The following is a 72,089-nucleotide window of genomic DNA, read 5'->3' as shown; positions in this document are numbered from 1 at the left end:
ACCAGTCTAATATATACATATATATATATTTTTTAATTTCTTTTTACCCCCTTTTTTCTCCCCCCATTTTAGGGTCTCTTCCGATTTAGTTAGAGTACATTTTTCTGGGGTTTTTGCCACCCCTTTAGAATTTTATTCTCTCATTCATATATTTTTATCTGGATAAAATGACAAAGTGGAAAAACTCACCACAAAAAAAAAAAAAAAAAGAACAAGAGGCAGTGCTGAAGGCTAGGAACCTAATCAATATGGACATTCATAATATGTCAGATCTAGAGTTCAGAATGATGATTCTCAAGGTGCTAGCTAGGTTCAAAAAAGGCATGGAAGATATTAGAGAAACCTTGTCTGGAGAAATAAAAGCCCTTTCTGGAGAAATAAAAGGACTAAAATCTAACCAAGCTGAAATCAAAAAAGCTATTAATTAGGTGCAATAAAAAATGGAGGCTCTTACTGCTAGGATAAATGAGGCAGAAGAGAGAATTAGTGATATAGAAGACCAAATGATGGAATAAAGAAGCTGAGCAAAAGAGAGACATACAACTACAGGACCATGAGGGGAGAATTCAAGAATAAATGACACCATAAAATGAAACAATATTAGAATAATTGGGATTCCAGAAGAAGAAGAAAGAGAGAGGTGGGCAGAAGGTACATAGGAGTGAATTATTGTAGAGAATTTCCCTAATATGGCAAAGGGAACAAGCATCAAAATCCAGGAGGCACAGAGAACTGCCCTCAAAATCAATTAAAATAGGTCCACACCCCATCATCTAATAGTAAAATTTGCAAGTCTTAGTGAAAGAGAAAATCCTGAAAGCAGCTCAGGACAAAAAGTCTGTAACATACAACGGTAAAAATATTAGATTGGCAGCAGACTTGTCCACAGAAACCTGGCAGGCCAGAAAAAACTGGCATGATATAGTCAGAGCACTAAATGAGAAAAACATGCAGCCAAGAATACTATATCCAGCTAGGCTGTCATTGAAAATAGAAGGAGAGACAAAATCTTCCAGGATAAACAAAAACTAAAAGAATTTGCAAACACCAAACCAGCCCTACAGGAAATATTGAAAGGTGTCCTCTAAGCAAACAGAGAGCCTAAAAGTAACAGTCCAGAAAGGAACAGAGACAATATACAGTAACAGCCACCTTACAGGCAATACAATGGCACTAAATTCATATCTCTCAATAGTTACCCTGAATGTAAATGGGCTAAATGCCCCAGTCAAAAAACACAGGGTATCAGAATGGATACAAAAACAAAACCCATCAATATGCTATCTACAAGAAACTCATTTTAGACCCAAAGAACCTCCAGATTTAAAGTGACAGGGTGGAGGGAGTGCCTGAGTGGCTCAGTGGGTTAAAGCCTCTGCCTTTGGCTCAGGTCATGATCCCAGGGTCCTGGGATCAAGCCCTGCATCAGGCTCTCTGCTTGGCAGGGAGCCTGCTTCCCCCTCTCTCTCTGCCTGCCTCTTTGCCTACTTGTGATCTCTGTCTGTCAAATAAATAAATTAAATCTTAAAAAAAATAAAGTGAGGGGATGGAAAACAATTTACCATGCTAATGGACATCAAAAGCTGGGGTGGCAATCCTTATGTCAGATCAATTAGATTTTAAGACAAAGATTATAATAAGAGATGAGGACAGACACTATATCATACTCAAAGGGTCTGTCCAACAAGAAGATATAAAAATTTTAAATATCTATGCCCCTAAGATGGGAACAGCCGACTATATAAACCAATTAATAATAATATCAAAGAAACACATTGACAATAATACAATAATAGTAGGGGACTTCAACACCCCCCTCACTGAAATGGACAGATCATCTAAACAAAAGATCAACAAGGAAATAAAGGCTCTAAATGACACACTGGACCAGATGGACATCATAGATATATTCAGAACATTCCATCCCAAAGCAACAGAATACACCTTCTTCTCTAGTGCACATGGAACATTCTCCAGAATAGATCACATCCTGGGTCACAAATCGGGTCTCAGCTGGTACCAAAAGATTGGGATCATTCCCTGCATATTTTCAGACCACAATGCTTGAAACCAGAACTCAATCACAAGAGGAAAGTTGGAAAGAACTCAAATACATGGAGGCTAAAGAGCATCCTACTAAAGAACAAATGGGTCAACCAGGAAATTAAAGAACTAAAAAGATTCATGGAAACAAATGAAAGTGAAAACACAACTGTTCAAAATCTGTGGGACACAACAAAGGCAGTCCTGAGAGGAAAGTATATAGTGATACAAGCCTTTCTCAAGAAACAAGAAAGGTCTCAAATACACAACCTAACCCTGCACCTAAAGGAGCTGGAGAAAGAACAACAAAGAAAGCCTAAACCCAGCAGAAGAAGAGAAATAACAAAGATCAGAGCAGAAATCAATGAAATAGAAACCAAAAAAAAAACAAAAAACAAAAAACCAGTAGAACAAATCAATGAAACTAGAAGCTGGTTCTTTGGAAGAATTAATAAGATTGATAAACCCCTGGCCAGACTTAACAAAAAGAGAAAGGACTCAAATAAATAAAATCACGAATGAAAGAGGAGAGATCACAACCAACACCAAAGAAATACAAACAATTTTAAGAACATATTATGAGCAACTATACTACACCAGCAAATTTGACAATCTGGAAGAAATGGATGCATTCCTAGAGATGTATAAACTACCAAAACTGTACCAGGAAGAAATAGAAAACCTAAACAGACCCATAACCAGTAAGGAGATTGAAGCAGTCATCAAAATCTCCCAAAAACAAGAGCTCAGGGCCAGACAGCTTCCCAGGGGAATTCTACCAAACATTTAAAGAAGAATTAATAGGTATTAATTTAATTAGTTTAATTCTGAAACTCTTCTGAAAAAATAGATATGGAAGGAAAACTTCCAAACTCACTTCATGAGGCCAGCGTTACCTTGGTCCCAAAACCAAAGACCCCATCAAAAAAGAGAATTACAGACCAATATCCTTGATGAACATGGATGCAAAAATTCTCACCAAAATACTAGCCAATAGGATCCAACAGTACATTAAAAGGATTATTCACCATGACCAAGTGGGATTTATTCCAGGGCTGCAAGTTTGGTTCAACATCTGCAAATCAATCAGTGTGATACAATACATTAATAAAAGAAAGAACAAGAACCATATGATACTCTCAATAGATGCTGAAAAAACATTTGACAAAGTATAGCATCCTTTCCTGATCAAAACTGTTCAAAGTATAGGGATAGAGAGCACATACCTCAATATCATCAAAGCCATTTATGAAAAACCCACAGCGAATATCATTCTCAATGGAAAAAAATTGAGAGCTTTTCCACTAAGGTCAGGAACACGGCAGGGATGTCCATTATCACCACTGCTATTCAACATAGTACTAGAGGTCCTAGCCTCAGCAATCAGACAACAAAAAGAAACTAAAGGCATCCAATCGGCAAAGAAGAAGCCAAACTATCACTCTTTGCAGATGATATGATGCTTTATGTGGAAAACCGAAAAGACTCCACTCCAAATCTGCTAGAACTTGTACTGGAATTCAGTAAAGTGTCAGGACATAAAATCAATGCACAGAAATCAGTTGCATTTCAATACATCAACAACAAGACAGAAGAAAGAGAAATTAAGGAGTTGATCCCATTTACAATTGCACCCAAAACCATAAGATACCTAGGAATAAACCTAATGAAAGAGACAAAGAATCTGTACTCAGAAAACTATAAAGTATTCATGAAAGAAATTGAGGGAGACACAAAGAAATGGAAAAATGTTCCATGCTCATGGATTGGAAGAGCAAATATTATGAAAGTGTCTAGACTACCTAAAGCAGTCTACATGTTTAATGCAATCCTTATCAAAATACCATCCATTTTTTTCAAAGAAATGGGACAATTAATCCTAAAATCTATATGGAACCAGAAAAGATCCCAAATATCCAGCGTTGAAAAAGAAAGCCAAATGTTGAAAAAGAAAGCCAAAGTTGGTGGCATCACAATTCCAGATTTCAAGCTCTATTACAAGTTGCCATCCTCACGATAGTATGGTACTGGCACAAAAAGAGACACATAGATCAATGGAACAGAATAGAGAGCCTAGAAACAGACTCTCAACTCTATGGTCAACTAATCTTTGACAAAGCAGGAGAGAATGTCCAATGGAAAAAAGACAGTCTCTTCAACAAATGTTGCTGGGAAAATTGGACAGCCACGTGAAGAAAAATGGAACTGGACCATTTCCTTACACCACACACAAAAACAGACTCCTAATGGATGAAAGACCTCAATGTGAGACAGGAATCCAACAAAATCCTTGAGGAGAAGACAGCTTCAACCTCAGCTGCAGCAACTTCTTGCTGGAAACATCTCCAAAGGCAAGGGAAGCAAGGGTAAAAATGAACTATTGGGACTTCATCAAGATCAAAAGCTTTTGCACAGCAAAGGAAACAGTCAACAAAACCAAAAGACAACTGACAGAATGGGAGAAGATATTTGCAAATGACATATCAGATAAAGGGCTAGTATCCAAAAATCTATAAAGAACTTATCAAACTCAATACCCAAAGAACAAATAATCCAATCAAGAATGGGCAGAGGACATGAACAGACATTTCTGCAAAGAAGACATCCAGATGGCCAACAGACACATGAAAAAATGCTCCACGTCACTCAGCATCAGGAAAATACAAATCAAAAAAACCACAATGAGATACCACTTCACGCCAGTCAGAATGGCTAAAATTAACAAGTCAGGAAATGACAGATGCTGGTGAGGATGTGGAAAAAGGGAACCCTCTTACACCATTGGTGGGAATGCAAGCTGGTGCAACCATTCTGGAAAACAGTATGGAGTTTTCTCAAAAAGTTGAAAATAGAGCAGCCCTATGATCCAGCAATCACAGTACTGGGTACTTACCCTAAAGATACAAATGTAGTGATCCGAAGGGGTACATGCACCCAAATGTTTATAGCAATAATGTCCACCTTAGCCAAACTATAGAAAGAACCTAGATGTCCATCAATAGATGAATGGATAAAGATGTGGCATATATATATATATATATATATATATATATATATATATATATATATATGATGGAATACTATGCAGCCATCAAAAGAAATGAAATCTTGCCATTTGCAATGACGTGGATAGAACTAGCAAAATAAGTCAATCAGAGAAAGACAATTATCATATGATCTCCTTGATAAGAGGAATTTGAGAGGTAAATTGGGGTTTTGCGGGGTAGGGAAGGAAAAATGAAACAAGATGGACCGGGGAGGGAGACAAACCATAAGAGAATCTTAATTTCACAAAACAAACTGAGGGCTGCCGGGAGGAGGGCGGTACGTAGAGGGTGGTTGGGTTACGGACATTGGGGAGGGTACGTACTATGGTAAGTACTGTGAAGTGTGTAAGCCTGATGATTCACAAACCTGTACCCCTGGGGCTAAAAATACATTATATGTTAATTTTAAAAATTAAAAATTAAAAAAAAAATTTTTTTAAAGCCATGGACAAACACAATAAGGGGGCAGGAGATCAGGATGATAGTTGAGGGGGTGCTTCAGAGGGATGTGCTACTCAATTTAGACTCATTCCAGACCCTACTATTGGCTACACTTGAGCCCAGTGATATACTGTTGCCTTGGACAGGATGCATTCAGAGACTGTGAGGGAGACAAGCCTGCTACAGAAAAGGTCCTCTGTGCCTGCAGCTGAATGGGGCTGGGATAGTTGGAAATGGACCAAGACATTAAATTCATTAATGGACTAGTGTTGTCTCCCTACTATCACACTCATACCCACTGACCATCTCAGAATAATTACATGTTGTGTAAACACAATTCTAATAAGTTGTTTTAAAAATACTTATTTTGAATAATGATAATCATCATTATCAACATCATCTTTTGAAGATGGTAGGAGTTGATAAGGAAAAACATGGAGAATATGTAGAAGTAGAAAAATGTTTAAAAACACTTATAAAACTGATTTTTATTGTTTTTAATGTTTATCAAATTTATTAAGCAAGTATATGGAGTGGATATCAATATAACACTGCCCTTGGGGCCTATTTTATGAAATAACTTTTCTGTGAGCTACTTTATTGGAACACATATACACCACTTTTTATACTTCATTCAAGAAATTATCTGAGGTAGGACAGAGAGGATTCCATTTACACCAAATTTCTCTCCATCAGGTGTCATAACTGAGCACCACAAACTAGGATTTGGAACAAAAACCTTGGAATTGGGAATCAAAAATTAATATCATGGTAAAATTTCCTAAGTCAAGGCCAGAAACCTGAATCAGGATGTCCAGCAGAATGAAGAGTGTAAATAGAGAGGAAAATAGTCAGGAAAGGCAACAGTAGATTCAGAGCCTAAAGTAGAGTAAAAGTCCAAGCAAGCATTCATAATCACATGACTTCTAGATCAGAATACCAGAACAACATGTAAATGCCAGTGTTTTATTAAGAAGGTCTTTGGACTCTCATTTGTTACAGAGGATTCTAAGACTAAGGATTCTAGGTGAGAGATGGTTGTGAGGCAGGTCTAGGACAACAGACTACCATCCCCTTTTCAGACACAGGCTAGCTAGTCAGCTCTGAAATAGTCTAGTTAATGAAATCAAAATTAAAAAAAAAAAACTTCTAAGCATTTTATGAAAGCATACTTAAAAAGTATTTAGTAAAATCTTATTTCTGCTTGATCCAATCCTATCTGCTACCACTCTGCAACATGAGTCCACTACACTTACATTGCCCAAACATGCCTTGTACCCCTCCTACCTGTATCATTTTTGCTAGCTCTTCCCACAATCTAATAATGTCTTTTACCATACCCTCATTTACACAAGCATTCCCCATCCAATTAGACCAACTCAAATCCCACATCTCTCAGGTCTTTTTTATTCACCCCACTTAAAATGATTTTTCATGCCTCTGAACTCTCATATCAGTTGTTGGATGCTTCACATAGATTGTCTTGCAATATTAATTTTATTTTCCTGTTCCTATGTAGCTCTTTGAGGAGGCAGTGACTATATCTTATCACCTCTGGATCCCTATTGTATATTAAAGTACTAAATTAATATTTACTGAATGGAACTTGAAGACAGAGGCCTTGCTTTAGAATATGTATCTCTGTATTTCTCCAGTCCCAGCACATGGCTTGTTATAAAGCCAAAGAATTCAAAATGGTATTGAGTACTGGCTCTGATTGCTTAAAACACAAAACACATATTTAATTTTCTTTCTTTTTCCTTTTTCATTTCTCTTTTTTCTTCCTTTCTTTTTTTTTCTTTTCTTTTTTTTTTTTTTTTTTTTTTTGCGAGACATTTCATCTTTTCCAAAACAACATTTTATTGCTAGAATCTGGAGATTCTCTAACAAATGGAATTAGACCAAAACTACAGTACTACAGAGGAAAAAGTCCAAATCACATTCTAGTGATATTATTTCTTTATCTTCTAAGTCAGACATAATCATTATTTAAAAATTAGAAACTGGAGAAATACAAAGAGAAAAATACATATACATATATACATATATTTCAAATCATTTATAATCCTACTAGACAGAGATAGCCACTATTAATTTTTTGATGCCTAATCCCTCCTCACTAGAATTACTTTATACTACTTATATCCCTACGTCATTCTGAATAAAATTACCCTACCTACACCCTTCTACTATATGAAACTTAAAACCCCAGGCCATCACCCCAGCAGTAGATAGATGTCTCTCTAATGGAAATAATCAACAGTTTATCCAGAAACAAATCTAGTCCAATTAGCCAAGAAATAGGCTCTATGCTGAGAATTTAAACTAAAAACAGTTAACAATAGGGTCTGAAACCAAAAGGTTGTGAATTAAAGACACCATACTGTACCATGGGCAAATTAAATTTACAAGGAGCAGATTTAATGAATATACCAGTTAAAGTGGAACAGAAAGAAGCTGGGAGGCACAGTGTGGCTGAGTCATGGTCAAGGGGAATTGGAAGGAAGGCTCTGAACTCTGATCACCTAGAGCCTTCTTAAACTGAGAACTACCTCTAGACTCCATCATGACATCAGCTATGTAAGAAGGCCTTGGACTCCTGGATACCCAGTAGATTTCCTTTAAAATTTCTTATGTAGCCCATCAGTGAGATCTCTTTTCTTAAGCTAGCTTGAATTTTTTAAGAACCAAATGAAGGGCTTTCCTGGATTTTTTCATTAATATGTATATTTTTTTCAAAACAGTATATATGCTGCTTAAAGCTAGTTCTTGACACAGTGATATGCTATATTGATGTACATATTCATTACAAATGGCTTCATGACATTTTGTTGTCTCATAATCCATTTAACCTATACTCTATCATTGGATATTGGATACTGTTTCCCATTTTGCCCTGCTATAAATTATCCCTCAGTCGGTACTCTTGGTATAAATTGTGTTTCCAGTTACAATAATATGCTATTCATGTGATGTAACTTACAAACAGGGTCATTAAAAATCTAGTCTTGAAGTTCTATGCTGTCAAATACACATAAAAATAAGCAAGTTACATTTGGAAACAGTATTATTGCTATTGAATTCTCTAAGTAGTATTCTAAAACAGGAATTCTTAAGGTGAGAATTCAGGAATAGGCTTCAGGGGATTTATGATCCCTAAAATTACATGCAAACATTTGTGTTCATGTATATATTTGCATCTTACCTTAAGCCAGTCCATAGCTTTAACAAATTATCAATATATGTATACAGTGAACAATGATTATATAAAACCAAATTAAATATATCTAATATACTCAACACTACACCTAACACATATTAACCTTGAAGTCAATATTAATTAGTATAATTAATAAGTTGTGCACACCAGATATTCAGTTACCTTCTATTGTTTTCTAAATGCTATCCCCAGATGACAATCATCAACTATATATCCACTAAAATGGTGGATATGAAATGGACATGAAATAAGTCCACTGAAATGGTGATTTTTATATACCCACAAATTAAGCAAAACTTGCTGATCTATGCCTAGACTCATATTATGCAACTGTTAACATTCTTATTACTTGTGAAAAGAAAGCAATTTATTTTCTGCTTGATAAGGTAGGTGATAGGACAGCAAACCAAATGATGTGAACAGCATTGATTTTCCCATCTATTTGAGGTTTATCAAATAACGCTGTCAGTGTATTATTTTCTTTAGAACTCACTGCAGCTCTACTTAACCTAAAGTCTTTATTAGTTTGCTTATGGTCTTTCCTTTCTCTTAAAAGAGAATATATGTCACCAAGATAAAATAATAATCTGTAAAAATTTTTATTTTTTTAATACAGTATGAGCTTAAATCACCTGAATAAATTCACCTGTTTATGTATATAGCTTCACATGACATTTTTAATGATGATATTGATAATGACTTTTCCCAAAGCTGAGTTACAGTTTCTGTTTGATGAACATAATATTTGATCACTTCATTTTTAAATGTTCTTATATATATTATAGTGTATGGCCTACAATTTCATTCTGGATTACTGTTACAACCAAAACTGTACAACCAATTCACAGAGAGTGAAATTTCCCCCTGTGAGCTCCAAGGGACAGTCTTATTTACCTATCAAGTTTCCCTACTAAGAAATGCTATGGAAATGTTTACTTAATGACTATATACTGATCATGATGAGGGCAGAGGCACATAATTACATTTCCTTTTCAAAACATGAACAAAGAACTCAAAACTAATCTCAGTTCCCCATCCATAAAATGATATGAATACCTACTTCACAGATATGTTTAATTATTAAAAGAAAGAGAATGACAGAGAACTATTAAAACAGGGGGAAAATAATGGCTTAGAAGGAAAGAGCAATGTCTTTCTTTTTCAACAGTGAAAATTAAGTTTAAGATGCCAGTGAAAATGGCATCTTAAAATTAAAAATCCAATGACTGTTAGAAAAATAAGGGAATTATTTTTAAAACCTGTTTTACAGAAAAGCAGCTGATAATAGAATAATAAATAAAGTCACTTAGGGAAATTAGTGCCTGATGATTCTAAGAAAGTCTCACTAGAATACATTAATTACTGTTGTTGTTGTTGTTATTATTATTATTATTGTTATCTTGATATGATACTATACCCATTTTAGAAATATCCATATTTTTTTAAAGATTTTACTTATTTACTTGACAGACAGAGATCACAAGTAGGCAGAGAGGCAGACAGAGAGAGAGGGGAGGAAGCAGGCTCCCCACTGAGCAGAGAGCCCAATGCGGGGCTCGATCCCAGGATCCTGGGATCACGACCTGAGCCGAAGGCAGAGGCTTTAACCCACTGAGCCACCCAGGCGCCCCAGAAATATCCATATTTTTAAACAACACAAAATCTTGTTTTGTAGAGAATCATGATAATTTGGAAGGAGTGCCCTCTTAGTCAAACTGAGGATGTATGAAGTCATCTTCCTCTTTATTTAACTCTGACAGGCTCTGGGCACTAGAGGCCACTGTGAAAGTCACCAGAATGAAGATTTGTGAAAGTCAGCCACTGTATCACCAAAGCAATGCCTGATCCAGGTGGTGCATGCTTGGAGCATTGCCAGCACTGTTTATAACAAATTGTACCTATTCATAAAGAAATGGATTTACAGGCTATCACCCCAATAGTATATTCTAATATAAAATCCCTTTTAGTTTATCATTTTTGAGTGAGTGGCCATGTCTTATTTCTCAAAAACAAATGACAAATTCATACCAATAGAAACATAATCCATTATACTCCAACATAAACATAAAATAGACATGATTTTTCTAAATCACACCTTTTGCACTTTTTACCATTACCCAATCTGTGAACTTTAGAATTAATTAGCACTTAGAAATCACAGCAAATTTTTCTTCATCTAAAAATAGTCAAGACTAGCAGGAAAAAAATTGTTGTGTCAAACAAGAGGACTTTTTTAAAAATAAAGATATGTTGATTGGTAGTTGATTTTATCATTTTTTTCTTTCTTATGTCTCATTAAATTGGACTCAAAGTACAGTATTTCAAATTAACCTAGCCAGAATGGGTTGCCCATATTTCACCATATAACATCCACCTATAGGATAAAATTAAGGCACATTAATAGTAACAACCTATATTTCTACTGACTGTCCCCCAAGCCACAACTTTGGGACCCCCAGATTCTCTCAAAATCCCTCCAGTTTTACCTGGGAGTCTCCAGGAGCAAATCTATTGTCTCCACTATCTGCAAAGGAGAAGCCACAGACACTACTCTATCTGTAGGATCCAGTCTCAGTGATGCTAAATGTGTAGAGCTTTCTGGAAACTTCTAAGTGCCAAAGCCATGCTGTGTTCCCTCCAGAAAAGGGAGAATGCATCTCTTCCTTTTTGACTTTGTGCCCAGAGACCAAAGTAAAGTTGCTTGGTGTCCTTGTGTCACAGAGACTGTGGACACTACAATTCTCAACTCCTATTTCTGCAAGACTTATGTGACCCTGGGCCAGAGCTGAGAGGCTGACAAGGTGAGACCCATAAAATTGGGTCCCTTTTGATCCCTGAGGTTAGGCCAAATCTTCCCTTCTTGACCTTTCCTTCTTAGGCATGAATTCTTTCCCAGGAGGCTTCATTTAGTCATATAAATAGATGACTGGAGAGCCCACTCCACCCACTGCACACCCCAACCCAGCAAGCCACACATGTTTGAATCCTAGAAGAAAATACAGCTTAGACTATAACGAGGTTCCCCCAGTATTCTCAAAAAAAAAAAAAAAAAAAAAAAAAACAACTAATGTAAATTTGGCAGCCATCCTTATTGTTATATACCTTGTGTAAGATAAAAGACTAAAAATGGTCTCACAAATTGAGATCACAGAAGACAAAATGAGCTTTTCACAATGATTTGGAGAAATTCCTTTGCTTATATTATTTAGTGCATCAGGGCAAGGTATATTTACCTATTTATAGATGTTCTCTTAAAAGATGGACCTCAAGAAAGGGAGGATTGCTACATATAATGCAAAAATCCAAGTCACCTAAGTTAGTATTAGAGGACAAAATAACACATAATGGCCCAGTATTCAAACAGAAATAGAGTGAACTGCTTTGAATGGCACAAATATTTACTGTTCCTTTTCCCTCTTTCTTTGTAACACCAAAAATCAAAAGTTGTCTTTTCTCTAAAACTGGATGGCTTTATACTGACATTATCTTTTTTTTCTATAGTATACTCTATATGTCTCTTTATTTGCAGAAATTTATTATTTTTCTGCTAGAAAAATTCATACTGAAATCTGTGTAATTTAGGATTTTTGACACATGCTTTGCCCCACTGACATTGGGAAAACCTACAAAGATTATACTCTACATTAACAAACTAAAAAAAAATTATAATCTTATAAATAGATGCATGTGAGAAAATCCGTTCTTGATACAAGTTTCAGCAACATAAGAAGAGAACTTTCTCAAACTGCTAAGAAACATCTATGAGAAACCTACTGCTAATATCATACCTAATGAAAGAATACTTTCTCCTTAAGGTCATGACCAAGGGAAGGGTACCCATTTTCAGCTCTTCAATCCAACATTATATTGAGGATACCAACCCATGAAAAGGGCAAGAAAAAGATATTTTAAATCCTCTATACTGGAAAAAAAAAAAACTATCTTTATTCAGAGATGTCAATCATTTATGTAGAAAATCCTATGGAATAAAAAAAAGGCTATTAAAACTAATAAGTAAGTTTGGCAAGGTTGCGGATATAAGATTGACATAGAAAAAAATCACTTTTGGGGCACCTGGGTGGCACAGTCCATTAAATGTTTGCCTTTGGCTCAGGTGATGATCCTGGGATCCTGGGATCAAGCCCCTGCATGAGTCTCCCTTCTCAGTGGGGAGTCTGCTTCTCCCTCTCCCTCTGTGTGTGCACACACTCTTTCTCTCTCAAATAAACAAAATATTTTTAAACATCACTTTTATTTCTATATTCCAGCAACAATCGGAAATTAAAATTGAAAAAGCAATACCATTTATAATAACATAAACATAAAAAATATTTTGGAGATAAATCTGGCAAAAGATGTGCAAGACTTGGACATTGAAAACTAGAGAACACAGTTAGAGAAATTAAGAAAGACCTAAATAAATTGAGAAATATACGTGTTCATAGGTTGAAAAACTCAGTATTGTTAAAATTTGTTTTCCCCCAGATTGATCTATAGACTCAACACAATTCCAGTCAAAAAAAGGAGATTTTGTGTAGAAATTAACGAGGTTCTAAAACTCATATGGAAAAGCCAAAATACCTAGAATAGCTAAAATAACTTTGAAAAAGTTGGAAAACTAGTGTTATATTTTAATATTTATGATAAAGCTACAGATATCAAGACAGTGATACTGATGTGAAGATACAAATAGATCAATAGTACAGAATAGGGATTCCAAAAGTAGACCTAGACATATAGGGACAAGTGACTTTTTAAAAAAATATTTTACTTATTTATTTGAGAGAAAGAGAAAGCGAGAGACAGAGCAAAGCAGAGGGGGAGGGGCAGAGGGAGAAGGTGACGCATACTCCCCACTAGGCAGCAAGCCTGATGAGGGGCTCAGTCTCCTAGGATCCCCCTGGGATCATGACCTGAGCTGAAAGCAGATGCTTAACTGACTGAGCCACCCAGGCACACTGACATGTGACTTTTTTAACAGATGTGCTCAGGCAATCCAATAAGAAAGGACAGTCATTTCAATAAATGGTGCTAGAATAATTGGGTCAATACATTAACAAATTAAACTTCGATCCATATCCCATACCATATATACAAATTACTTAACATTTTTTTTTAAATTCTGGCTTAGTGTACAAACAGTGTTATGTTAGTTTCAGGTGTACAATACAGTGATTCAACAGTTCCTTATATTTACTCAGTGTGAATCAGGATAAGTATACTCTTAATCCCCTTCAGTTCTTTTCACCCATCTCCCCATCCATCTCCCCTCTGCTAACCATCTGTTCTCTATAATTAAGAATCTGTTTTTTGAATGAACTATTGGGACTTCATCAAGGTCAGAAGCTTTTGTACAGCAAAGGAAACGGTTAACAAAACCTAAAGACAACTGACAGAATGGGAGAAGATATTTGCAAACAACATATCAGATAAAGAGCTAGTATCCAAAATCTATAAAGAACTTATCAAACTCAACACCCAAAGAACAAATAATCCAATCAAGAATGGGCAGAGGACATGAACAGACATTTCTGCAAAGAAGACATCCAGATGGCCAACAGACACATGAAAAAGTGCTCCACATCACTCGGCATCAGGGAAATACAAATCAAAACCACAATGAGATACCACTTCACGCCAGTCAGAATGGCTAAAATTAACAAGTCAGAAAATAACAGATGCTAGTGAGGATGCGGAGAAAGGGGAACCCTCCTACACCGTTGGTGGGAATGCAAGCTGGTGCAGTCACTCTGGAAAACGGCATGGAGGTTCCTCAAAAAGTTGAAAATAGAGCTATCCTACGACCCAGCAATCACACTACTGGGTATTTACCCTAAAGATACAAATGTAGTGATCCGAAGGGGCACGTGCACCTGAATGTTTATGGCAGCAATGTCCACAATAGCCAAACTATGGAAAGAACCTAGATGTCCATCAACAGATGAATAGGTAAAGAAGAGGTGGTATATCTATACAATGGAATACTGTGCAGCCATCAAAAGAAATTAAATCTTGCCATTTGTGACGACATGGATGGAACTAGAGGGTATTATGCTGAGCGAAATAAGTCAATCAGAGAAAAACAATTAATTTATGATCTCCCTGATATGAGGAAGTGGAGATGCAACGTGGGGGGGTTGGGGGTTAGGAAAAGAATAAATGAAACAAGATGGGATCAGGAGGGAGACAAACCATAAGAGACTCTTAATGTCACAAAACAAAGTGAGGGTGGCTGTGGGGAGGGGAGTAGGGAGAGGGTGTTGGGGTTATGGACACTGGGGAAGGTATGTGCTATGGTGAGTGCTGTGAAGTGCGGAAACCTGGAGATTCACAGACCTGTACCCCTGGGGCTAATAATACATTATATGTTAATCAAAAAATAAAAAAGAATCTGTTTTTTGGGTTTTCTCCTTTTTTCCCCCTTTGTTTGCTGTTTTATTTCTTAAATTCCACATATGAGTGAAATCATATGGTATGTGACTTTCTCTGACTGGCTTATTTCACTTAGCATTATACTCCCTAGATCCTTCCATGTTGTTGCAAATGGCAACATTTTTATGGCCGGATAATATTCCATTGTATATATCTTCGTTATTCATCTTTTTCATTCATTTCTTGATAGACACTCAGGCTGCTTCCATAGTTTGGCTATTGTAAATATTGCTGCAATAAACATGGTAAGATATCTCTTCACTCTTGTCAGAAGGGCTAAAATTAAAAAACTCAAGAAACAACAAGTGTTGGTGAGGAAATGGAGAAAAAGGAACCCTCATGCACTGCTGGTGGGAATGCAGACTGGTGCAGTCACTGTGGAAGACAGTATGGAGGCTCTTCAAAAAGTTAAAAATAGAATTACCATATGATTCAGTAATGCCACTACTGGATTTTTACTCAAAGAAGACAAAAAACACTAATTTGAAGGCATATATGCACCCCTGTTTTTTGAAACAAATTATTTTTAAATGCACCAAAGACCTAAATGTAAAATCTTCAGCTATAAAACATCTAGACAAAAGCATAGGAGAAAATACTTGGTTCCTTGGCTTAGGCAAAGATTTCTTAGCTACACCACCAAAAATACAATTAATAAAAGAAAAATAATAAATTGGCTTTGTCAATTTTTTTAACTTCTGATATTAGACACAGCTAAGGAAAAAAAGCCTCATACTTGGAGAAAACATGAAGAGTGCATTTTTTAAGGCCTCAAAATTCAATAGTAAAAAACAAATATAATCATCTTAAATTGATCAGAATATTTGAGCTGATACTTCACTAAAGGAGATACATGAAAAAATGCTCAACATTTAGTCATTAGAGAAGTGCAAATTAAAACCACAAATGAGATACCACTACACAGATATTAGTATGGCTAAAATTAAGAAGGCTGACTATACCACTAATGTAACATTGTGTGTCAAATATGCTCAAATATTGCAAGGATGTGGATGGAGTTAGAACAAAATAAGTCAGTCAGAGAAAAACAAATACCATATGATTTCACTCACATTTAATTTATTTAAGAAATGAAACAGGTGGACATAGGGTGGGGGAAGAGAGAGGCAAACCATAAAACAGACTCTTAACTATAGAGAATAAACTGAGGGACGATGGAGGGAGGCAGACAGGGGATGGGCTAAATGGGTGAGGGGTATTAAGGAAGGGGCTTATTGTGATGAGCATGTAGGTAAGTGATGAATCATTAAATTCTCCTGAAAATAATATTACACTATATGTTAACTAACTGGAATTTAAATTAAAAACCTGAAACAAACAATTTTTCAAAATTTTTAAGTGATGAAAAAACTTTAAAAAAAAAAGACTAACTATACCAAATATTGGCAAGAACATGGAGCACCTACATCTCTTTCTCAATGCTAACGGGATTTTAAAATAATAGAATTACCTTGGAAAAGAGTTGGCAGATTTTGAAAAGTTAAGTATAGACCTAATATATGGTCTCATCATTTATACCTATATCTTTGCCTACAGAAATGAAAGTACATGTCCATACAAAGATTTATATAGGAATGTTCACAGTGGCTTTATTATAATGACCTAAACTTGAAATAACCCAAGTGATTATAAATAACCCAATATATAGAAATATGTAAATAACCCAAGTCCATTAATAGGTAAATGGATAAACAAATTGTAGCATATACATATAATGGAATATTACTCAGCATAAAAATGAATGAGCTATTGATTGATACACAGAGTAACATAGATGAATCCAAGATAATTATGCTAAGTGAAAGAAGATAGACAAAAAAGAGTAAGCACTACACAATTCCTTTTATATTACATTTGAAACATAAAAACTAATCTATAGTGACAGAAAATAGATCAAAGATTTCTTAGAGACATCGGGTAGGGAAGACAGAGAGAAATGAGGGATTACAAAAAAACTTTCGGGTGTAATGGATGTGCTCACTATCATGATTATGGTGATAGTTTCACATGTAAATAAATAAGTTAAAATGTCATTTTATACTTTAAATATATGCAGCTTATTGTATGTCAATTATACTTCCATAATGCTATGAAAAACAAAACAAAATATAAAACATACTGTCCACAGCCTGTAGAATGGGAAATATCACTTGAGGTTTCCAACCTGGCATCAATATTAAGAATTACTAACATTCAGGGTGCCTGAGTGGCTCAGTTGGTTAAGCAACTGCCTTCGGTTCAGATCATGATCCTGGAGTTCTGCGATGGAGATGGCTCTCTGCTCAGCAAGGAGTCTGTTTCTCCTTCTGACCTGCTCTCACTCTCTCTCACTTTCTCTCAAATAAATAAATAAATCTTTTAAAAAAAAATTACTAACATTCATAACAACTTCCTAACTTCTAAAAAGTCTGCAAAGCCTGAAATAAATGGAGATTTGGAATTAAAATACTTTATCACTAATAGTCTTACTTTGCACTTAGTGAAACAGAAAAATGTTAAATTACTGCTGTTCTTGAAGCAGTGAAATCCTAAATTGCCACCCCTTACCTTGAAAGCCTTCAATCAATTCGAGAAGGACTATATATAGGAATCCTGGAGTAAGAGTCCAGCCTCCCTGAAGTTTTAACTTAAACACATAGAACACAGTGCATTTCAGTGAGCTGTGTTAGTAACCTCAACTTCTGAAGATATTAACCAGTCATTAGGTACCTAGCATTTTAGCCAGTCAGTGGGGATAGATCCATTGCCTTAAAAATAGGATATGAACACTTTTAACTCATCTATATTAGAGGTGTTTCACTGTACTTTTTGCCATGTTTACCATGTATACTAGACATATAAGAGTGATTAATAAGGTCTCTGCCTTAAGAAGATTTATAGTTTAGTATTATCTTGATATCAACAAGCAATGCCATCGTGTCATGAATATAGTAGACATATTGCTAAAGAATAAGATGCAACCATATAATTACAGAAATAATTGCTATGACTTTATAGGGAATATGGCTTTATGCCTGTGGAAGAATAAAGATTACTGGATTATGGTTTCGATTTGTGAACACCCTGTGAATCCGATACTCTGACACAAAAGAGATCATCATCACCGTGACCGTGTATAGCTCGTACAAAGAAAGAGGGAAAATATAACACCATGTAGCAAATTATCTATTCACTAGGCTCAATTACCTTTCATTTGAATTTATTTTTGCCAAATATGAAGACTGCTGTTTCCATATAGACTTTCCTTTGACATCTGTAGAATGTTTTCAGGTTGATTCTTTACCTTAGTGATAGACTTCAAATTCTATTTCCAGGCTTTTTTTTTTTTTTCTTTTCTTCAAGTTCCAGGATCAAGATTAACTGCCTGTCTGATCGTTTCTCGTCATTAACATAGACATGTCCTAGTTTATGGTCAGCAAGTTTAAATAAACAAATACACCTAATGGGTGTAGTGCAATTATAATGAGTGTAATTAGATAGGCACTTCCTTATAACTAGTTTGAAAACTTTCACAATAACCCTTATTCCTATCAACAAACCATTATATTCTTTTGCACTTACCCTTGCTCCTGAAATTTGCTTTAAATTCTAAATACTCTGGCCATATCTAAATGTTCTTAGCCACAACACAGAGCAAATAATAGATAAGCTAGATACAGTAAATTTCAGTGACTTATATTCCGGTATATTGCTAAATGAGAGCTAAAATCACCATTCAGTCCTACATTGGTCTCTTTCACTAGAAGTAAAAAAAAATTTGACTCAACAAATACATGGTAACTCTGTTTAATATGCCCACACTTAATTCAAAGGGCTTTGGTGAAATTCTTGAGATATTTTAGGTCATTCTATAATTTCAAATTCTCCACAAAATAATTTTAAAAGAACATACAATAGAAAAATTATATTCTGAGTTTTGTAATACAAAATAACCTATTGTTTTGAAGATAGATTAGTTGGGCTAGCAATTTGATTATCACACTTGTGATGCGAAGCTTCCAAAGTGTGTGTCTCACTTCTCTCCTCCTTGGTCAGCATCCATCACAGCAAGCACAGTAATGCTGTGGTATCATTAAATATTGTAATTAAGCAAACTTTATGATATTGAAGTGAGTGAGTAAGACTGAAATGTGAGCCTCCTTTGGGAATTTCTAGAATGCACACTCGAAAATCAGCAAGAGGAATGAAAACAAAACATAGTTATATGCATTCTGTTCTCTTTCTAGATACGTTTTCACTAAGAATACAACAATGCTAGCTTTCATCTTTTTCCAAAATAAAGACAAAATGTTCTAAACAGGAATTGATCTATGCAGGGTTGCTTGGAGAATTACAAACAGCACACTTATTTCTCCTCCAGTGTTCTCTCTCCTCTTAATTACATATTTCAATGGCCTTAACATTGTTTCTCTTGGGATTTTTCCATTAACTGATCAATCTGTCCATTAGGATATTTTCCCTGATATAATATTGCACTTCTGATCTCCTTTGCTGTTTTCCCCCCATTAGTGCTAATTAGGTCTCATTGGATCAGAGAGAATAATTCTGTGCCATCTTGGCATTCTCTCTCAAATGCTGTACACAATGATGCAAAGCTTTATTTATCATACACTGAATACTTTTAAACTGTCCTGAATATTCCATCTGAGATTGTAATTATGTTGACTTGCCCTTCTTTGAAAGTTCTTTAAGTTTCTGAGTTTTTCAGAGTTAAGGTATTTAAAATTTACTATAATTTTTAGGGGAAAAAAAAGTTGATTTCTAGGTTTCCACACCAATAACTCCTGACTGTAGCAAGAGAAGAAAGAAAGAGAGAGAGAAGGGAAGGTTGGAAGGAAGAAAGAAAGGAAGGAAGGAAAGAAGAAGAAAGAAAGTGAGGGAGGAAGAAAGGGAGGGAGGGAGAAAGGAAGGATGGAAAGAAGGGAGGGAGAAAGCAAGGAAGAAAGGAGAGAAGAAAGGCGTGAGAAGGGAGGGAGAAAAGGAGAAATGTCTTTTCAAACCACCTTTGACCTTCAATAAATACTGATACAAGTCAAACTTGTAATTTAGCAATTATTAGAAGAATTCAAACATGTATTCTCATAGCTACTTATATGGCAACCCGTGTCACACGTTAAATCTTACGGAAGTAAGACACATATGTATTTCTTCCCTCCATTATCCATCAATAATCAGTATTTATTGAAGGTTTGACCCAGAACTCTTAAATCCTTCAGGATGTCCTAGGTAACAGAAGCATCTTTTGTTCTAATGAGGTGATTCTTGGTGGACTCTTGAATGGAGGTTGGCCACTGCAAAGATCAAGACATGAAGAAAAGCTTGTAACTTTCAGTCCCACTCCCCTGTCACCACCCATTCTCTGAGAGGGGAGAGGCACTGGAATATGAATTAAGAATCAATTGTCCCTCCATGGTGAAGCCTCCATAAAAATCCCTGAAGTACACAGTTTGGAGAGCTTCTGGATTGGTGAACATATCCCATGCCATGAGACTGGCACACCCCAACTCCAAGGGAGAAGAGGATCTTGTACCTCGGACCTTTCCAGACCCACCCTTGTACCTCTTCATCTGGTTATTAATCTGTTATCCTTTATTACCACTTTACAATAAACTGGTAAATGTAAGTAAGTGAAGTAAGTGTTTCCCCAAGTTCTGTTGGTCAGATTAGCAAATTACTGAACCCAAGGAGGAGGTCATGGGAAATTTCAATTTTTATCTGGTCAGTCAGAAGTAGAGGTTATGCCTACACTGTTGGTGGGAATGCAAATTGGTGCAGCCACTTTGGAAAACACTGTGGAAGTTCCTCAAAAAGTAAAAATAGAATTACCTATGACCCAGCAATTGCACTACTGGGCATTTACCCCAAAGATACAGATGTAGTGAAAGATATGCACCCCAGTGTTCATAGCAGCAGTGTCCACAATAGCCAAATGTGGAAAGAGCCAAGATGCCCTTCAACAGATCAATGGATAAAAAAGATATGGTCTATAAACACAGTGGAATATTACTTAGCCATCAGAAGGATGAATACCCAACTTTTGCATCAACATGGATGGGACTGGAGAAGATTATCCTAAGTGAAATAAGTCAAACCGAGAAAGTCAATTAACTTATGGTTTCACTTATTTGTGGAACATAAGGAATAGCATGGAGGATATTAAGAGAAGGAAGGGAAAAATGAAAGAGAGAAATCGAAGTGGGAGACAAACCATGAGAAACTACAGACTCCAAGAAACAAACTAAAGGTTTTAGAAGACAGGGCATGGGGGAATGGGTAAGGCTGGTGATGGGTTCTAAGGAGGGCATGGATTGCATGGAGCACTGGGTATTATAAGCAAGCAATGAATCATGGAACACTACTTCAAAAACAAATGATGTATTGTATGGTAACTAACATAACACAATAAAAAATATAAATAAATAAATAATATATATTTTTTTAAAAGGGAGTAGAAAATTCAACGAGACAGTAAATGACAAGTGTTGGAGAGGATGTGGAGAAGGGGCAACGCTCTTACACTGTTGGTAGGAATGCAAGTTGGTGCAGTCACTTTGGAAAACACTGTGGAAATTCCTTAAGAAATTAAAGATAGAGCTACCCTATAACCCTGCAATTGCACTACTGGGTATTTACCCCAAAGATATAGATGTAGTTAAAAGAAGGGCCATTTGTACCCCAATATTCATAGCAGCAATGGCCACAGTTGCCAAACTATGAAAAAAGCCAAGATGCTCCCAACAGATGAATAGATAAAGAAGATATGGTCCATATATACAATGGAGTATTATGCCTCCATCAGAAAGGATGAATACCCAACTTTTGTATCAACATGGATGGGACTGGAGGAGATTATGTTGAATGAAATAAGTCAAGCAGAGAGAGTCAATTATCATATGGTTTCACTTACTTGTGGAGCATAAGGAATAAAACGAAGGACATTGCAAGATGAAGAGAAGTGAGTTGGGGGAAATCAGAGGGGGAGACAAACCAAAAAAGACTGTGGACTCTGAAAAATAAACTGAGGGTTTTAGAGGGGACGGGGGTGAGGGGTTGGGTGAGCCTGGTGGTGGGTATTAAGGAGGGCACGTATTGCATGGAGCACTGGGTGTGGTGCATAAACAATGAATCTTGGAACACTGAAAAAATAAATAAATAAAATAAAATTACAAAAAAAAAAAGGTAGGGGGGAGTAGAAGTTAACATCCTGGGATTTGCTATTGATATCTGAAGTAGGGGAGGTATTGTGGGACTGGTCCTTAATTTGTGGGATCTGATACTAACTCCAAGTAGTTTAAACTGTACCTACCCTAGGTAGAACTGAATTATACAACACCCAATTGGTATCAGAGAATTGATTGGTATGCAAAAAAACCCAAATGCCTGGTCACAGAGTGTTCTGTGTGAATGTAATGAGTAGGAAAAACAGAGTGTTCCTTTAGTTAGTAGAGTATTTTTTTCCTTCTTATTAAATAGCTCATGACACATACAGGAAGTGCTCAATAAATGTCAGTTATTATTATTGCTAATGTAGATTTGGTTGATTTACATTCCCACAAATATTAAGAAAATTAATTTTTTAATCTGATGGAGGAAAATCATCTCCTTGTTTCAATTTCCATTTTCTTAATACTAATTGAGATTGAACATTTGTTTATAGATTTCCTTGCCACATTTATATTATTCCTGTGAAATATTAATTAATATTCTTAGCCCATTTCCCCACTGAGATAAAACTTGGTAATGGCACAACCCAGAGAGATGAACAGCCACATACAAGTTCTAGTCAGACCTGAATATCTAGCTAAGAGAATCTTCATATTTTAGCTTCACCCTGATCTGAAGAAATTCCAGAGGACATCCATTTCCAGCTATATATCAGACTGATACTTCCACCAAGAAGCTGGACAAAATCTTATTTTTAAAAACATCAGCTATTTGAAGGCACTACAAAGCAATGTATACAGCCAACACTTAAAAGAACCAACATCACAGCAGGGGAAGAGAAGCATATAAAGGAAAGTTTATAGATGAGAAGCTCAACATTCTCCTAAATTTGCTCTTTGAGAAACTTGCCAATACTTAAGCATCATAGGGCTTAGCGGACAACCAGAGCATTAGCTTTCAAGCTCAGAGCATTCAGCAAGTTCACAGGGATGAAAAGATAAAAACTGTTGCTCAATAACCATCAAGGTAAACACCTCAGCTTTGCATTAAACCCCAGAAAGGCTATATCCCAGGATTGAGACAAACAAAAATACAATGAACATTACATGGACTGAAATTTCACCACAAATCGTCTTAATGGTTGATTAAATCGAGGAAATCTACCCTTAGATAAACAGCCTACTAACAGAAAAGTAAATCCTCTCTGGAAGGAGTATAAAATCATCCAAATGTCTATAATTTTTTATGCGTTTATCCAGCATTCAGCAGTTACTAGGCATCTCAGAAGATAAGATCAAATTACCAACTAAAAGCCAAAACAACAACAACAAAGTGGACAACAGAAATGGATTCACAGATAACCAAAAAATAGAATTATCATCCATGTCAAAGAAACAAAAACCATTTCCTTCAAGTAAATAACAATAATACTGACTACATTTTGAAAGAAAATAATTGTCAAACTATATTCCTATACCCCCATAAAAGTGAAGAAGTTTTGCAAGATGAAAAAAAGTTCTAGAGATTTGTGTGATAATGTGAATATACTTAACACTACTGAACTATACACTTGAAAATTGTTTATGTGGTAAATTTTATATTGTGATTTACTCCAGTTTTTTTAAGTGAAAGAGACAGGAAAAAAAGTAAAAGAAGAAGGTGACTTTTCTGGTATATAAATTGTACCTTAGTAAAACAGTTTTTTAAGAATGTGAAGAAGAAATGCACTTTAAAGCAAACGAAAAGTGAGAGAAGACATCATTAGCAGCCCAGTATTAAAAGGAATATTAAACACATCTTGTTGAACATGAGAAAAACAATCCCAGGCAGAAACACAGAAATGCAAGACAAAATGAAAAGCAACAGAAAGAAACTATAAATAATTGTAATGGCAGAAAACAATAATAATATTCCAAGAGGGAGCTAAAATGTACATATATATGGAAAGAGAGGGAAAAAGGCAGAAGTGTATTATATGGAGTGAAAGTCCTGACATTTTTAGGCAGTGATAAAAGTACTAAGTTTTGTAAACTCTACTAAGTCAAGAATGCATGCTGTCATATTGACAGAAACATAATATTACACATAATCGACAATTCATAGAGGAGAAAATAGATTGATAAAATATTTCATCAGTTCAAAAGAGGCAAGAAAGAGAAAGAAAAAACAGAGGGACAAATAGGAAACAAATAATAAAATGATAGATTTAAAACCAAAATTATCAGCAATTTGGATGAAATTCTTCAATTGAAAAGATCATCAGATTGGATTAAAAAATAAAACTCAGCTATATATTTCTTACAAGAGACACCTCTTAAACATAATGACACATGTTAAAAACAAAAGTTGGGAAAATGAATACAACACAAAAACAAAACAAAACAAAATTTGCTAGAGCTAACTAATATCAGGAAAAAAAAAAGAACCAGTACTAGAGGGAGCAAATGTTTTATAAAGGTAAAAGGGTCAATCCATCAGACTGACTTAACTGTTATAAATGTGTGTGTGCCTCTAATATCACAGTCTCAAAAGAAGCAAAAATTGGCAGAAAAAATAGATGCATTACAATTAGATTTGAAGATTTGAATGCATCTCTCTCAGTAAAAGAAAGAAAAAGCAAGAAAAAATAATCAGATTTGGAAGATTTTATGAACATGATTAATGAGCCTCATTTAACTGATATATACAATACAATAGCATACAGATTTTTTCCAAGTGCACAAAAACCATTTGCCAAAATTAACCAAGCATTGGACCATAAATCAAGTCTCAATGAATTTCAAAGCACTTAAATCATTAATCTTATGAAATAAGGCTGAAAATCAATAATTTAAAAAACACCTAGAAAAGGCCCAAATGTTTGATAAAAAGCAGTTTGCCTCTAAATAACCCATAAAATTTTGAACTGAATTGTAACAGAAAATACAACATATCAAAATCTGTGAGATGCAATTAAAACTGCTCAGAGTGAAATTTTGAGCCTTAAATGCTATACTAGGGAAACAAGGGGCTACAATTTAATGATCATTAAATGAACATACACTTAATTTTTGAACTTTTCAATATGTATGTTCTACTTCAATTTTTTTAAGTTTACTTAACTTTTTTTTAAGAAAAAGAAAATCCATAAGGTCCAGTTTCTGGTTCTACAGGTATTGAAGGGATCTCCCCATCGGTCAATGTGCTTGATAAACCAGTCAGTCCTAGCCCCACCTTAGCATATATTTGAAATCCTATGTGTGTCCTAATCACCCAGGGTTTGTGGGGGGGTGGGGCGGTCCATTTTACATACAAGCTAAGATCAGATTAGCCTCTATAGAACCACTCTGCCGAAGAACACCCAACAATTCAGGCTCAACACTTCAGACACAGGCAGACACAGGTCTCTGAGCCAACAGCAAAAACCAGTTACTCTGCAGATATTCACCTCACCACACCCATTCTGCAAGAAATATCTGTTCAGCATAATATGCACTACCACACTAGCCTCAAAACAAGATTTGCCCAGTATGAAATTACATAGGCACTATCTTCAAAAGGTTTCTGACCTCTTTTCATAATACAATAAAATACAAAGTTAAAACTCATTACTTGCATGTTCAAAATTATTAAACAGCCTTTCATTAACTATAATCTCCCAATATTGACAGGACTACTATACTTTATTCATTAAACTAAATACTGTTTTTAGAAAACAATGAGTTTAGTATTTTGGCTCTAGAATTTAATAACTAATGCACTGAAAGAGAATTTTCATAATGTACTTACAAATTTTCATTTAAAAAAACTTCTGAGGGTGGGTGTATATTATAAAGGTATTCAAATTTATTCCCCCATGAATAGAATTAAGTTATCTGTGAGCACTAATTAGAAAGACTTCATTGAAAACATTGGATTAACATATTATCAATATGATATAATTCCCAGCCATACTAAATATTCAAGGGCTTTAACCTTTTTTTTTTTTTTTTTTTGCTTTCTTTTTAAACACTAGTGTGATACTGGTCCATTTATGCAGTTTTGTTACATAAAATGCAGGAAACTACTTCTTCATTGAAATTAATAAGTTCACTTTGAATAGTCTTCCACTTGTAGAAATATTAGAAATAATACTTTTGATAACTCTGAAGTCAATGCTCCCTATTAAGTGTAAGCCATGTATTTCCTTGAACAAGGAGGGACGAAAGAACCTCAGTCTGTCCTACACCCACGTTCCTATAGAAGCAGGTTGCCTCTGCAGTTATTAACATGACTCCTTCTCTAGTTGAGAAAATCAGAAAAAAAGGGGGGCTCTGCTCTAGACATTTGTTTTTAAGAGGTTTGCAAGATGCAAGTCAGTGTCTGCTGCCTTATGGGGGGTTGTCAGGGAAAAATACTCCTCCTGTCCACAAAACCCACAAAAATTCCCTCTGGAAGTTTTCATAGTCTGGCAAGCAGGGCAGACGACTGATAGGAGGAGCTTGGGGCAGATACTTAATCCCTGATAGTGATGATTGTGAAGATTTGTGCTCTTTTTGCAATACTTTTACATCAAGCATCACCCTTGGTTGAGAACAAATCTTTCCCCACCTCCATATATTTCCTGACCTCTCATATCCCTTGCACATCTAAACTTTTAGAACAGGCAGTGTGTTCACTCCTACTGCCTCCTGTCTGAATTCTTTACCTGTTTTTTTAAAAGATTGTATTTATTTATTTGACAGACAGAGATCACAAGTAGGCAGAGAGGCAGGCAGAGAGAGAGGAGGAAGCAGGCTCCCCACTGAGCAGAGAGCCCGATGTAGGGCTGGATCCCAGGATCCTGGGATCATGACCTGAGCTGAAGGCAGAGGCTTTAACCCACTGAGCCACCCAGGTGCCCCCCTTTACCCATTTTTTAATGCATCTTTGGAAATTACCAATACCTTTCTCTCTGTCAAAGCTAAAGCTCTTTTTTAAAGCAATTATTTTTCAAAAAAGTGCTGCATATTTCAGTGCTCCTTTATCAAAATACATTGAATTATGGAATCAAATATCTGTCAGTTTGCAGGTAGAGCCCAAAATACAGATAAAAAGCCCTACATATTATTCAATGCTTTAAGAAACTATTTAAAAAAAAACAGTTGTAGAGTAGATAAAAAAGCAAGACCCACCTATATGCTACCTACAGGAGACTCATTTCAGACCTAGAGACACCTGCAGATTCTAAGTAAGGGGATGGAGAAACAGTATCATGCAAATTGGTGTCAAGCCTGAGTAGCAATACTTACACTGGATAACATAGACTTTAAAACAAAGACTGGAAAAAGAGACAAAGGACACTATATTATAATAATACAAGGGACAATCCAACAAGAAGATAAAAACAATTGTATATATTTATGCACCTAACAAGGGAATACCCAAACACATAAAATAGTTAATAACAAACATAAAGGAACTAATCGGTAGTCATACAATAATAGTAGGGGACTTTAACATTCCACTTACATCTTTGGACAGATCATCTAAACAGAAAACCAACTAAGGAAACAATAGCTTTGAAGGACACATTGGACTAGATGGATCTAACAGATATATTCATCAGAACATTCCATCCTGGGGCACCTGGGTAGCTCAGTGGGTTAAAGCCTCTGCCTTCAGCTCGGGTCATGATCCCAGGGTCCTGGGATCCAGCCCCACATCGGGCTCTCTGCTCGGTGGAGAGCCTGCTTCCTCCTCTGTCTCTCTCTCTCTGCCTGCCTCTCTGCCTACTTGTGATCTCTGTCAAATAAATAAATAAAATCTTTAAAAAAAAAAAAAGAACATTCCATCCTAAAACAGCAAAATACACATTCTTTTCAAGTGCACATGGAACATTCTCTAAAATAGATCACATATTAGGCCACAAAACAAATTTCAACAAATTCAAAAAGATTGCAGTCACACCATGAATCTTTTCTGACCAAAATAATATGAAACTAGAAATCTCCCACCAAAAAAAAAAAAAAAAAAAAAAAAAAGTCTGGAAAGACCACAAATACACAAAGGTTAAATAACATGCTACTAAATAATGACTGGCTTAACCAAGAAATCAAAGGAAAAAATCAAAAAGTATAGGAATTTGAATGAATATTAAAATACAATGGTCCAAAATGTTTGGGATGCAGTAAATGCAATTCTAGGAGAAAAATTTATAATAAATACAGGCCTACCTCAAGGAACAAGAAAAATCTCAAATAAAGTAATCTTACACTTAAAGGAGATAGAAAAAGAACAACGAACAAAACCCAAAACCAGTAGAAGGAAGGAAATAATAAATAGCAGAAGTAAATGATATAGAAACTAAGAAAACAATATAACAGAGCAATGAAACCAAAAGCTGGTTCTTTGAAAAGATCCACAAAATTGATAAGCCTTTAGCCAGACATCAAAAACAAGAGTTGACTCAAACAAAATCAGAAATGAAAGAGGAGAAATAACAAACAATACCACAGAAATACAAACAATTGTAAAAGAACATTATGAAATACTATATGCCAACAAATTAGATGAGCTAGAAGAAATGGATAAATTCCTTGAAATGTATAATCTACCAAAACTGAAGCAGAAAGAAATAGAAAGTTTGAACAGACTACTTACCAGCAATGAAATTGACTCAGTATCAAAAACCTCCCAATAAACAAAAGTCCAGAACCAAACAGTTTCATGAGCAAATTCTACCAAACATTTAAAGAAGGACTAGTCTTCCCAAACTATTCCAAAAAATAGAAGAAAAGGGGAAACTTCCAAATTCATTCTATGAGGCCAATCTCGCCCTAATACTAAAACCAGATAGACACCACAAAAAAGAGAACTACAGGCCAATAACTCTAATGAACATAGATGCAAAAATCCTCAACAAAATACTAGCAAACTGAATCCAACAGTACATCAAAAAAGATCATTCACCACGATCAAGTGGGATTTATTTCTGTGAAGCAAGGGTAATCCAATATTCATAAATCAATCAACATGATACATCACATCAACAAGAGTGGATAAAAACCATATGACCCTTTCAATAAAGACATAAAAAGCATTTGATGAAGTACAACATTCATTCATGATTTTTTTAAAAAATCCCCCAATAAAATAGGTTTAGTGGGATCATACCTCCACATAATAAAGGCCATATATGAAAAGCCCACAGTGAACATCATACACAATGACAAAAAAATGAGAGCTTTTCCCCTAAGGTCAGGAACAAGACCAGGATGTCCAATTTCACTACTTTTATTCAACATAGTACTGGAAGTCCTAGCTGTAGCAATCAGACAACAAAGGAAATAAAAGGAATCCAAATTAGTGAGAAAGAAGTAAAACTCTCACTATCTGCAGATGACATGATACTATATACAGAAAACCCTAAAGACTCCACCAAAAAACTACTAGAACTGATAAATGAATTCAGGATACAAATTTTGTCACAGGATGCAAAATCAATGTGCAGAAATCTTTTACATTTTTTACCTTAATAATAAAGCAGCAGAAAGACAAATTAAGAAAACAAATCCATTTATAATTGCACCAAAAATAATCAAATATCTAGGAATATAACTAATGAAAGAGATGAAAGACCTGTACCCTGAAAACTATAAAACATCAAGGAAAGAAATTGAAGATGATACAAAGAAATGAAAAGACATCCTATGCTCATTGGATTGTAAAAACAAATATTGTTAAAATGCCTATACTACTCAAAGCATTCTACAGATTTAATGCAATCCTTATAAAAAATACCCAAAGCAGGGGCACCTGGGTGGCTCAGTGGGTTAAGCCTCTGCTCTTAGGCTCAGGTCATGATCTCGGGGTCCTGGGATCAAGCCCCACATCGGACTCTCTGCTCAGCAGGGAGGCTGCTTCCCTCCCCACCCGCCCGCCCGCCTGCCTCTCCACCTACTTGTGATCTCTCTCTCTCTGTGTCAAATAAATAAATAAAATCTTTAAAAAAAAAAAAGCATTTTCCACAGAACTAAAATAAACAATTCTACAATTTGCAAGGAACCACAAAGACCCCAAATAACCAAAGCAATTTTGAAAAAGAAAAGCAAAGTTGGAGGTATCACAATCCCAGACATCAAGTTATACTATAAAGCTGTAGTAATCAGAACAGCATGGTACTGGTACAAAAATAGACATATAGATCAATTAAACAGAATAGAAAACCCAGAAATAAACCCACAATTATATGGTCAATTAATCTTCAACACAGGAAGCAAAATATGCAATAGGAAAAAAGTCTCTTCAACAAATGTTGGAAAAACTAGACAGCTACACAAAAGAATAAAACTGCACCACTTTCCTATACCATACACAAAAATAAACTCAAAATGGATTAAAGACCTAAATGTGAGATATGAAACATAAAAATCCTTGAAGAGAACATGGGCAGTAATATCTCTGACATCAGCCATAGTAGCATTTTTCTAGATATGTCTCCTGAGCTAAAGGAAATAAAAGCAAAACTAAACTATCGGGACTACATCAGAATAAAAAGCTTCTGCATAGGTAAGGAAACAATCAGCAAAACTAAAAGGCAACCTACAGCATGGGAGAAGATACTTGCAAATGACATATCCAATAAAGGGTTAGAACCCAAAATCTAAAAAGAACTGATACAACTCAACACCCAAAAAACAATCCAATTCAAAAATGGGCAGAATACATGAACAGACATTTCTCCAAAGAAGACATCCAGATGGCCAACAGACACAAGAAAAGATACTCAATATCACGCATCATCAGGGAAATGCAAACCAATGCTATCACTTCACACCAGTCAGAATGGCTAAAATTAATAACACAGGAAACAACAGATGTTGGCAAGGATGTAGAGGAAAAGGAATCCACATGCACTGTTGGTGGGAATGAAAATTGGTGCAGCCACTATGGAAATGGTATGGAGATTCCACAAAAAGTTAAAAATAGAATTACCCTATGACCCAGCAATTGCACTACTAGGTATTTACCAAAAGTATACAAAAATACTGATTCAATGGGGCACATGCACCCTGATGTTTATAGCAACATTATCAGTAATAGCCAAATTATGGAAAGAGCCATCTCTATCAACTGATAGATAAAGAAAATGTGAGATATATATACATATATGTGTGTGCATGTGTACACATGTGTGATGTGAGATATACATACATATATGTGTGTATATGTGTGTACACATACATACACACACATACACACACACAGTGGTAATACTACTCAGCCATAAAAAGAATGAAATCCTGCCATTTATAATGATGTGGATGGAGCTAGAGTATTATGGTAGGTGAAATAAGTCAGTCAGAGAAACACAAAGGCCATTGATTTCACTCGTACGTGGAATTTAGGGAACAAAACAAACAAGCAAAGGAAAAGACAGAGAGAGAAACCAAGAAACAGACTCTTAACCATAGAAACAAATGGATGGTTACGAGAGGGGAGGTGTGTGGATGAATTGGTGGAATAGGTGATGGGGATTAAGGAATGTACTTGCTGTGATGAGCACTGCATACTATACAGAAGTGTTGAATCACTATATTGTACACCTAAAACTCATTTACACTGTATGTTAACTATATTGGAGGTTTTTTTAAACTCATGAACAACCACATTTTATTGTTTTTTTTTCATATATTTGTCAATGTTTCATTAAAGTATCTCTAATACCATGGTAACTCATTCTTAGCTAACAGATACACTTCAAAAGAAAAAATGCTCTTTTTTTTAGCAAGCTAGTTAAGGAACAAGTCAAATAATAACGTCTTATGTTTATTTAGTATCCTAAGGACACCTCCTTTTCATATACCTTTTGTGATTTAATCTTACAAACAGCCCCATGAGGTGGGCAACACAAGCCATAAAACTTGCCTTCTAGCCCCAGAACCATCAGAATCTTGTGGTTAATACAGTGTTCTTGTACTTTCACTTTAGCCCACACTCTGCCTTTTTGAGCATTCATAACAAATACTCATAGCAACAATCCCCCACCATAGATAATATCTAAGCAGTACTAAACAAACATGACATTTTCATTTTCTGCAACATCTTTAAACCAGAAAGGAAGATGGTAAATATGAATTCAGCCCAAGGACTATAAGACCTAAAGGATATAATAGACCTATTCTCCTCAGGGGGAAAGGCCCAAAAATTGTCTGTCATTAGCACATGCCCCAGAGTTTGCTATTTATTGACATGTGTTGGTCCATATCCCTCTGCTAAGGGGAGAATTCACAGAAAAAGTCACCATGGGTTTACCTGGGTATGCTAGTTTGTGACCTCATTCCAAAGTCAAAGAGGGAGAGAGCTGGCATCTCAGCATGTGAGTATATATGAAATAAAGTGGCCATTTCTACTCCCTCTACACTCTCTAGCCTTTGAAGAGAGAGCTTGGAGTCTGTGAGGAATTGTGAGGAAACCCTCACAAGATAGCGTGCCAAGAGAGGGCACAAAGGTAATTAAGACAGCTACTATTGTCATGAGTGGAGCTGCTCTGAGAAACCGAAAACTGAGTGGTTGAGTTTCTCTACCACTGTGGAGAATATGTGATGCTCTTTATGGTTCTCCAGCCTCATTTACCCTAAAACCTTGAAGGTTACAGAATGAATCATGCCTTCTCTCAATTCACAGGATTTACGCAAACCTCAATTTAGAATATCTTCATCTTTACTTTCCTCCCCTCTACTCATCTTTCTTGACATAACTGGATGATCACCTTCTCCAGGAGGCCATCTTTTATAATCTCTGCCTTCACCCCCACCTTGTGTACTCCTGGAGAGTCCTATAGTAATCTTTATACCAAGTGTATATACTAATCTATATACACTTGATTGCAATCAGCTTCTCTAGTTTATCAATGGCACTCTAAATTATCAGAGGTGTTGCCTTCTCAGCTTTGTAATCCCAAAGCCTAGCATAGAACCTGGCACATAATATACACTGAATAAAAAGGAATGCTTACCCCAATTCCTTCCCAGAACTTCTGATACCTTCTTGTCCCTCAGTTTGATAGTGTATGTAAATCTCCTCTCTGAATTACTGCATTTAGCTTTAGCTCTACTCTTGCTTACACTAATTCCAGACTTGGCTGAGAGGCTCTTAACCAACCCAGCCTGGAGAGAACCCTCCCCATCAGATAAATGTTGTTCTCTAGCCAAAGGAGGGAGACATAAACTGCCCCAGTCTTGCTCCAGGTGCTCCTAACAACACAGCTATCACCAGGCACAGAACAGACTGGGTTATAGTTTGCAGGTTCTTTATAGCTCCGTAATTTGCCCTGTTAAAGCAGTCTGGTCAGACACTTTTCTGGTACTTTGTTTTGCTTATAGTGGTCCTACTTGCCCTGAGCCACAGATAAGCCTGAATAGTCTTTCTACCTGTATTTGCTTTTCCCATTCTCTGCCACCAAGCTAAAGATTTCTTTTGCTTTCCTGTACTTCTAATCTTCCCTCTTAACTAGCTGTCCTAAAATCCAATGGGGTCTAGAACTCCTTATGCCTTCTCATCCTACCTGCTTCTCCTGAGTTTCTCTTAAACTTGGTTTATGGTAGCCAGTCCTGCTTCAAGACCAAGGCCTATACTTTGGGATTTTTTTTCACTCATGTTGCCTTTTTTATTCCAAATTCAACTTCCAGAAGTATGTTCCCCACTGCTTTTATATAAGATTGTATAAGCATTTAAGAATAATCAAACTGAAAGGCAACCTATTATACATTTCTAAGATAAACTGCTCCTAAATGTTCTCCTTAAAGTAATGAAAATTTGTGGGGTGCTTGGATGACTCAAGTCAGCTAAGTGTCTGACTCCTGATTTCAGTTTTAGGTTATGATCTCAGGGTCTTGAGATGGAGCCCCATGCCAGGCTCTGCACTGGGCATTGAGCCTAATTAAGATTCTCTCTCTCCCTCTGCCCCTCTCCTCTCTCTCTCTCTCAAAATAATAATAATAATAATAATGATATTGTATTTTTGTTGATCCTGTCAATAACACTGATAGAATAACTGATAAACTATTCAGAGGGGCACAATAATTAGTGCCAAAATTAAGTGTCTGAACTATCTGGGGAATTTTCTTTACACACTTTCACACGATCATGCAGTGGCCATTGCATTTCATGGCATATCCATTTTTATAAGACTATTTATGAGTACAAAGAGGCTTAGCCACCACTGCTTTGGCCTGCCAGCTTGGATTGACTGCTGTTATTTTAACCACATTCCACTTTAGAAAGAGCACAACCAACAGTTCCAAATTTCTGAGGGAACTGTAACTGTTTATACTGAGAAAACTGAATGACACATCGTTTGGAAATTTGTTACTATTGAAGCCACTATTAACTTGTTTTGTTTGTTTGTTTGGTTGTTTTTATTTGTCCCAAGTGATTTCTTAAGGCTCAAAGTGTCACACTTTCACCCCAATAGTTAAGGGTTACTTGTCCCAAGAGCAGAAGCCTATCCTGGAGAAGAGCCTAGGCAACTGGACACCTGGAACCAGCACACCCTAAAAAAGGAAAATATCACAGTTTAGCCAATGTTCCTGATCAGGCAAAGAACATCATTTTCTTTAAACACTAATAGTGACAATGACTAGGGTCTGCCAGATCTGGGACTAGAACAGCCCAAGAACCTAGCAATTTAAGAACTCGAAGTCTTACACAAGGATCACTTTTGGAGGAGGAAAAAGAGCACATTCGGTATGAAAAGTCATGCTCTAGAATAGAAAGGAATCAAGCGGTTACTTTTTGCCATCCAGCTTCTGACCACTTTTGTCTGGGATATGTGCTTACATGAGCCATCCTACCTCTTGAGGGCTGCCTACTTCCTAGTCTGTTCACTCATTCAGGTCTACTTCAAATACAGCTTAGACGGCTTTTCTTAGATAAGACTAATCAAACCTATTCACTTGATATTTGCCTCAGGCCAGTAATGCTTTTCCCTCCAGATTCAAATCTGCCCCACCCTGATCATCCAGTAATGACCCATACCAGGGATCCTGATTCAGGTCAAGCCTTGATGACATCCAGGGAAAAAAACCTTTCCAACCCATATCCCTGAAGATGATGCTTCCTCCAAGTATCAAAAATTGTTACAACAACAACAAAAATATTGTTACAGCTGAGATTTTGCCAACTTCTGCAAGCTAAGTTAGTCTGCCACAGGTTTTTTTGGATAGTGGCAAAAGACACATGACTCTTGGGTTGCAGACAAAAGACTGTGTTACTCATGGCATAGTCAACACCTTGAAATTTGTGTTTGTGTTGGTTCCTCCTATCCCTCAAGTTCCATAGGTTACACAGAGCAGCCTAGGCAAGTGCTGCTCACCCGATGGGTTTGCATCATAGCTGAGATACCCTGAGCTTGAGAAAGTGCAATTTTATCTTATAAGAGATTGGACTGCAAGAAAACCTGTCTAAAGCTGCTCAAGAGGACAATAATGAAAATAATCATACTGGTCTGCTCCAGAGGGAGATATTATCTCTATCTTCTATTCAGTCCCAGACATCTTTGAAAAGATCATCCAGAACAAAAGGCTATCACTAACTCTGTTCACAAGATGTGCAGAAACATGGAAAAACCCATGAAAATTACCTCTTAGCACTAAGTTGAAAAAATTAGTGAATAAATGACACAATTTATGAGCACCTCAGAGAAACTGACAAAGTAAGGAGTATCAAATCAAATAGTTCATCCATTCTCTATTTGTCTAAATAAGCACACAAGCATATGTTAATAAATGTCATTTCTGTTCACCAAGAAAGATTCTCATTTTATTTTATATATTTAAATGTATGTCATTCTTTTTTTTCTTTTTCACACTGGTGGTTTTATTGAGTTAGGGGGATTTCTTCTCATGATTAGTGAAGGCAGGCATTGCAGTGAAGAGTCCAGAGAGAGAAAAGGCTGGTGAGGGGACAGGAGGGCCTCAAGGCAAGGCCTGGTAAATTGGTGACATGCAGAGCTCTCTCTAGGGGCCTATGGCTCATCTTGGGGACAACTGAATTCAGACACCCTCATATTTGAAGAGGTAATATTTACATCTCATTCTCCCAGTTCTTTGGCAGTATTCCTGAAGAGCTTTCTCTGCCACAGTCTCCATAAACTTACAATTATACCTGGAGACTTCTGGGACCATCGCAGTGATGAAGTCAGAGTCAAAGAGCTCTGAAATCACCTTAGTGAGTGAGGCCAGAGGGAACATTAGAGTCAGAAGTCTGGGAACTCATCATTGTGATCTGGAGATAGAACGGCTCTTAACTTTGAGTGAGAGTAGCCAGCTGGGACACCCAGATAAATTGCTCATTCAGCTGCTTCAGCAGAGAGGATGTGTTGACCTTTTCCTGGGAGGACTGCAGAAGCTCAGGGTACAGTTTGGTGAAATTCTCCACAAGCTGGGGGAACTGTTAAGCTCCTGTCATAGCTGGACTTGAGAAGGGTTGTCAGCCGAACAGTCCACTGACAAGATCTCCTGGCATTTGTCACACTGGTATTTCATCCTCAGTCAAGCTGTGGAGTTGTGATGGATCTCCTTGAACATGGCATGGTCTTGGTTGTCTTCTGTGAATTCCACTGGAAAGTGGTAGGGAATTCTATGAAGGTGACATCCAGGGCCTGTTGAGCCTGGTATGTCATGTCAAGGAGGGGCTGAAACATGTAGTGGAAGTTCAAGGATTAATATGCAGGGAAATATATTCTACTCCGGAAAATGCAGGACTTGGGATTGAAGAAGAGAGGCCTCTCCTAGAATGAGCTGAAGGGTGAGTAGCAGAAGTATCCTGTGGTGCATAGGTGAAAAGTCTGTCCTGGAAAATCTTGTCTATGATGCTAGATGTCCGGTTGAAGCTGTCCTGCATGAGTCCAGGGCATGGGTCTGCTGCAAGTTTTCTCCAGCAGGGAGTCCATGAGGCCACCATTAATCCAAAAGTAGATGGGAGAACCAGTTCAGGAACAACATGAGCTGACAGCCAGCCAGGTGGGAGCTGGTTCTACAGACATGTGTGTAGAACTTCATGAAGGTCTGTGTCAGGCAGCGCTTACACTTCTCCCAGAGAGCCACCATGGTGTCATCGCACAACCCCTGGGATGCCTACAGCTTCATTTCAGAATCCTTGGTATCATGTAGGGCATCTTCTTTCTTCTTCTTGGCCTCTTCTGAGTTGCTGAGTAGTGACTGGCGCACTTTCATTTATTTGTTCTATTAGCGCTTTATCTGTTTTACCCCCTTGAGACCATTTTTAATTTCCTTATTAATGTACTTACTCCCCTGGGTGGACATTTCCTGGAGTTCTGTGTCTGAGACTGCCTTGTCTCCCAAAACCCATCCACTTTCCTAGGGCAGCAGCAGCCCCACCAGCAGCAGGAGAATCTTCATCCAGCCTCCCTCTCCAATAAGGGAATCCCAGCTGGCCTCAGTTGATGGCACCAATTGACCATCCACTGCTCCTGGAGACGCCAGATGGTAAGCACGGTGAGGTATATATTAATAGTGCTCTGCCTCATATACAGACGCTTTGGGGCTGGCTGCAAGCCTGCATGACTCATCCCTAAACATTTATGTCATTCTTTCAATAGCTGACACTCATTTGAATAAATCCTGTGAAACTCAACAGGTGACACTTTTGAACTTACCAAATGCTATTAACTTCATGGAAACAATTTGCTTCAACTATCATTCCATCATTCCACACATAGGATGACTGTACAAATTCCTTGATTCTAAAAATCTTTATCCCAAAGACTAAAATGTAAATGACACCAAATTCTGAGGTTGCAATTAATCAAAATAGGGAGAGAATGCAGAACTGTACTTAAAGACTATATTTCCAACTTTATAATAGACAGCTGATTACAGACCTTGGAGAACATTTAAACATGGGTTTAAATCACAGAATTAGTTCCACAACTACTCCCTGTCTTTTGTGGCTTCCTTCCTGTAAGTCCCTTGGAATATCTTTTTAAGGATGGGGGCTTTTTTAACATAAATTATTCCAATCAGAATGACATGAGCAAAATTCAAGGAATTCCAAATATTATGGTGGTTAAGCAGCATTCTGCAAACTGCATTCTGGAGAAAATAAGTATCTTTCATGATGTTAATAAATATTCTGCCAGCCAAAAAAAAATTCTTAGTCAAGTAAGTTTGGTAAACCATACATTAAACTGGTTTCTTACTGCAGAATTTTTCAGATCCTCTAACTGGACTAATGTAGTTCTGATTGAGCTAATGAGGTTCATTTATCATTGAACCTACAGTATGTGGGCCTGGGATCTACTATGAAATACTTCCCAAACTTTTTCACCATGCAAAATTTTTAACACCAGATGTTCTTATTAGAGATACTAGATGCTTTCTATTAAGGGCACTAGAGTCCCACAGAACATGGTTAGGAAAACTCTGGACCACCACTCTTGGACTAACCCAAGCTAGGCATAAAACAGGTAAAATGAAGGTCTCAAGACAGATGGGAGTTATTTTTGCAGAGGATCTTGAATTTTATACTAAGATATTTGAACTTTATTATGTAGGCAAAGAGGAAATATTCTGTTGACATTCTTTTTATCTATTTCATATGCTTAGATGTGGTCATTTTAGTAAGAAACATATAAAAGACTAGAAATTCTACTTTGTAGTGGATTCCTCCACAAAAGGGAAGATCTACAGAAGAAAATAACATCTATAAATCCCCCAATCTCAAAACTTAGTCTTCACTCTCAAGAACGTATTCTATATGTCTAAGAATTCCTGTGTAGTAGTTTTCATTAATTTTGCTTTTTTTTTTTCTCCTGTTCTCTGTTCATTGTTTGTCCTATTCCCTGAATTACAGCTCTAGGAATTAAACTTGCAACATGGACCAGCTAAGACACCAGATCCATTCATGAATTGTCCCAGTCTGAATAAACCCACTCACTAAGTTTTTATCATTGAAGCTTATTTTCCAAAGTTTGATCATAGTCAGGACTATTTTGGATACTCTAATCAAATTTTCTTTAGGGAATACTTAATAAGCACATATGTGATGAAAGACTTTATAATAAGTGCCTAGAGAGGTAAGAGGAGAGTTTAGACATATTTCCCTTAAAACTTGAGTACACTTTTGGATATTTTGCTTTAAGATCAGACTGACTTAGTATCTTTCTTTTCATTCACCATTCACCCCATTGATGAATATTTATTGATCTCCTACTACATGGCAAACATTATGTTAGATGCCAGGGATGCAGCAATGTGCAAAACAGGCCTGGTTCCTACCCTCACAGAGTTTACAAATCTAGTTGCTACTAAAGGCAATAAAATGAGCATGAAATTAGTTATCTGCTCTAAATGACTCAAAAAGTAATTATTATTCATTATAAAAGGGGATAAAACATATGTGGCACAATGTGAACAATTAGTTAATCTGGGAGGAGGGTGTATGGATATTCATTTTACTACTCTTCTGATCTTTTTGTTGAGTTGAAATTTTTAACAATAAGATGTTAGAGGAAAGTTTAATAAGAATAAACTAGTCAGGGAAGGGGAACAAGATGGCAGAGGAGCAGGAGACCTAAATATCACCAGGTCCCAGGGGTTCAGCTAGATAGTTATCAAACTATTCTGAACACCTACGAACTCAACAGGAGATCAAAGAGAAGGACAGCAGCAATTCTAGGAACAGAAAAGCAACCACTTTCTGAAAGGAGGACAGGCGAAAAAGTGAATCCAAGGCGATATACAGGAAGCTAGACCTGGGGGGAGGGGCTGGCTCCTGGAAAGTGGTAGAGCAGTGGAGCACAAAATCAGAACTTTCAGAAGTCTGCTCCACTGAAGGATGTCGTTCCAGAGGCTAAGTGGGGGGTAGAGCCCTTATAGGGAAAGTGTGGTCTCAGAACCCGCGAGGTCACAAAAAGACCAGGGGTGTCTGAGTGTGGCAGAGCTGCCAGGTATCAGAGCAGGGAAGCTGGCTGCATACACGGAGCTGAGGAGTGGACTCTCAGCTCGAGGTTACCCTAAACCATGATCCGAGGCACAGTCAGGCCACTGCTTTTCAAGCAGGGACCCCACAAATGGCAGATCTTGGGAGACCACCTCCTACTTCCTCCAGGAGGAGTGGCGCAAGAGAGCGCTGCAGGAATCTGCTGAGTCTGGAGACTCCAAATGGGTCAATGCACCAGAGACAGAAACGCTCAGTCGCAGGCTGGGCGAGCACAGAGTGGGGCCAGAGATCAGGGAGACAGGAGTGATTGCTTTTCGTTGGGGGCATATTGAGGAGTGGGGTCCCAAGCTCTTGGCTCCTATGGAGCCTGAGATTGGAAGGCCATCATTTCCATTCTCATCCTCCAAAGCTGTATGGAAAGCATTCAGGGAACAAAATCTACCAAGAGCAAAACTGAGCACATTACTTAGCCAGCCCTGGCAAAGGCAGTGTAATTCCACCTTGGGCAAAGATATTTGAGAATTGCTGCAACAGGCCCCTCCCCCAGAAGATTAGCAAGAATATCCAGCCAAGATCAAATTCACCAATCACTGAGAACTACAAAACTCCAGAGCTATGGGAATACAGCACATAGAATTCATGGCCTTGTTCCCATGATTCTTCAGTCTATCAAAGTTAAATTTTTTTAATTTTATTTTTTTCTTATTCTATTTTTTTAATTTTTTGTCTTTACTGTTTTAACTTTTTAACTATTTTATTTTATCAATACCTTTTTAAAAAATCTTTCTTTATTTTCATTATTATAGTCATATTCTATCCCTTCACTGTATTTAACCTTATTTTTTTATACACATGGGTTTTTCTTTCATTAAAATTTTGGCATACACTTTCTTTTAACAGATCAAAATAAACCCTAAATCTAGTGCATGGCTTTGTTCTAATCTCCAGCCTGATCACATTCTTTCCTCTTTTTTAAAAATTCTTTTTTTCAAACAACATCTTATCTTATCTATTCCTTTTTTAGAATCTTTTTAAATTTTCATCTTTATAGTCCTATTCCATCCCTTCATCATGCTTACTGTTATATATATATATATATATATATATATATATATATATATATAAGTTTTTCTTTCTTTAAAATTCTGAGAGGTAGTTTCTTCTAACAGACCAAAATACACCCAAAATCAAATATGTGGCTTTGTTCTATTCACGAGTCTAGTATGTGTGTGTATATAGATATATGTATATATCTATAAAATGGATATAGATATATACATATATATAGGTGCAATCAAAAAGGGAGGATCTTACTGCTAGAATAAATAAGGCAAAAGAGAGTATTAGTGATATAGAAGACCAAATAATGGAGAACAAAGAAGCTGGAAAAAAAAGAGATAAACAACTACTGGACCATGGGGGAGAATTCGAGAGATAAATGATACTATAAGACAAAAAGATATTAGAATAATTGGGAACCCAGAAGAAGAAGAAAGAGAAAGAGGGAAAAAAGGTATACTGGAGCAAATTATAGCAGAGAATTTCCCTAATTTGGTGAAGGGAACAAGGATCAAAATCCAGGAGGCACAGAGAACCCCCCTCAAAAATCAATAAAAATAGGTCAACACCCCATTATCTAATAGTAGAACTTACAAGTCTCAATGACAAAGAGAAAATCCTGAAAGCAACTTGGGATAAGAGGTCTAGAACATACAACAGTAGAACCATTAGATTAGCAGCAGACCCATCCACAAACACCTGATAGGCCAGAAAGGACTGGTATGATCTATTCAAAGCACTAAATGAAAAAAATATGCAACCAAGAATACTATATCTAACTAGGCCATCATTGAAAATAGAAAGAGAGACAAAATCTTCCAGAACAAACAAAACCTAAAAGAATTTGCAAACCCCAAACCAGCCCTACAGGAAATATTGAAAGGGGTCCTCTAAGAAAAGAGGGAGCCTAACAGAGACAATATACAGTAACAGTCACCTTACAGGCCACACAATGGCACTAAATTCATATCTTTCAATAGTTACCCTGAATGTAAATGAGCTAAATGCCCCAATCAAAAGACACAAGGTATCAGAATGGATTAAAAAAAAAAAAAAGACCCATTGATATGCTGTCTACAAGAAACTCATTTTAGACCCAAAGACATCTCCAGATTTAAAGTGATGGGATGGGAAAAAAATTTACCATGCTAATGGACATCAAAAGAAAGCTGGAATGGCAATCCTTGTATCAGATAAATTAGATTTTAAGACAAAGATTATAATAAGAGATGAGGACAGACACTATATCATACTCAAAGGGTCTGTCCAACAAGAAGATATAAAAATTTTAAATATCTATGCCCCTAACATGGGAACAGCCGACTATATAAACTAATTAATAATAATATCAAAGAAACACATCGTCAATAATACAATAATAGTAGGGGACTTCAACACCCCCCTCACTGAAATGGACAGATCATCTAAACAAAAGATCAACAAGGAAATAAAGGCTCTAAATGACACATTGGACCAGATGGACATCACAGATATATTCAGAACATTCCATCCCAAAGCAACAGAATACACCTTCTTCTCTAGTGCACATGGAACATTCTCCAGAATAGATCACATCCTGGGTCACAAATCGGGTCTCAGCTGGTACCAAAAGATTGGGATCATTCCCTGCATATTTTCAGACCACAATGCTCTGAAACCAGAACTCAATCACAAGAGGAAAGTTGGAAAGAACTCAAATACATGGAGGCTAAAGAGCATCCTACTAAAGAACAAATGGGTCAACCAGGAAATTAAAGAAGAACTAAAAAGATTCATGGAAACAAATGAAAGTGAAAACACAACTGTTCAAAATCTGTGGGACACAGCAAAGGCAGTCCTGAGAGGAAAGTATATAGCAATACAAACCTTTCTCAAGAAACAAGAAAAGTCTCAAATACACAACCTAACCCTACACCTAAAGGAGCTGGAGAAAGAACAGCAAAAAAAAAAAAAAAAATCCTAAATCTAGCAGGAAAAGAGAAATAACAAAGATCAGAGCAGAAATCAATGAATTAGAAACCAAAAGAATAGTAGAACAAATCAATGATACCAGGAGCTGGTTCTTTGAAAGAATTAATAAGATCAATAAAGCCCTGGCCAGACTTATCAAAAAGAAAAAAGAAAGGACCCAAATTGGGAAAATCATGAATGCAAGAGGAGAGATCACAACCAACACCAAAGAAGTACAAACAATTATAAAAACATATTATGAGCAACTACATACCAGCAAATTTACAATCTGGAAGAAATGGATGCATTCCTAGAGACATATCAACTACCAAAACTCTACCAGGAAGAAATAGAAAACCTAAACAGACCCATAACCAGTAAAGAGATTGAGGCGGTCATCAAAAATCTCCCAAAAACAAGAGCCCAGGGGCAGATGGCTTCCCAGGGGAATTTTACCAAACTTTTAAAGAAGAATTAATAACTATTCTCCTGAAACTGTTCCAAAATATAGAAATGGAAGGAAAACTTGCAAACTCACTTCCAAACTTCACTTTAAGAGGCCAGCATTACTTTGATCCCAAAACCAGACAAAGACCCCATCAAAAAAGAGAATTACCGACCAATATCCTTGATGAACATGGATGCAAAAATTCTCACCAAAATACTATCTAATAGGATCCAACAGTACATTAAAAGGATTATTCACCACGACCAAGTGGAATTTATTCCTGGGCTGCAAGTTTGGTCCAACATCTGCAAATCAATCAATGTGATATAATACATTAATAAAAGAAAGAACAAGAACCATATGATACTCTCAATAGATGCTGAAAAAGCATTTGACAAAGTACAACATCCTTTCTTGATCAAAACTCTTCACAGTGTAGGGAAAAAAGGTACATACCTCAAATGTCATCAAAGCCATCTATGAAAAACCCACAACAAATATCATTCTCAATGGGGAAAAACTGAGAGCTTTTCTCCTAAGGTCAGGAAGTCGGCAGGGCGTCTACTATCACCACTACTATTCAACATAGTACTAAAAGTCTGATAGCCTCACCAATCAGACAACAAAAAGAAATAAAAGGCATGCGAATTGGCAAAAAAGTCAAACTCTTTCACTTTGCAGATGATATAATACTTTATGTGGAAAACCCAAAAGACTCCACTCCAAAACTGCTAGAACTTATACAGGAATTCAGTAAAGTGTCAGAATATAAAATCAATGCACAGAAATCAGTTTCATTTCTATACACCAATAGCAAGACAGAAGAAAGAGAAATTAAGGAGTCAATCCCATTTACGATTGCACCCAAAACCATAAGATACCTAGGAATAAATCAACCAAAGAGGCTAAGAATTTGTACTCAGAAAACTATAAAGTACTCATGAAAGAAATTGAGGAAGACAAAAGAAAAGAAAATTGAGGAAGACAGAAAAACATTTCATGCTCATGGATTAGAAGAGCAAATATTGTGAAAATGTCTAGAGTACCTAAATCAATCTACACATTTAATACAATCCCTATCAAAATACCATCAATTTTTTTCAAAGAAATGGAACAAATAATCCTAAAATTTATATGGAACCAAAAAAGACCCCGAATAGTCAGAGGAATGTTGGAAAAGAACACCAAAGTTGGCAGCATCACAATTCCAGACTTCAAGTTCTATTACAAAGCGTAATCATCAAGACAGTACAGTACTGGCACAAAAACAGACACATGGATCAATGAAACAACATAGAGAACCCAGAAATGGACCCTCAACTCTATGGACAACTAATCTTTGACAAAGCAGGAAAGAATGTCCAATTGAAAAAAAGACAGTCTCTTCAACAAATGGTGTTGGAAAATTGGACAGCCACATGCAGAAAAATGAAACTGGACCATTTCCTTACACCACACACAAAAATAGACTCAAAATGGGTGAAAGACCTCAACGTGAGACAGAAATCCAACAAAATCCTTGAAGAGAACACAGGCAACAACCTCTTCAACCTCAGCTGCAGCAACTTCTTGCTAGAGACATCGCCAAAGGCAAGGGAAGCAAGGGCAAAAATGAACTATTGGGACTTCATCAAGATCAAAAGCTTTTGCACAGAAAAGGAAACAATCAATAAAACCAAAAGACAGCTGACAAAATGGGAGAAGATACTTGCAAATGACATATCAGATAAAGGTCTAATCCAAATATATAAAAAACTTTATCAAATTCAACACACAAAGAACAAATAATCCAATCAAGAATGGGCAGAGGACACTAACAGACATTTCTACAAAGAAGACATCCAAATGGCCAATAAACACATGAAAAAGTGCTCAAAATCACTCAGCATCAGGGAAGTACAATCAAAACCACAGTGAGATATCACTTCACACCAGTCATAATGGCTAAACTTCATAAGTCAGGAAATGACAGATGTTGGTGATGATGCAGAGAAAGGGGAACACTCCTACACTGTTGGTGGGAATGCAAACTGGTGCAGCCACTCTAGAAAACAGTATGGAAGTTCCTCAAAAAGTTGAAAATAGAGCTACCCTATGACCCAGCAATCACAGTACTGGGTACTTCCCCTAAAGATACAAAGGTAGTGATCTGAAGGGGTACATGCACTTGAATGTTTATAGCAGCAATGTCCACCTTAGCCAAACTATAGAAAGAATCTAGATGTCCATCAATAGATGAATGGATAAAGAAGATGTGGTATACATATATACAATGGAATACTATGCAGCCATCAAAAGAAATGAAATCTTGCCATTTGCAACAACATGGATAGAACAGGAAGGTATTTTTTTTTTTAAAAGATTTTATTTATTTGACAGAGAGAGATCACAAGTGGACAGAGAGGCAAGCAGAGAGAGAGAGAGGAGGAAACAGGCTCCCTGCGGAGCAGAGAGCCCAATGTGGGACTCGATCCCAGGACCCTGAGATCATGACCTGAGCTGAAAGCAGCGGCTTAACCCACTGAGCCACCCAGGTGCCCCAGAACAAGAGGGTATTATGTTGAGTGAAATAAGTCAATCAGAGAAAGACAATTATCATATGATCTCTCTGATATAAGGAATTTGAGAGGCAGGGTGGGGGTTCACAGGAGGAAGGGAAGGGAAAAAATGAAACAAAATGGGACCTTGGAGGGAGACAAACCATAAGAGACTCTTAATCTCATGGAACAAACTGAGGGTTACTGGGGAGTGTGAGGGAAGGGATAGGGTGGCTGGGTTATGGACACTGGGGCTACGGTGAGTGCTGTGAATTGTGTAAGACTGATGATTCACAGACCTATACCCCTAAAGCCAATAATACAGTATATGTTAATAAAATAAATAAATAAATAAATAAATGGCAGAATACATTTTTTTAAAAAAAGAATAAACTAGTCAGAAAATTTTTAAAAAATTAGAGTCAGATTTCTTTTCCAATCTAAAACTTTCTTGTTTAGTTGGAACATTTTAGTGTTCTAGGACTTCTGAGTTGATTGTTTCCATATTAGAGGCCCAAAGGAAGAAGCCAAAGCATTACTACATGAATAAAAGCAGACTTGGATTGCATTTCCCCTACTATAGAACATCCTGCTGCAAGTGAACACTGTGGCTCTTAAGTTTGCTTAGCATTTTTGTTAAATAATTTATAAAATAGATCAGCATACCTGATCTATGTCTAAGGAGATGAGGAGAATTACAATGTCCAGACATGTTATTTGCTGTCCTTCCTTTGGTATTTCTTAAGCCATTCTCTAAAACAAGTATATATGCTTCAGTGCATATAATAACCTATGACAAACAACTAACTCAATGTAGAATTTTGGTTAGTGCTAAATACTACAAAGAAGCAAAAACAGTAATGCACTAGTGGCTGGTCAGGGTATCACAACTTTAAATAAAGGGACTAGGAAGATTCACTGAGCCCTGAATGATGTCAGTGAGACTGCTGTATGCATACCCAATGGAAAAGTGTTTCAAGAAGAGGGAAACAGTAAGTACAAAGATCACAAAACTAAAATGAGTTTGACATTGGGGAAAAAAGAAAGACAGACAATTTCGCTGGAACAGAATAAGCAAGGGAAGAATAATACTTGGAAGAATAATAATAATAAAGCAAGGGAAGAAATAATAATACTTTAGAGAGGTAGACAAAAATCAGATTATGTCGGGATCTGTAGTCTCCAGTAAGGAGTTTGAATTTTATTCAAAGTACACGGACACTGCCTTCTATCCTAACACTGATCCCATGGATCTATTTATAAATATAGTTTTAGAACAATCACCTTACTGTACTAACAATCAGCCTAGTTAAAATCAAGAATCAAGACATCATAGAAATTATTCATGGGGATACAACGAAATATTCTCTGCCACACAAGAATTTAATCTGCCTGAGAAACCTGTTCAATACTTTATATGTTGGGGTTCTGCAAAAGCAATCAGAAGAGAGTTTACACAAGCTCCCTACCCTATCTACACATCTACCTCATCTGGGCCCACGGCCTCCTATCACTGTGGATGAATTATCTTCCTCCTGAGACCAATCTCCCATGTGTGCATTCATACCTACCAACTCTCTCTTAATCAACATCATTTCCTCTCTTCTTTATCTCAAAATTTGCCTTTCTATAGATTCATACCCATTAACATTAAACATGCAGTAATTTCTCCAATCTTAGATACAAATCTCTCTTGGTCCCTACATCACTGTCCATCTACCACTTCATTTCTCTTCTAGCTTTTATAGCAAAAACTCAAAAGAGTTGTCTATACTTACTGCTGTAATTATTTCCTTTTCACTCACTCAAACCCTCTCCAATCAAACTTCCCTTCATACAACTCCTATAGAACAGCTCCTGCCCAGGTCATTTGACTTGTCTGCCTCACACATTGTTAGTTGTCCAAGTAATAGCCATTTCTTTTTGTTAACTGTTTTGCTCATATAACCCATGTGCTTTAGGGGATGCAAACTTTTCTCTAGCCTGAGGGTCAGAAATCAAGATTATTCTCTAAGCCATTCACTACAATTGCCCCTACTGGTACCTAGCTTAGAAAGTATAGATGTGTCACAGTTCTGGCCAGTAAAACCTCAGGGAGATTTTGATCTTATAATAAAGTGAATGTACTAGTTTAACTATTATCCTAATGGTGAACATTAAACAGATTCCAATGTAGTCTTAATTATTAATCAGATAGTGACAAACATCTTTTTGCATGTAGGAGTTCTGTTTCCATCCATTTTGTTGATTGGAGAGAATTCTGGAAGTCAACTTTTCAAGAATGACTTTTCACTCCCATCTCCATTTCAATGTTCTCTCATATAATTATAATTTGTTTATCTTTTAGCCCTCAAGTCAAGTTACTCCCTACTCCCCATCCATTCTTAATCAGGTTCTCTGGTTCTTTACCTTCTTTGAAATATATTCGTTTCCTTTTGGATACTCAACTCTCTAATAACACAATGGTGAGTATCATTAGTTGATAATACCTATTTCCCCCATAAAATTGTAAGCTTCATGAGGGCAAGAACTTTCTCTGTTTTTCTCATCATAATCAGCACTTGTCACAGTGTAGGTACATAGTAGGTACTCAGTAATTATTGTTGAAAGTAGGAAAGTAAGCAGGCAGAAAGGAAATCCTCTGCACAATAACATACAAAAATGTTTCATATGCAGAAATGTGCTGAATTCAGACATTCTGTTCCTTATTATGTGAATGAGTTCATTTCATTTAGATGACACATCAAATAAGTTTTCTTTATTATTCTAGGTAACAGAAAATTCTGAATGATTTCAACAAAAAACAGTAGGGAGAGGGATTTACTGGGCAAATGTTGAGGCATTGGAAGCAATGGAAGAAGTGGACATGAAAACAACAGGAAGATAGGGAAAAAGGCAACTAGAAAACCTCACAGTGAGAGTTCATAGGCCTTATCTCTGGGCATTGCCATTAATACACAGACTTCCAATCTGACCAGTTTGTGTGGTTCTCTCCTACAAGTTTGTCAGAAGAAAGAGTATGAAGAAAGAGTGTGACTGGCTCAAGCGTGTGTCCATCTACATCTGGATCAATGAACTTGGGTGGAGCACAGCAGTGCCATATAGCATAGGTATGGCCACTAGAGGCCTGCTCTGTGTTTTGATCCATTCCCAGAAAAGAGGAAACTATTGTGAGAACAAGTGGCCACCCCAGATGACATCCCCTTTAGATAAGAATAAGGAAGACGTTTATGGTATCCAGCAATCATTCCAGACCAGGAGAAGGGGCAATTTCAGGAGTCAATTCTGTGAACAAATATTTTAACATAGTCTTTTATTTATATTTATCATTATTTTTATTTATATTTATAGTTATGTGTAACTTGTATTTATATATAATTTAGCCTTTATTATGGAAATTTTCAAACATATAAGTAGAGAAAAAGTACAGTGACCCCCCAATGTACCCATAATTCAATTTTACTAACTGCCAATACTTTATTTTCCTTATTTTATCTTCTCTGTATCCCCAGACTTGTTTCCTAGGATATTTTTAAATAAATGCCAGAAACATATTTCACCTTACAAGTATTTCAGTATATATTTCTTTTAGGTAAGGAATTTTAAAACCATAACCATAATAGCACTGAACAAGGTAAAAATAATTGCTTAATATCTGATGCTATTAATGTATATCCAGTTCTATTAGACTTGCTCTCATGGCACCTGGGTGGCACAGTCAGTTAAGCATATGACTCTTGATTTTGGTTCAGGTGATGGCTCAGGTCATGAGATCAAGCCCCACATCAGGCTCTGTACTGAGAGCAGATTGCTTCAGATTCTCTCTCCCCCTCCCTTTGCTCTTCCCACTAATGCTCTTGCTCTCTCTCTAAAACAAACAAACAAAATCAAAATCTTAAAAAATACATATAAGAATTGCTCTCTGCTGTCAAAAGTGCATAATCTAGAAGGATTAATAAAACCTTTACTTAAGTAACCAAGAGAAACAAACACCATAAGAAAAGTAGAGACAAAGTATCATGTGATGGTCAGAGAAGGGATGGTAACTAATAGAGACTAAAGAAGTGAAATATATATTGCAATATGACCAGGAGCCCAGAAACAAGTAGGTGACTAAAAAGTCAAGAGGATAACCAGAGGCTGAGGAAGTAGAAGATCCAAAATTCAAATCAGCACCTGACATTGAAGGACTGAGTACTTAAAGGAACAATGGAAAGTCAGAGCACATGGCACAGTCTAGAATCAGAAACAAAGGACACAAAGACAAAGAAGGGAGACCCAGCTAGCCTGATCTCAAATGAGGGACAAGTACAAATCTTTAGTCAATGGCCTGGAGGCTTCCCGTGATAAAACCAAGAATTAAGTCTCAAGGACACTCAGGTAGGATATAGGGGTCCAGCTAAATCTGTTGTTTACTGGGGCTTCCCTTCTGATTGTGTAAGACTGTGATATATGAATTTTTAAATATTTGAACATCACCCCTGACACATGTAATGTTTCCATGACATTGGCTTTTAATGAAAGATATTCTTAGTGCTCAGTCCAGGACTAGAAACAGAAAAGGAACTCAAATATAGTCTGACAGAACATATGAGTACAAAATTGTTATATTGCTGTTCAGACACTTTATTAGGCTATTTCTAAAGCTCTATAGAAAAAAACTCATTTGTTCATATATTTTATGTCTTTAGAGCTCTCACTATGATAGTTTTCAGTTACATTGAGAGATTTCTTCATTAATCAAGTACATGATTCCAAAAGAATCATGAAGAAAGAACACTCTAGAGAAATATTTTTTCTCAATATGCTTCAAAAAGTACACATTTCCTAGTACTAAGTAGAAGACAACATTAAAAAAGAATCTTAAGATTATAGCATTGCTGTCAACTAGATATTTCTCATGTTTACAGAAATATAAATGTAAAAATCATACATCATAACATAAATTATCTGATGAATATATGACCTTAACTAAAGGGAACGTTCCTTTTTTACCAAAAACAAACAAACAAACAAACAAAAAAACCACAACAGCAATAATATTTAAGGATTACCTTTTTCTTCCATATATCAAGAATTACATAAATGTCCTATATCTCAGTCATTTCTAATAATATTTTGCTCTTTCTTATTGATCTGTCAACAGTTAAAAAAAAAATGGAACCACTGTGACTATCATTGTTATTCACCCAAACATTTAATTCACATTCTTATCTACGTAATTACTCTACTAGTCAAAGGGATTCCTAAGCAAGTTTTATCTTGTATGGGAGGGTTGAGTCAATTAAGCACCTAAAACAATGTGTTAGAATGAACAAGCCTGGTTAATAATGGATCACTGAATCACTGGGCAGGAAACATCTCTGTTACATAAACAAGCTTTTAAAAAATGGAGTGCAGAGTAAGAAATTTGGTTTTCTCCACAAATTGTTGAAGGTCATAATTTAAAATTATAGTAGTCTCCTCAAACGTCCATCTCAGGATGTCTGTCTTTCCTCCCATCCCCAGAAAAGTAAATACTCACATTAACTAAGAAAAAAAAATCTTGCTCTACAATAACAACAATAAAATGCAAATTGTAATTTCCAGAGTTACTCAGAAAGTTATGGCCACCACCTGTATCAGTTAGAATCCCAGCAAGATATGAGTAGATGAATAATGAGAGAGCTGAATGGAAAGATCTTCAGAAGGGTGTGGGCAGGGTTAAGGAAATCAACAAATGATAGTGAAGCACCCTAAGGCTAAAATAATTGGGAGTCATTATCATCACTAGATCTGAAGGGGCAAGAAGAGCAAGCAATCACTGGAAACTGGAGAGGGTTATAGTGATACGTGTGGGAGGAGGATACTGACAAGCAGCTGTGGACTCAGGTAGAGAAAAGCAGCCATGAATTCCTGCAGAGTGGGAACGGTGTGAATAAATAACCTAATCTCGCTCCTTCTGTCCTTCAGATTTCCTTCCAGTTCCTCCTATATGCTAAACCCAAATGGAAGCCAAAGGGCAAGGGAACAAATTGATACCGTCCATAATGATCAGTCAGAGTAGGATGGAGAGTAGATGTGAAAAGGCAATGGCAAATATCCAAAACACATTCCCCTCTACCATCATATCTGCAGTTTGAATAGCCTTATATATTTTTTCAGCAGTTTCTCTCATTCCCATGATGGTCAAATCAAGAAGCAATCTAAGAGGTATTTAAGAAGCTCTATCTAGATTCTAGCACTATATTAAACTCATAGAAAAATATTAAAAAGTACAGATATGGATTCTGTCCCCAAGATAAAGCCTGTAAAATAAATGGGAGCAGTATAATATATATGACAAGTCACCGATTATGAAAAGACTTGGCTTTGGTAAAGAACAGGAATCTCCTCTAAGGCAGTTTTCACAAGGTAGTATGAATAAGTTTCAGGATTGTAATTTTTATAGATAATGCAGGAAAAGGACTTTGTAGAACAAAGATGTTTTTGGGGAGTGATACTAACCTAGCATCCTTGAAATACTCTAGTAGCAACCTGGAACATTGCTCAGCCTATTTTCCTGGGTACTTGTTCCAGAAGAGAAGAGGAGGCTAAAGAAGGAGAAATTGCCTATTCTTTTCGCCTTCCTAATACGTACATTTACCTAAAGAGTAAAGACTGACATAATACCTATTTTCAACATTTGCAGGGGTAGCACATAAAAGCTAAACCCAACATCAACTAGTAAAGGTTATTCCCTTCATTTGAAATGCTTTCTTCACTTCCTCATTGAGAAATTCCTATTATTCAAGACTTCACTCAAACATGAACTCTACATAGCTTTTCCTGAGTATTCCTGGCAAAGCCAAAGCCTCCTCTGAACTTTCACTTCTAAAATGATTAAAAAGAGTTAATTTTCAACAGTATCCTGGTTTGTATAATTTTTGAAAAAGCTACCTGGTATTTTTTTAACTATTTTATTCTAATATAAAAATTTCATAAAAGATGCATATGAATTACTTTCAGGATCAAAAGCATTGCCCAGAGAGAACTTTCCATGGTAATAAAATTTTCTAAAAGAGAAAAGTAAGAACTTGCAGTAACGATTGTACCTTTTAAGACAATAACTCTAAATTTGAACATATGAAAGCTTTTAATATGGTATTGAAAGAAAAACCATCTCTGATTAAATATCTCATCCTTTGTTGAATAAAAAGCCATTACTCAACCACCATTCATTTATCTTTTATAGATTTTTCATAGAAACAATTATGGTTGTCATTTTTTGTTCTCTAAGCATATATATGGGATCTAATGAATTCCAAACTTAACAAGCCATTACTGAGCCTGGTTAATTTTGAGAAAGAAAACAGAAGTACTTATAGATGCTCAAAAAAACCTTATTATTTGAAAACCAACCATGAGGTTGAGGAATGCATCCTAGAACTACATAGAGCAAAATAATCCAAACAGAATGAAAAGCTAACTAAAAATAGGTACAAATAGGAAGAAACAATATTTTTCATCTCAAATTTCCATTTAGGATTCTAGAAAGTATGACCATTTGGAATCTAAAACAACTTGAAGATGAGGGAGAAGATGAAAAACCTGCAATCTCATCCAATTTCCCAATTGAATTGAGTGTATGTCTGGTGTGAACACAGAACTATTCACTTAAAGCAGGTAAAAAACCACAACTTCCAAAGAAATTTGGAAAGAAAACTCAGAGCTATTCATTCATTTGTCAAGGTGTCTAGGCCAGATACTGCTCCATCTCCCTCCCTCCTGGTATAATCTAGTGGGAGAGATACTAACCATGTTGTCAAAATTATACATGTTATAAAATGAGAAGGAGAAGCAAGGAGTTAGCATTTTTGCATAGATTAGGCCCATTGTATTACAGAATCCTACTCAACCTTCACAATGACCCTATAACCTAGGTATTACTCATCCAATTTTACAAATGGGAAATTAAAGGTTAGAAAATCAATGAGTCACCAAGTTTAACCCGGTCTTGAGTGGTGGGGTTAAAATGCCAACTAAGATTTGACTCTAGAGTACATTCTCTTCTCTCTACCCAGGAGAGGTGAATCTTGAGACACATGAGAACTTTGAGGCACCTCTGCATAAGTAAGTACCTTAGAGTATATATAGTGTAAAAAAAAAAAATCACCATGAGTGCTGTGAATTGTGTAAGATGGATGATTCACAGACCTGTACCCCTGAAACAAATAATACATTATATGTTAATTTAAAACAAATAAACAAACAAACAAACAAAAATCACCGTGCCTGGAGAAGTAAAGTGTGGTGGGAATGCAGAGCTAGGAGTAATTGATTCTGTGTGGTGCCACTGAAGACCATGGATTATTTGGGGAATGTAGAAAAGACCAATCTGTTGGCTAGAGCACAGAGGAAGTGGTACAAATGGAAAGTGAGATTGGGTCAAGCTATAAAAGTTTAAGAGGTGTTTTCAGGTATGCCAACAAGGAGCATGAAGATATATTATGTACTGAAATTTAGATTTCAGGAAATAATGAAAAGATTACAAAATATTAAGATAAAAATATTGTGGTGGCCTGCAGAGAACAAACCCTTCATTTAGAGAAAACCAAATGCCAAGCTTCTCTAATGCCAAGAAGTTATTGTTATGCAAATCACTGTTGTATTTCTGTTAATTGGGGCTTGTTCTCAATGAAAGAGGAGGAGAAAAGTTTTATCCTTAAAAATGGAAATTAAACCAATTTTAAAGTATACAATGAAACTCAACAAAATTGCAAAGAATGTTTTTCTATAATTAACACTTTTCAATGACCCCATTTTCTTTGTTGTCAGTATACAGTGTTCCCAACAATTTGTATTGTATTTTTTTTGTCATTCAGTAATATTCAGTAACTCAGTAATTTTGTCTTTCAGTAATAGTAAATTCTCATCATTGGTTAAAACTTGTACAAAAAAAGCAAACAAAAGTCCAAATGCAAGATGAGTAAGCATTTAACACCATCAGACATTTCTCCCAAGCCAAAATGTAAACCTAGGATTAAAAAAAAAAAAAATCCTAGTCGATTTGATCTACAGTTAGTTCTGTAACCTCAGCTTGGCACTCAGATAAAATCTGGAAGTCTCTGACCACAAAATCTGAAGCATTTTCCTCACACTCCTCAATACCATCTAATCTCTGTGGCTGGTCTTTCACAATTCCTGCCTTCTGCCATTGGGACATGGGCCCTTAATCCCTTTCTGCTAGGACTGGGGTTCTGAGATTGTTGCTGGTCTGGCCACCAGGAGAATGGACCTGTTAATAAAGTTCTGCCCCATAATAAGTAAGTCTTTGCAGTGATGCCACTTCTAGACAGGTAGTTTGTGTTTCACAACTGCCAGGACAGTCCTGCTGCTATACCTACAAAGACTACCACTTCCCCACTCCACCCCTACTCCAACTGCCAATATCCTTCCAACTGGCTTCCTTTTCTTCCTGATGGCAGGTACCCTGAGATGTCAGCAAGTCTCATGAAATCCAATGGCTTCAGTCACTGTCACTGAACTCACTCACCATTGCTAAAAGTGAAAAATGTAGGGATTTTGTGTTATGGGGGTGATCATTAGCAAATGAAGCAAAACACTAAGGCTAGCCAGCCTCAAGCAAATTATAGAAAGGTTGAATATTTCTAAAATCACCAACATTTGTATCTTTGTATGATTTATACCAAATATTCAACCCCTCAAACCCTGCTACTCAAAACATTTTTGCAACAGGAATAATTTCAGTATTAGCTGTTAACCTCTAACATAGTTTTTTTTTTTTTCCAGTGTATAATTTTTTTTTAATTGAGATTCAATTCACATACCATAAAATGGACCACTTAAAAGTGTATAATTCGGGGCACTTGTGTGGCTTAGTTAGGTTAAGTATCTGACTCTTGACTCTGGCTCAGGTCATCATCTCAGGGTCATGAGATTGAGCCCCACATTGGGCTCCATATTCAGAGGGGAGTCTGCCTTTCTCTATCTCCCTCTGCCCCTCCCCCCTCTTTCTCTCTCAAATAATAAATAAATCTTTTTTAAAAAGTACATAATTCAGTGATTTTTAGTGTATTTACAAGGTTTTACAATCATCATTGCTATCAAGTCAAGAGCATTTTCTTTACCCTCCTCTCCCCCCAAAAAATTCTATATCCATTAGCAGTCTCTCTCCATTCCCTCCTTTTCTGAGCCTCTGGCAAGCACTCCTGCTCTCTCTCAAATAAATAAGTAAAATCAAAAAAAAAAAAAATGCTTTATATATTAACATCAATAATATATTTTCCAAAACTGAAAAATTAGAAGAGTGGTATTTATATTTTGGCAAATCTCTAAAATATAGCTTAAATAGATAAGAGTTGGATTCCTATATCTGCTTCTATATTTAATCTGTTGTAATATGTTGTTATTGTTGAAATATAAATCCAGTCTCACATAGATACACAGTTAGAGAAGGGAAGAGAACTGTGGATATTCTTCAATGGTAACAACATTAAAACTGGGCAATGATTAGTTTTTAGAAGTAAGTTGCAATACAGAATCTAAAACCATACCAGTTGATTTTTCATTCTCTGTTATAAAATCTATTGGCTTGTTTTGGTCTTTGAATGGATTTTTTCCCCATGACTTCGTAACATCCTGCACTGGTCATTTTTCAAATATTTGCTCACTGAGTCATATAGATCTTTCAAAAGTTGACACAGTTCACTGTATAATTTTTAAATCGCATCCATTAATTTCATCAATAATCTCATTAGAAAAATCTTTAAATGTTAGGATGTTGGTTAGCTGACAGATACAGGTTTTTTTGAAATTTTAATTTTATCATTGGCAACAAAAACTATTTTTTCCAAAGGACAGATCCATTTCATTCACTTTCAAGATAGTGTCTATCAACCAGCTAAAGCTCAAAAATCGTCATTTGTCCGTTGTTGTTTCAAGTAAAAATGATGTGTAGGGTGGAGAGGCAGGGATAGATAGGTTAGCTTCCAATTCAAACAATTATGCTTGTGTTTGGCACATTTTGATGTGCAGTAGATTTTATTTGTACTTCCCATTTCCTCACACTGATTCTTAAAAGCCATGTATTTAGGGATCAAGATTTAATAAACTTAGTATTTTTACTGCATCATTAAAGATATTCTTAGATGAAACAGCTTTCTTTCATTTTTTTTTTTTTTACAAGTATGTGGGTAAAGAATACAATGATTACTGTGTACTACTGATATAGTTCAGTGCCACTGCCTTGGTTTGTGCTGAGGAGCAGTGTTAGCCACGATGGCTTTTGTATCCTCAGTGTAAATGTCACCATGGTGAGAAAGGCACCTAACATCTCAGTATTACTGTAAAAATAGTTTTAATCTTGCAGATTTGGCTGCAAGGATCTCAAGAGCCCAGCTGTCCACACTCTAAGGAGTGCTGCCCTCAGCAGCCACTGGGTTCTCTTTGCAATAGAAGAATACTTCTTAATGAGTTATTCATATTTATGCTATCAAGAATGTTGAATTTGAGGGACGCCTGGGTGGCTCAGTTGGTTAAGCAGCTGCCTTCGGCTCAGGTCATGATCCCGGCGTCCTGGGATCGAGTCCCACATCGGGCTCCTTGCTCATCAGGGAGCCTGCTTCTCCCTCTGCCTCTGCCTGCCATTCTGTCTGCCTGTGCTTGCTCTCTCTCCCTCTCTCTCTCTCTGACAAAAAAATAAAAAAAAAAATTTTAAAAAAAAAAAAAAAAAAAAAAGAATGTTGAATTTGAGAATGCTTGGAGGGAAGTGGATTCTTTAAGTAAGCTCTAGAATTAACCTCCCAATTTTCTCACCTATTCTTTCCACCTCCTTTGCTACAGACACATTCAGACACCCATCACTTTATGTGTAGATAACTCCCTGGACTGCTCACTCACTGGTTTCTCTGCCTCCAAAATCTCCTTCTCCAAATGTTCTTCTATACAAACTGCTGCAGATCATTATTGCTAAAGCCCATTTTGACCTCTTCATGTAGAAATTTCTAGTGACTTTTTCTGCCTACCAAATAAAGTCTAAATGCCTTCATTTGGTTGTCAGGGTTCCCCTTGTTCTAGGCCCAACTTCCAGAGTGTTTTCCCCACTTTTTCTCCATGCTTTCCAACCTCAGAACATACATTACACTTTCCAAGTTGTAGTGCATTTGTCTGAGTCTCCACGCCTTCTGTGTCTTGGGTACTTCCCCACCTTTTAAATCTTCACAGATGGCAGTCTACCTCCCCCTAAAGAAGCTAAAAAGGATGGATACTTGTTTTCCCAAGAAGCGTGCTAGTTAGGAAATGGGTGCACGAACAAGGCTCAGCCAATCATCAGGATCAAAGTCTAGGATTTTGAATGTGGAGCTAGTGACATAAAGAACCAGAAAAGAGAGTGAGGTAGAGATTCATTTAGCAGTATCAGGACAGGACAATGAAGCACATTAGAAGCTATAATAGCATCCAGGTCCACAGTGGTAGCAGTGCCAGCATCAGGAGCATCTGAGAATGTCTGGTGGTATCAGGGGCATCTGAGCTGCAAGCTTATAGAGCCCAGCTCTTCATAACCCCTGGGCAAACCTGGCTGGAGTGACTGGTCCTAAGAGGAAATAGGGTTTCCTGCTGCAAAGTAAAGTCAAGTGGCAAAATCAACAGTCTCAAAATAAATTTCTATTCACTTTTTCCATGTAAGAAAGAAAGCACTGGAAGGTCAAGTAATAGATTTCTCTTTAGTCGGTTATTTTTGTGTAGTCATACCATATGACTATGGCACTAATGAGGCCACAGTTACTATCTCCAAGGCCAAGCAGTTAAATCAGCTATATTATTTGTTCACACACCACTGGCTAGGGCAGAGAGATGGCAAGTGATCATACCATAGTCCCAGTAAAAGAGAGTATTTGGGTCAATGTGATCACACTCTAAGTACACAGTTCAGTGAATCAGATCCAGTATCCTCATATACATTAACGAGTCCATTGGCCAAGTCTGTCCCTCAACCATAATCTGGCAGAAAATTCCATTTATTTCATGAAATTTCATTCATTTCCTTGCTACTTATATTAGTATATTATGGGAACAGAAACACTTCCTTCTATTAGGCTAACAGGATAGCTAACAAACAAACAAACAAAAAAACCCCCCACCATATTAAATAAACTCTCTGCCATTTGGTTATTAGGCCTTTACTAATTTTTTGCATGTCCTAAATTTGCACTTGTTTTCGTGGTTCCATTGACCTCCTGGATCCCACAAGTATATATATATATATATATATATATATATATATATATATGACTTACCACTGTTCAAACAATAATACATTAGTCAGAACCTGTGTGATGTTCTGCATGGCAGTTTTGAGAAAGTCCATTACAAAGAGACAGATATCATTTAAAGTTTGGTAGTAAAAATTGTGAGAAAAGAGTTTAATTTATGTGACATGAAGTAAAGAAGTTTTAAGAGAGACTGACTCTTGTTTTTGAGTATGAAAACACTTCCTACTAAAAGAAAATAATAATTCTTAGTCCCATGTAGCAGATGGAAATTACAGCAGACAATTTAAGCTAGACATTAGAACTCTAATGATTGTGGAATGTATATATATATATATATATATATATATATATATAATCACAAGATTATAGAGGTTTTTCCCAGAACATTGGGGTCATGACCTGAGCCAAAGGGATCATGACCTGAGCCAAAGGCAGATGCTTAACAAATGAGCTACTTAGCCACCCCTACAATTATATTTTTTAAAACAGGACCAAATTGATGGTTGTTTTCAAATAATCTGGTCTTGCTTCTGACTCAGGACCAACCAGAGAAAGTTATATATGCTTCCCAAGCAAATCATATAGAATGTGGAATTCAATTCCAAAAACAAGATGACTCAACTCAACTTCCTTCATCAAGAATCTTTGCAGGGATGGAGTGATAACAAGACACATCTATGTCCTCTGAGAGTTAATATTGGATGGAAGGTAAACAGAATTAATAAAATATAAAGATAATTACAAAATAAGACAAAGTATAACTGATAAATACCAAAAAACAAAGTCCCATATTTTTGCAGATCATGTCAGTGTAAGGACAATTTATTGGGTCATAATGCTGGTGACAAAAACTGAGATTCACATATTTCACCCCATAGGACCATGTTTGCTCCTCAAAGTAGAGCTGAGCATTGATTGAAAGGCCATAAATGAACACACTGCAGAAGATAAAAAGAAGCTGCCACCTGGCTATACTATGTAGCAGTATCACTTAACACAATTTGGGGACAAGGTTGAACATTATTGGCTTTCTCGTCTTATCTTTGAGGAAGCATATAAGGAAGGGAGAGGTTTCAATTTAACAGTCATACAGAAAGAAAAAAATGTGCTCAAAGAAGAATCTACATTTCAAAAATTCCAACTTCAAAATAGGCCTAGAAGAATTATAATTTTAAAATCGCTATAGTATGCCCGTGTAGAGGTGACCTTGATCATTGAAAACATGACCATACCAAAAACGCCATAAGAAAACTTCTACAGAGGAGTCAAGTAGCAGTAGAAGCAGAGTTTCAAAACTTGCTCCATGTTCAATGCTATGCTTTTGACATTTAGCAAATATATCCAGGTTCATTGCTGAAATATTTTTTTTAAAGATTTTATTTATTTATTTGTCAGAGAGAGAGAGAGAGAGCAAGAGTGAGCACAAGCAGTTAGAGTGGCAGGCAGAGGCAGAGGGAGAAGCAGGCTCCCTGCTGAGCAAGGAGCCCGATGTGGGACTCGATCCCAGGACTCCGGGATCATGACCTGAGCCGAAGGCAGTGGCTTAACCCACTGAGCCACCCAGGCATCCCTCATTGCTGAAATATTTACAAAAATCAAATATCCACTTAGAAATGGCATCAATTTTTTTTAAAGATTTTATTTATTTATTTGACAGACAGAGATCACAAGCAGGCAGAGAGGCAGGCAGAGAGAGAGGAGGAAGCAGGTTCCCTGCCGAGCAGAGAGCCCAATGTGGGGCTCGATCCCAGGATCCTGGGATTATGACCCGAGCCGAAGGCAGAGGCCTTAACCCGCTGAGCCACCCAGGCGCCCCAGAAATGGCATCAATTTTTAAATCACTTAGCCTGACTGACTTTTATATGTGTGTGTGCTAGAAATAAGCTTTCTGGGAACAAGATACAGAGAAACACTTTTTTCCACATTTCTTAGTGTCCCTCTAATGCTGGTAGGATCATGGCTTCTTTAATACAATAGCTTTCTTTAAAAGTCAAACTGTAAAATATGATTGGCAGTAAAATATAACCTGCTACATGGTCATTCAACTTTCATTATTTAGAAAATGCTGAAACTACAATAGAAAAGTTGGCAATGGCATAAGAAAAATAATTTATAGAAAAAACACAAATGTCCAATTAAAATGAAAATGTAATCAAAATTACAGATAATACATTTTTCTATTATATTCAGAAAATATTTTTAATTGTACTGATCAATGTTAGCAAATGTCACATTTAGGGAATACTAACAAACATGGTTTGTATCAGTGGAATTTGGTACAATCTTTATGGAAAGCCAACCACCAATCCAGATCATAAGCCTAAAGAAGGATTATAACTTTGACCAAATTTTTCAACTTTCAAGAATTTGTGGGGCACCTGGGTGGCTCAATTGTTAATTGTCTGCCTTCAGCTCAGGTCATGATCCCAGGGTCCCGAGATGGAGTACTGCATCGGGCTGCCTACTTGGCAGGAGGCCTGCTTCTCCCTCTCCCATTCCCCGCTTGTGTTCCCTCTCTCGCTGTCTCTCTCTCTCCGTCAAATAAATTAAAAAAAAAAAAAAAAGAAAAAAAGAATTTGCCCTAATAGTTCAGCCATTACAGAAAATGGTATGGAAGTTCCTCAGAAAATTAAAAAGTAGAATTACCATATGACCTGGCAATCTCACTTCTGGGTATATATGCAAAGGAAATTCAAATAAGACCTTAAAGAGGTATCTGCACTCCCATGTTCATTGCAGCATTATTGATAATGGCCAAGATATGGAAACAACCTAAGTATCTATCAACAAATTAATGTCTAAAGAAGATGTGTTATATATGTGTGTGTGTGTGTATGTGTGTGTGAGTTTTATACATGTGTGTCTGAATTCAATGTGTCAAATTTAATACTTTAAAATATGCAGCTATAAAGGGAATTTGGAGACAATTGGGAGACTTAAAATATGCAGTGGATATTAAATAATGCAAAATTATTATTAAGTTTCTTGGGTGTAATAATGGCACTGGGATTAAGTAGAACACTCTTATTCTTAAAGGCTGTATGATTAAATATTAGGGGGTGAAGTTTCATATGTCTGCAAATGACTTTTAAACATTTCAGCAAGAAAATTAATGTATACATATATATTGACAGAAATATTTTAAAATTTGGCAACATGTTAATAGGTGTTGAATTAAGGGGTGCCTGGTTGCCTCAGTGGGTTAAACCCTCTGCCTTCGGCTCAGGTCATGATCTCAGGGTCCTGGGATCGAGCCCTGCCTCGGGCTCTCTGCTCGTCAGGGAGACTGCTTCCCTCTCTCTCTCTCTCTGCCTGCCTCTCTGCCTACTTGTGATCTTTGGCTGTCAAGTAAATAAATAAAATCTTTAATAAATAAATAAATAAATAAATAAGCAAATAATGTTAAGTAAACATTATATGTAATAAAGATGTAATAAACAAATCATAATATAATCAATACTCATAAATATACCTCCCAACCCAAGATCTAGAACACTAATAGTGTTCTATTAAATCAATATAGGTGGACTTCTAGGAAGATGGCAAAGTAGGAGGATCCTGGGCTCACCTGTCCCACAGATACTAGATAACAACCAGAGCAGTATAAATAAACCAGAAAATGACTTGAACAGCAACAGAACAGCTAAATGTAGAGAAGAGGCAACAATGACAATTGTAGGGAGGGTGGAACCATGGTCAGGAGCCAAAGGGACCCACAGGACCGTTCATAGGAGGGAGGGACTTTATAGGTATGGAGAGGGGAGAAAAGAGGACTCCATACTAGGTAAATCAGGCATAAGAGGCCCACATTGGGGAGACAAATATCCATAACATTTGGCTTTGAAGTCCAGAGGGGCTTGGCTTTGTGAGTTTTTACAATCAGTAGTGCTTGATATCTGGAGCTTTAAAATTCAGTGGGCTGAGTGCTTACCTTAAAGAGACAGCACAACAAACAGCCCTGCAGAGACACAGCATAGAAGCAGCAGTTTGAAAAATGCCTGGGGTATAATAGGAGGTAGATTTGTTTCCTAATCTCAGAGCCTGTGCTGAGGTGGAGGGATTGTTTGTAGGTTTCAAGAACAAAAGAGCTGGTGGGTGCCATTTCCCTCCCCTTTTCCCAGCCTAGATAAACAGACACCTGCAGGGAACCAGTGCAGTGCCAAAACTTTCCACCTAGCCAGCTAACAGTAAGCCCCATCCCTGCATGCTTCTGTGGATCTGCTCCCTCGATGCCAGCAGCAGGAATTTCCTAAAGTGGCTACAGGTCCTCTCCCATAACAGACCTGCCCAAACCTTGCTAGCACTATGTCCCCAACCCCTGCATTTTCCTGCAGACCTGCCCCCTCTAATATGCACTTGGCCAGAGCTCATCCAAAGTGGTGCCACAAGACGGGCAGTGTGCAAGCAGCCACACACAGGGGCTGGCACCACTCCAAAGTGGCGCCTGCACAGGGAGAGGGGAAGAAAACCATACATATCTGTCCAACTGAGGTCCCAACAGTGGGCTTAAGGCAGACATCTGGTCTGACTGCAGGCCTACCCATCAACAAAATCTTCGTAGGGGACAACATAGGGAAAGTGCCCTGTAGTTTGTCGGCATTGCAGCTCAGGAAAATGCCTCCTCTGACTCAACTCAAGCCAAAGTGGTCCCAGACTAGCTAGCAACAGAGGGACCAAACCCTGCCCCCAACAGGCAAAGAGAGTCATTGCAGACAATTGGACTGGAGGCAAAAAAGGGCTTAGCCACAGCAGCAGGGTACACAAGACACACATAGGCGATACCCCTGAATTACAGGTTCTGGTGAACAGGAGACACTGTACAGTGGGCACTACAGGACCTCTTCTTCATAAGGCCACTACTTTCAAGATCAGGAAACGTAGCTGACTTTCCTAAAACATGAAGAAATGCAGAGAATTAGACAAAATGAGGAGACAGAGGAATATGTCCCCAAATGAAAGAAGAGTACAAAATCATAGCAAGAGAGCTAAAAGAAATGGAAATAAGTAATTTGCATATTATCAGAAAGATCCTGACTGGACTTGAGAAAAGACTGGAAAACCTCGGTGAGACCCTCAACAAAGAGATAAAAAACATTAAAAAGACCCAATCAGAGATGAAGAACTCAATAACTGAAATTAAAAATACACTAGAGGGAATAAATAGTAGGCAAGAGGGGGAGGAAATAGTAGACCAGAGGAAACAGAAGAATGGATCAGTGACATGAAGGACAGAGTGATGGAAAGCAATTAAGCTGAACATGAGAGAGAAAAACAAATAATAAAAATGAAAATAGATTAAGGAAACTCATACCATATCATATCATATGTAATAATATTCACATTATATCCCAGAAGGAGAAGAGAGAAAAAATGGGAGAGAAAATGTATTTGAAGAAATAATAGCTGAAATCTTCCCAAATCTGGGGAAGAAAATAGAAATCCAGATCCAGGATGCACAGAGAGCTGCCAGCAAAATCAACACAGTAGAGTCCACACCAAGACACACAGAAATTAAAATGGCAGGAAGTAGTGGTAAAGACAGAATTTTAAAAGCTGCAAGAGAAAAAAAATTGTATTAGTTAAATACAAAAGGAACCCCATAAGGTTATCAGCTATTTTTCAGTGAAAACTTAGCAGACCAGAGGGAGCAGAATGATATATTTGAAGTGCTGAAAGAAAAAACCTACCAGCAAGACTACCCTACCCAGCAGAGCCATCATTCAAAATAGAAGGAGCGATAGTTTCCCAGAAAAAAAAGTTTTGAAGGAATTCATCACCACTAAATCAGCCTTCTAAGAAATGTTAAAGATAGTTCTGTGAGTAGAAAGGAAAGACCATAATCAGGAATAAGAAAAGTAAGAAGCATAAAAGTAGTAAAATAAAGTATATCTATAAAAATTAGTCAAGAGAGTCACAAAATAAAAGATGTAAAGTATGACACCATCACCTGAAACGTGGGAGGGAGAGTGTAACAATTTAGTGTTTTCTGAATGAGTTGAAACTTAGGTGACCATCAACCTAATATAGACTACTGCATGCATAAGATGTTATATGTTAACCTAATGGTCAACAAAAATAAAAAACGTAATAGCTGTGCAAAAAATAAAGAGAAAGGAAACCAAAGTAGAGCACTAAAGAAAGCCAGCAAACAATGAGAGAAGAAAATAAAAGAAAGGGACAGAGAAGAACTCCAAAACAAACATAAAACAAGTAACAAAATGGGAATAAGTACATACCTAGCAATAAGTACTTTGAATGTAAATGAACTAAACATTCCAATCAAAAACATAGCATGACAGAATGGATAAAAAAGCAAGACCTATTTTTATGCTGCCTACACAAGACTCATTTCAGACCCAAAGGCACAGGTAGATTGAAAGTGAAGGAATGGAAAAGCATTTATCATGCAAAAGGAAGTGAAAAGAAAGCTGGGTAGCAATAGTTATTTCAGATAAAATAGACTTTAAAACAAAGACTGTAACAAGAGACAAAGATGGACTATATATAATGAAAAGGACTATCCAACAAGGAGATATAACAATTGTAAATATTTTTGAGCCAACATAGGAGTACCCCAATACATAAAGCAGTTAATAACAAACATAAAGGAAGTAATCAATAATAACACAACAATAGTAGAGGACTTAAACACCCTACATACATCAATGGATAGATTATCCAAGCAGGAAATCAACAAGGAAAGAGTGGTTTTGAATGACACATTGGATCAGATAGATCTAATAGATATATTCAGAACACTCTATCCTAAAACAGTGGAATACACATTCTTTTCAAGTACACATGGATCATTTTCTAGAACAGATCACATGTGAGGCTACAAAACAAGTCTCAACAGATTAAAAAGATTGAAGTCTTACTGTGCATGTTTTTTGACCATAACACTATGAAACTAGAAATCAACCACAAGAAAAAATCTGGAAAGACCATAAATCCATGGAAGTGAAATAACGTGCTACCAAAAGATGAATGGGTCAACTAACAAATCAAAGAGAAAATCAAAAAACACATGAAGAAAAATAAAAATCAAAACACAATGGTCCAAAAGCTATGGGATGCAGCAAAAGCAGTTCTAGGATGAAAGTTTATAGCAATACAGGCCTACCTCAAGAAGCAAGAAAAATCTCAAATAAACAACCTAACCTTACTTAAAGGAGCTAGAAAAAGAACAACAAATAAAACCCCAAACCAATAGAAGGAAGGAAATAATAAAAATCAGAGCAGAAATAAATGAAATAGAAACTAAAAAAGAAAACAAAACAAACAAACAAACAAACAAAAAAAACAACAGAACAGATCAATGAAACCAAGAGCTGGTTTTTTTAAAAGATCAACAAAGTTGGTAAAACTTTAGCCAGACTCATCAAAAACAAGAGAAAGATGACTCAAATAAACAAAATCAGAAATGAAAGAGAAGTAACAACCAACACCACAGAAATACAAAGGATTATAAGAGAATATTATGAAAAAATTATATGCCCCAAAACTGGACCACCTAAAAGAAATAGATAATTACTAGACACATATAGCCTCCCAAAACTGAATAAGAAAGAAATAGAAAAATTGAACAGACTAATTGCCAACATTGAAATTATATCAGTATCAAAACACTCCCAACAACCAAAAGTCCAAGACCATGGCTTCACAGGTGAGTTCTACCAAATATTTAAAGAAGAGTTGATACCTATTCTTCTCAAACTGTTCCAAAAAGTAGAAGATGGAGGAAAGGTTCCAAATTCATTCTATGATGCCAGCATTATCCTGATACCAAAACCAGATAAAGTTACTACAAAAAAAGAGAACTACAGGCCAATATCTCTGATGAATATAGATGTAAAAATCCTCAACAAATATTAGCACACCAAATTCAACAAACATTAAAAAAAACCATTCACCACAATCAAGTGTATTAATTTCTGGGGTACAAGGGTGGTTCAATACTTGCAAATCAATCAATGTGATACACCATATCAATAAGAGAAAGGATAAAATCATATGATCATTTCAAAAATCATATGATCATGGGGCGCCTGGGTGGCTCAGTGGGTTAAAGCCTCTGCCTTCAGCTCAGGTCATGATCTCAGGGTCCTGGGATCAAGCCCCGCATCGGGCTCTCTGCTCAGCAGGGAGCCTGCTTCCCTTCCTCTCTCTCTGCCTGCCTCTCTGCCTACTTGTGATCTCTGTCTAATAAATAAAATCTTTAAAAAAAAAAAATCATATGATCATTTCAATAGACACAGAAAAAGCATTTAATGAAGTACAAGATACACTCATGATGAAAATCCTCAACAAGTAGGTTTAAAGAGAACAAACCTCAACTTAATATAGGCCATATATCAAAAACCCACAGCAAATATCATACTCAATGGTGAACTGAGAGCTTGGCCCCTAAGGTCAGGAACAAGACAAGAATGTCCATTCTTACCACATTTATTCAGCATAGTACCGGAAGTTCTAGTCACAGCAATCAGACAACAGAATGAAAAAAGCCAACCAAATTGGTAAGGAGGAGGTAAAACTTTAACTATTTGCAGATAACATGATACTACATGTATGAAGCCATAAAGACTCCACCAAGAAACTACTATAACTGATCAATTAATTCAGTAAAGTCACAGGATACAAAATCAATATACAGAAATCTGTTACATTTCTGTACACTAATTATAAAGCAGCAGAAATAGAAATTAAAACATTCCCACTTACAATTGTACCAAAAATAATCAAATACCTAGAAATGAAGTTAACCAAAGAGGTGAAAGACTTGCATTCTGAAAACTATAAAATATTGATGAAAGAAACTAAACATGACACAAACAAATAGAAAGATATTCCATACTCATGGATTGGGAGACTCAATAGTGTTAGAATTCCCATACTACCCAAAGCAATCAACAGATTTAATGTAATCCCAATCAAAATACAACAGCATTTTTCACAATTAGAACAAATAATACTACAATTTTTATGGAACCACAAGAGACCTTGAATAGCTAAAGCAATCTTAAAAAAGAACAAAATTGGAGGTATCACAATCCCAAGTATCAAGCTATATTACAAAGCTACAAAGCTATAGTAATCAAAGAAGTATGGTACTGGCACAAAAATAGACACATAGATCAACATAATATAATAGAAATCCCAGAAATAAACCCACAATTATATGATCCATTAATCTTTGACAAAGGAAGCAAGTATATGCAATGGAAAAAAGACAGTCTCTTCAATAAATGGTGTTGGGAAAGCTGGACAGCTACATTCAGAAGAATGAAAGAGGACCACTTTCTTACACCAGATACAAAAATAAATTCAAAATGGATTAAAGACCTAAATTTGAGAACTGAAACCATAAGAATCCTAGAAGAAAACACAGACAGTAATTTCTCTGACATCTGCCATAGCAACATTTTCCTAAATATATCTCCTGAGACAAAAGAAATAAAAGCAAAAATAAACTTGGACTACATCAAAACAAAAAACTTTTGCACAGCAAAGAAAACAATCCATAAAACTAGAAAGCAACCTCCTAAATGGGAAAAGATATTTGCAAATGACATATCTGACAAAGCGTTAGTATCTATATAAAGGACTTACACAACCCAACACACACACAGAGACCAAATAATTCCATTAAAAATGGGCAGAAGAGGGGCGCCTGGGTGGCTCAGTGGGTTAAAGCCTCTGCCTTCAGCTCAGGTCATGATCCCAGGGTCCTGGGATCAAGCCCCGCATCGGGCTCTCTGCTCAGCGGGGAGCCTGCTTCCCCCTCTCTCTCTGCCTGCCTCTCTGCCTACTTGTGATCTCTGTCTGTCAAATAAATAAATAAAATCTTCAAAAAAAGGGGGGGGGGCAGAAGACCTGAACAAACATTTTTCCAAAGAAGACATCCAGATGGACAACAGACATGAAAATATGCTCAACATCACTCATCATCAGGGAAATGCAAATCAAAACCACAATGAAATATCATCTCACATATGTCAGAATGGCTCAAATCAACAACACAAGAAACAAGTGTTAGAGAGGATATGTGGAAAAAGGAACATTCATGCACTTTTGGTGGGAACGCAAACTGGTGCAGCCATAGTAGAAAACAGTATGGCGGTTCCTCAAAAATTTAAAATGGAATTACCATATCACCCAGTAATTCCACTACTGGGTATCTACCCCAAGAATATGAAAACAATAATTTGAAAAGATATATGGACCCTCATATTTATTGTAATATTATTTATAATAGCCAAATTATGGAAGAAGACCATGTGCCCATGGATAGACGAATGAATAAAGAAGAGGCTGTATATATATACAATGGAATATTATTCGCCCACTGAAAAGAATGAAATATTTCCATTTGCAACAACATGGATGGATCTAAAGGTATTATAATGCTAAATGAAATAAGTCTGCCAGAGAAAGACAACATATGATTTTACTCATATGTGGAATTTAAAAAAACAAAGAACATAATTATAAAAAAATTTTAAAAAAGAAGTAAGAGGCAACTCAATAAACAGACTCTTAAAAGTAAAGAACAAATTGGTGCTTATTAGAAGGGAGGAGAGTGGGAAGATGGGTGAAATAAATGAAGGAAATCTTGATGAACACTGAGTAATGTATAGACTTATTGAATCACTGTGCTATATGGCCAAAACTAATATAACACCATATGTTAATTATGCTGGGATTAATATAAAAATTATCTACATGGGTGTCTGGGTGGCTCCATTGTTAAGCATCTGCTTTAGCTCAGGTCATGATCCCAGGGTCCTGGGATCAAGCCGCTTCATGCTCAGTGGGGAACCTGCTTCTTCCTCTCCATCTGCCTGCCACTCCCCCTGCTTGTGCTCTCCCTCTCTGTGTCAAATAAATAAATAAAATCCTTTAAAAAAATAAAATAAACTTCAAAAAAAGTCCACATATATGCTCCTTCCCAGTCTATCCTTCATATCCCCCAACTATCTTAATGTTTGTAAATTTTAGTACAGAAATTTTCAAGTGCATATAAAACATCCAACCCCAGCATTACAATTTTTTTTTTGCCTTTTAGGTATTATCCTTAGAGAACTGTCCTATCATATGCAAAACCAGTAATCCCTCCAAGGTGTATACTCTCCAGAAGTTAAATATTCTGTAAAAGATGATACTCTCAGAGATATTTAGACCAATAATATCAAAAGCAGAAATCCTTAATGCAATTCTCAACCTTTTTTGTGAATGAAACTAGGGGATCCCAGTTGGGATCGGTTCCAAAAAGCACCATTATTTTGGATACAATATTTCCTACTACACAAAATGAAATCAATGCTTAATATGAAATACAGAGTATATCTTATAACCAGAAGAAATTGTTCTGTACCTTAGTCAGTTTAATTCATTGTTATTGTGAAATGAGCTTGCAGAACAGATCTGAAACTTAGTTCTCTGTCCTGAAAACCAGTTTAGTGGAAAGAAAGAATGCCAATCAGAAGACTGATATTCTTCTCATTTGATAATTAAGTTGCTAGCACTTAACAAGGATAAAGAAAGAATTCTAGTTATAAATAAAATGAACCTCGGGGCACCTGGGTGGCTCAGTGGGTTAAGCCCTTGCTTTCGGTTCAGGTCATGATCTCAGGTTCCTGGGATCGAGTCCCGCATTGGGCTCTCTGCTCAGCAGGGAGACTGCTTCCCTCTCTCTCTCTCTGCCTGCCTCTCTGTCTACTTGTGATCTCTCTCTGTCAAATAAATAAATAAAATCTTTTTTAAAAAAAATGAAACTCACAGAACATTGAATAATTAAGAAGAAGAAGCATTTAAAAAATAATAAAAGGAAAGAAAGACTTGAGTAAACTTAAGAGTACTGTTAGAGAGGAAATAAGAAAAGGAAGTGGGTTATAGACTATGGGTTTTTATATATTAAATTGATGTTTTTATGCTTATTGAAGGGAATGTAAGAGTTACCAATTTTTAAAAAAAGACTACATTATGGGAAGAAACTATTAAAGCATAAAGTAATTATACTTTCCCATTAATCAGTTTTCTACTGGGTCTCCAGATGCTCTCTGATGGTTTTGACTTTGAAGGATGATAGAATGTTATACACTAATTATGTACTGGATTCTTTTATATATTTTCTAATTTTCACAACAACCCCAGAAGACAAGGATCATCCTCTCCTTTTTACAACTGAATTAGTTGAAGCTCAGAGAAGTATGGGTACAGATCACAGTACTAGTAGGTGGTAAAAATAAATTTTGTGCTCAGGTTTCTCCTGTTCCAACTTGATGCTTTTTATTTTTGCTGGGCTAAACTACAACAATAGCCTAGGTATGTGTTCATAAGTTCTTAATAAGATATAGGATTTCTGATCTGTTAACAAATGCAAAATTATACAATCTGATTATTATCTAATTTATCAAATCTGAAAAAGTAGAACTTATTAGAATGAGCTTTTTAAAATTGCCAGTCATGGTCAGAAAAGGAAAGAACAAACAGTTCCCAGAAGACAGAATATAAAACACATGCACACACATAAATATTTTAAATCTGTATGTATATATACAATACATG

General features: G+C 36.5%; 1 pseudogene; it reads right to left on the bottom strand.

Moving 5' to 3' along the window:
* Positions 1 to 36,362: 36,362 nt before the first annotated feature.
* Positions 36,363 to 37,730, bottom strand: LOC111146922 (annotated as a pseudogene).
* Between the last annotated feature and the right edge of the window lie 34,359 nt (positions 37,731 to 72,089).

The sequence above is a fragment of the Enhydra lutris genome, unplaced genomic scaffold (assembly GCF_002288905.1).
Source record: "Enhydra lutris kenyoni isolate GAN:26980312 unplaced genomic scaffold, ASM228890v2 scaffoldscaffold15, whole genome shotgun sequence".
NCBI lineage: Eukaryota > Metazoa > Chordata > Mammalia > Carnivora > Mustelidae > Enhydra > Enhydra lutris.
Note: the sequence above shows the minus strand (reverse complement) of the source record. Positions and strands in the feature narration are given on the sequence as shown.